General features: G+C 47.6%; 9 protein-coding genes and 1 long non-coding RNA gene across 16 annotated transcripts in view; 5 read left to right on the top strand and 5 right to left on the bottom strand.

Annotated features, from left to right (window-relative positions):
* The window catches only part of LOC134038497 (uncharacterized), a 12632-nt gene extending 4162 nt beyond the window's left edge, over positions 1 to 8470 (bottom strand). Inside the window, exon 1 of the long non-coding RNA XR_009932659.1 lies at positions 8419 to 8470. This is a non-coding gene — a long non-coding RNA (uncharacterized LOC134038497). The remainder of the gene's footprint in view (positions 1 to 8418) is intronic.
* nefma (neurofilament medium chain a) lies at positions 2027 to 6698 on the top strand. The gene is made up of 3 exons (XM_062484244.1): positions 2027 to 3181; positions 4138 to 4262; positions 4439 to 6698. Exons 1-3 carry the CDS (start codon positions 2132 to 2134, stop codon positions 5802 to 5804), a joined length of 2541 nt encoding a protein of 846 aa, XP_062340228.1. The 5' UTR covers positions 2027 to 2131; the 3' UTR covers positions 5805 to 6698.
* Positions 8471 to 8984: 514 nt separating the features above from the next.
* nefla (neurofilament light chain a) lies at positions 8985 to 11735 on the bottom strand. The gene is made up of 4 exons (XM_062484460.1): positions 10568 to 11735; positions 10215 to 10339; positions 9656 to 10074; positions 8985 to 9533 (listed from the first exon to the last, which is right to left on the bottom strand). The coding sequence occupies exons 1-4, from the start codon at positions 11633 to 11635 to the stop codon at positions 9226 to 9228; spliced, it is 1920 nt and encodes a 639-aa protein (XP_062340444.1). The 5' UTR covers positions 11636 to 11735; the 3' UTR covers positions 8985 to 9225.
* Positions 11736 to 13885: 2150 nt separating this feature from the next.
* Positions 13886 to 16252, top strand: pgam2 (phosphoglycerate mutase 2 (muscle)). Its single transcript, XM_062484394.1, is given in 4 exon segments — positions 13886 to 14099; positions 14102 to 14404; positions 14688 to 14868; positions 15748 to 16252. Coding segments are annotated over 4 exon segments (789 nt in total). The 5' UTR covers positions 13886 to 13964; the 3' UTR covers positions 15918 to 16252.
* Positions 16253 to 19448: 3196 nt separating this feature from the next.
* LOC134039071 (T-box-containing protein TBX6L-like) lies at positions 19449 to 23273 on the top strand. Its single transcript, XM_062484820.1, has 8 exons — positions 19449 to 19570; positions 19752 to 19854; positions 20573 to 20737; positions 20922 to 21068; positions 21204 to 21280; positions 21387 to 21466; positions 21573 to 21780; positions 22218 to 23273. Exons 1-8 carry the CDS (start codon positions 19449 to 19451, stop codon positions 22666 to 22668), a joined length of 1353 nt encoding a protein of 450 aa, XP_062340804.1. The 3' UTR covers positions 22669 to 23273.
* Positions 23274 to 28217: 4944 nt separating this feature from the next.
* Positions 28218 to 35604, bottom strand: crkl (v-crk avian sarcoma virus CT10 oncogene homolog-like). 2 transcript variants are annotated; one of them, XM_062484042.1, is made up of 4 exons: positions 35451 to 35604; positions 33655 to 33937; positions 32910 to 33375; positions 28218 to 30514 (listed from the first exon to the last, which is right to left on the bottom strand). In XM_062484042.1, the coding sequence occupies exons 1-4, from the start codon at positions 35554 to 35556 to the stop codon at positions 30380 to 30382; spliced, it is 990 nt and encodes a 329-aa protein (XP_062340026.1). In that variant the 5' UTR covers positions 35557 to 35604; the 3' UTR covers positions 28218 to 30379. The 2 variants fall into 2 exon arrangements, with proteins under 2 accessions (XP_062340026.1, XP_062340027.1); XM_062484043.1 differs by lacking the exon at positions 35451 to 35604 and having other exon boundaries at positions 33655 to 35303.
* A 919-nt stretch (positions 35605 to 36523) lies between these two features.
* On the top strand, positions 36524 to 43994 carry med15 (mediator complex subunit 15). Of its 4 annotated transcripts, none has more exons than XM_062484314.1 (19): positions 36524 to 36684; positions 37256 to 37343; positions 37499 to 37550; positions 37657 to 37680; positions 37808 to 37972; positions 38244 to 38346; positions 38386 to 38563; positions 38659 to 39051; positions 39274 to 39396; positions 40523 to 40630; positions 41170 to 41288; positions 41418 to 41545; positions 41641 to 41775; positions 41890 to 41953; positions 42041 to 42107; positions 42291 to 42451; positions 42739 to 42905; positions 43300 to 43398; positions 43526 to 43994. In XM_062484314.1, the coding sequence occupies exons 1-19, from the start codon at positions 36617 to 36619 to the stop codon at positions 43660 to 43662; spliced, it is 2379 nt and encodes a 792-aa protein (XP_062340298.1). In that variant the 5' UTR covers positions 36524 to 36616; the 3' UTR covers positions 43663 to 43994. The 4 variants fall into 4 exon arrangements, with proteins under 4 accessions (XP_062340298.1, XP_062340299.1, XP_062340297.1 ...); XM_062484315.1 differs by having other exon boundaries at positions 38244 to 38563; positions 38659 to 38724; positions 38785 to 39051; XM_062484313.1 differs by having other exon boundaries at positions 38244 to 38563.
* A 56-nt stretch (positions 43995 to 44050) lies between these two features.
* si:ch211-222n4.2 (uncharacterized protein LOC101885505 homolog) lies at positions 44051 to 47280 on the bottom strand. 2 transcript variants are annotated; one of them, XM_062484047.1, is made up of 7 exons: positions 46504 to 47280; positions 45722 to 45769; positions 45290 to 45401; positions 44802 to 45000; positions 44579 to 44679; positions 44436 to 44489; positions 44051 to 44311 (listed from the first exon to the last, which is right to left on the bottom strand). In XM_062484047.1, the coding sequence occupies exons 1-7, from the start codon at positions 46781 to 46783 to the stop codon at positions 44176 to 44178; spliced, it is 930 nt and encodes a 309-aa protein (XP_062340031.1). In that variant the 5' UTR covers positions 46784 to 47280; the 3' UTR covers positions 44051 to 44175. The 2 variants fall into 2 exon arrangements, with proteins under 2 accessions (XP_062340031.1, XP_062340032.1); XM_062484048.1 differs by having other exon boundaries at positions 44802 to 44997.
* Positions 47281 to 47453: 173 nt separating this feature from the next.
* On the bottom strand, positions 47454 to 56637 carry smpd4 (sphingomyelin phosphodiesterase 4). 2 transcript variants are annotated; one of them, XM_062484045.1, is made up of 20 exons: positions 56478 to 56637; positions 55905 to 55956; positions 55727 to 55813; positions 55310 to 55446; positions 53392 to 53467; positions 53113 to 53221; positions 52955 to 53007; positions 52720 to 52871; positions 52497 to 52629; positions 52303 to 52374; positions 50930 to 51019; positions 50052 to 50200; positions 49832 to 49922; positions 49625 to 49722; positions 49293 to 49456; positions 48994 to 49199; positions 48655 to 48888; positions 48348 to 48479; positions 48119 to 48247; positions 47454 to 48012 (listed from the first exon to the last, which is right to left on the bottom strand). In XM_062484045.1, the coding sequence occupies exons 2-20, from the start codon at positions 55941 to 55943 to the stop codon at positions 47689 to 47691; spliced, it is 2475 nt and encodes an 824-aa protein (XP_062340029.1). In that variant the 5' UTR covers positions 55944 to 55956; positions 56478 to 56637; the 3' UTR covers positions 47454 to 47688. The 2 variants fall into 2 exon arrangements, with proteins under 2 accessions (XP_062340029.1, XP_062340030.1); XM_062484046.1 differs by lacking the exon at positions 50930 to 51019.
* Positions 56638 to 60542: 3905 nt separating this feature from the next.
* The window catches only part of LOC134039069 (KN motif and ankyrin repeat domain-containing protein 1-like), a 7213-nt gene continuing 728 nt past the window's right edge, over positions 60543 to 67027 (top strand). The window contains exons 1-8 of the mRNA XM_062484819.1: positions 60543 to 63136; positions 63293 to 63403; positions 63890 to 63998; positions 64350 to 64529; positions 64716 to 64803; positions 65636 to 65855; positions 66070 to 66212; positions 66396 to 66596. Coding sequence (XP_062340803.1) covers positions 60640 to 63136; positions 63293 to 63403; positions 63890 to 63998; positions 64350 to 64529; positions 64716 to 64803; positions 65636 to 65855; positions 66070 to 66212; positions 66396 to 66596 — 3549 coding nt within the window. The 5' untranslated portion in view covers positions 60543 to 60639. The remainder of the gene's footprint in view (positions 63137 to 63292; positions 63404 to 63889; positions 63999 to 64349; positions 64530 to 64715; positions 64804 to 65635; positions 65856 to 66069; positions 66213 to 66395; positions 66597 to 67027) is intronic.

Below are 67027 nucleotides of genomic sequence, written 5' to 3'. Positions count from 1 at the left end.
AGAGGAAAATGTCATCACATCACCCCATATTACCAGACAAAAGCACCTTGACGGCTGAGTGTCTGGCCAGTTGTACTTGTGCTTTGATATACATGTTCAAAAGGGTACGGCCACTACCATTTAGCTGGGGTTATCTCTTTAAACTGCATAGACTTTCACACACAGTCCTGTTGAGACTCGGAAACGACCTCTCTCTCTTTCTCTGTCCCACACATCTACGATCTAACATTAACCCTCTGATGACATAGGCTTGCTCACAGGTAACAATGAGTGAGACTGCAGAATACAGATCGGTGATTAACATTTAATATAATCTCTGAAAAGTTCACACTTGGTCCTCTAATGATTGTGCTGTAAAAAGGGGCTTTCAAAAGCAACTTGTGGAAAGGTTCAATAAAAAAATTCATTCGATTTACATTTTGCAGGCCAATTTATTTTGGCTGAAGCCTTTGCCAAATGCACACTAGTTTTTTGACACCCTGTAAGATTGGTCCAACTCTGAGGCAGCTATTCAGGGGTGTGGTAACTGCAGCTGCAGCAGCCAAAGGGTTTGAATGAACCTCCATGAACTCAAAGGAGAGTCCAGCTTAGAGGAGATCAATAAGACTGACAACACAAAGTAGCCAGTTTGACTGGAAGTCTACATGCAAGGATGAGACATCAAAGTTTCCATCTCACAGGCTCTTGAAAGCATACTATGCAATGCTCTGCCATTTGGAAACTTCATACAATTTGTTGTAAGGGATGTTGGGAACCAGCTTATTCCAAAAGGGGATGCACTCTTAAACACAACAGTAACACAGAAGCTTTTTTGAGACTGGGTGACAAATAAAAAATGCTTTGCCATATTGAAGGTCTTCCTAAATTCATAAGAGGTGGGCTACTGTATATATTTTATGTATACTGGAAAGTTGGAGTTCCCCCTATGTGTTTGTATAGAGAATCAAATTGTTTATTGAAGTATTTTCAAAAATGCAGTCACAGACATTAGACATCTCTCAAAGGAAACTCAATCATAAACCACTGAGACTATGTCAAGTGTTCTCAAAAACTACAGCCAGGTGAGCAGTCATCTGTGTACTATGAGAAATTTAAATATACACGCAGCGGTACTGTTAATATCAAAGCAGACATGATTTAAATACAAGGAAAAGGGAACTTAATTAACTCTGTTGGAAAAAGATGGTCACAGACTCGCATCACTTATGGTTGTATATAGCTATGAAGTTAGCCTGGTGGTAATTTCTTCGAACGGTTATTTTTGGTGTCAACTAGTAGTCTATAAGCCATTACTGAGCACTGACTTGCACGTCAATATTTGACTAATTAGGTATGGATACTTTACCTTGTTCTGGTTATATTGACTCAATAGCATAGGATGATGTTTGTCTCATTCTTTCCACTGATCTAAACAGTCGTGATCATTAGAAGTCCGTATGCGTTCATGTCTACTGTGGGCTACATAATTTATGAACTTTGTCCTGGCTCTGGAAAGCCGCTGTCCATGGTACTGAAACGGTCGCCTTGACAAATTCGAGCTAAAGTTTGCGTTTCTGTAAGGTTTGCAGACAAAAGGAAACCCATTCCATTACCACGTACTGTTAACAACAATTTAAAAAAATCAAAATTTCTTGACCTTTTTTATGTCTGTCAAGTGTTTGGGGATATTACAATATAAAGATATGTGCCATTGTATAAAGACCCCCCCCCCCCCCCCCCCCCATACCATAAACAAAGAGTCGGGACTATTATTCTACCATGTGGCTGCTAATCATGATATATACTTGGGACATCATACTGATGATTGGATTCTGGTTATTTTGGCGTTCAATTACTATTCCTCCACAAGATCACCCATACACCCACGTGGTGTTGTTGAATGGGACCTCCGACCACAGCGAGTCTGGCAGGATGAGACCCCGCCCTCCCCCCTCCCCCCCTCCGTTCGATCAATGGGCCAGTTAAAACAGCTCCTGCTTGCTTTGCTAGCGATACCGTCTCGCATATATAAAGGGCAGACTGTGGTTCTTCAGTCGCTGAGAGCCATACACCCTGCACACACACACACACTCGCCACAAGCCTCCACCTCACACACCCTCCATTCGCACACGCAACACCCTGTCAGGCCGGATGAGCTACCCGGTGGACACGATAGGGAGTCCCTTTAGAAGAGTTATGGATAGCAGGACCAGCTACGGCCGCTCCAGCGGCACCCCGTCTAGCGGCTTTCGTTCTCAGTCCTGGTCCCGGACCAGCCCTGGCTCTGCAATGACCACCTCCTACAAAAGGAGCGTCAACATGCCGGTAGCTAGAACCTACAGCTCCACAGTAATGAGCTCCGCCGACAGCGTTGATTATGGTCAATCCTCCCACCTGAACGGAGACTACAAGCGCTCCAACGAGAAAGAGCAGCTCCAGGGACTCAACGACCGTTTTGCCGGCTACATCGACAAGGTGCACTACCTGGAGCAGCAGAACCAGCAGATCGAGGCAGAGATCCAAGCACTGCGCCAGAAGCAGGTGTCGCAATCCCAGCTGGGCGACATCTATGACCAGGAGCTCCAAGAGCTACGCTCCGTGCTGGAGCAGATCCACAATGACAAGGCGCAAATCCAGCTCGACACGGACCACATCGAGGAGGACATCCAGCGACTGAGGGACCGCTTCGACGAGGAAGCGCGCATCCGGGAGGAGACGGAGGCCATCATTCGAGTCCTTAAAAAGGACATGAACGACTCCGAATTAATGAAGTCCGAGTTGGAGAAGAAAGTTCAGTCTCTACAGGACGAGATTGCCTTCATTCGTAACAACCACGAGGAAGAAGTCAGCGAGCTAATTGCAGAGGTGCAAGCGTCACAGGTGACCATGGATAGGAAAGACTTCCAGAAGACTGACATCACCGAAGCACTCCGGGAGATCCGTTCGCAGCTTGAGGGGCACTCTAACCAGAACCTGCAGCAGGTGGAAGATTGGTTCATGTGCCGCTACTCCAAGCTTACAGAAGCTGCAGAGCAAAATAAGGACGCGATTAAGTCCGCCCGTGACGAAATATCCGACTACCGTCGCCAGCTCCAGTCTAAGACCATCGAATTGGAGTCTGTCCGTGGTACTCGAGAGTCACTGGAGAGGCAGCTGAACGACATCGAGGACCGCCACAACAGCGACCTTTCAAGCCTTCAGGTATGAAAGCCTTATTTATTATTTAATTAAAATAATTTTCTTTCAAGTTTGCATCTAAATTCATGGAAAATAGTGAGTCATGTGTGTATTACATTTTTAAACATAGTTATGCAGTTTATGGTTCTGGAATCATAATAGTTATCGCATTTGCCAACTTTTATTTATCCCAGCTTTTGCAGCTTAATCTTCTTATATGGTTGTTACGCAGTAGTCTTGATTACATGCAGAAATACGCCACGGAACATTGTTCATGTATACTGTAAGCGATTTATAATGATACAGAAGTAAATTGATAGGCTACGTCAATAGCCAACTTGTTATATTTTTTTTACTAATACAATTGTGTCTAACAATGACATAAGGCATTCAGATCCCAGGCACTGGAAGCCATGCTCAACATCGTAAGATGATTTGGCAAAATCTGTACGCTACACTAGCGGTTAAGGGGTGACACAATGCTGCAGCCTTTTCTTTTTCCTTTTTTCTTTTTTATTGCGGTTGCGTCAGAGATGCAGGTCGATGCGTTCATTGGCTGTGTCCTCGTTTCACCTCACATATACAGTACCTCGAGGATAACTGTTGAGCAAGTGCAGGGACTACCCTAGAAACCACTGCATCATCCAAAATATACTGCGTCAGAATCAATCAATTCACAGAACACGAATTATGTAGCTATAAAGGGCTGAGAGGTTTATTTAGATTTTACAGATAAATCTTAAATAGGGTGGATTATTACTTACAGTTGACTTTGAAGTAACACATTCTTATGGGTCAAGAGCAATGGCAAACTTAACAGTATTTACATCTGGCTTTCGTCTGAAATGAGTTTGGACAGCAGCTGTGTGAAGGGGTGCAATTCGTCAATATTTCAAGGTGCTTTATACATCAGTAAGATGTCACCTTGGGGTATTTTTGTGCTAACCGTTCAGGTTGTGTCTCTCACTGTGTTCTCTCAGGAGACCATCCACCAACTGGACAATGAGCTCAAGGGCACTAAGTGGGAGATGGCGCGTCATCTGAGGGAGTATCAAGACCTTCTCAATGTCAAGATGGCCCTCGACATCGAGATCGCCGCATACAGGTATGACGACCCAGACTCCTCGTTGTGCTTCCAGAAGGAAAATGGGGAATCAGAAATGCATTTCACTGACATTTTATTTGAGATACATTTCGAGCAGTCTGTTTGTTTGTAGACCTTTAATTGTTGATTTGAAACGTTTTAAACTTATGAAGTGTCCTTTTCTACTCTCAATGCAGGAAACTCTTAGAGGGGGAGGAAACCCACTTTAGCACTTTCCCTTATCGCCAGGCCATGACTTCAAAGAAGTCCAAGTCTGAACCCTCCAAACTGAAGGTCCAGCACAAGTTTGTCGAAGAAATCATCGAGGAGACCAGGGTGGAGGATGACGACTCTGACATGGATGAGGCCCTGGCCGAGATCGCCCAGGAGCTGTCTGCCAAACTTGGAGATGGAAGGGATGACGAAGAGGACGCGGCAGAGGATGAGGCCGAAGAAGGAGGAGATGCTCCCGAAGGAGAAGAGGTCGAGGACGAAGTCGTGGCCTCCTCCGAGTCCAAACTCAGCGCCAGCGCGCCCGACGACAAAGAGGAGGACGAGGAGAAAGACGGCGCCGACGAAAAGGGAGAGGGCGGCGACGAGGGAGAGAAAAAGGAAGAGGGAGAAGGAGACGAGGAAGAGGACAAGGACGGGGACGAGGCCGACGAAGGCCAGGGAGAGGAAGGCGCCGCCGAGGAAGAGGGAGGCGTCGAGGAGACCGCTCTCAGCGCCAAAGCTCCAGAGTCGAAGGCTAGCCCCGAGAAGGAAAAGGCCAAAGAGGCCAGCGATGCAGGAGACGAAGAGGGACACAAGGAAGACGGAGGCGACGACGCGGGCAGCGACAAGGGAGCCAAAGACGGAGACGAGAAGGACGAGGGGAAGGAGGAGGCCGACAAAGACGAAGCGAAGGTAGAAAGCCAGAAAGAAGACAAGAAGGGACAGGAGGAGAAGGAGGACAAAGAGAAGGCGCCCGCAGCCAAGAAAGAGGAGCCCAAGGCCGAAGTGGCCAAATTGGAGCCCAAGAAGAAAGAGGAGGCCAAGTCGGACTCTCCCAAACCTGAATCCCCTAAGTCTGAGTCCCCCAAGTCGGACTCTCCCAAACCACAATCCCCTAAGTCTGAGTCCCCCAAGGCAAGCTCCCCCAAAGCCCAATCCCCAACAAAGAGCGAGACCCCCAAAGCGGACGCTTCGAAAGCGGAAGCCCCCAAAGAGGCCGAGGACGAGAAGAAGCCCGAGAAGAAAGACGCCGCCATGAACGGCGACGTGGACAAGAAGGAGGACAAGAAGGACGAGGCGAAGAAAGAGGCCGACGAAAAGGACGCCGTCACCAACGGGGTGGAGGAGGAGAGCCCCGCGAAGGACGACCCCAACCAGAAGGTGGTGATCACCAAGACCGTGGAGACCATCACCACCTCGGAAGACGGGGCCCAGCACGTCACCAAGTCCGTCACGGTCACGGAGACCGTGAAGGAGGCCGAGGAGATGATGCAGGAGAAACTCGTCACCTCCAAGAAGACGGAGAAGCAATCCACCCAGGTCACCAAGCTCGTGACCGAGACTGAGTGACCACGCCCCCGACCATCGAGCTCTCGAGGTGCGACGGCGAAGAGGAGAAATCAACCCACAGAACCAATAACATAACAAATAACTCATGCAGCTAGAGCAACGTAATAAAGATAAAAACCACTCGTGAACAAGCCTAGAGAGAAGCCATAGGAGGTGTCCAAGCTTAAAATTGCATGTCGAGTGAAAGCTTCAAGATGCTGCAGATGCAGAAAGGACAAAGGGAGGTCGCCGTTCTCTTTGAATTTGTTTCTTTCTGCAGTTCACCAGACGGTTTATGGGTGGGGGCATCTGCATGTTAACTCAAGGGAGGGAATGTGTGTGTGTGTGGGGGGGGGGATTAACATCCTCTCGTTTGTGTGGAAGGGGTCAAAGTGCGTACAGAGAATACATGTATACAGTAAGTCGGTTGTTTAGTGAGAGAAATGTTTGTTTAGTTAATTGTGTTTTTGAGTTCAAAAGCAGGGAAGCCAATGGAAGGGTCTCCTTCACTGACACTGATATGACGAAGCAGCCTTACTTGAAGTTTGAAGTCGCCAACTGAGCCAAAAAACAACAAGCAACTTATCTACAAATGTACAGTGAAAACCGAATGACAGCGTTGATGGTGCAATGCTCATACTCATACCTAAAGCAACTTAAGCATTAATAACCCGAAGAAACTCCTCGCCTTAAACATGCTTTTTATCAGTGTCTATTATGTTTACCTTAAGAGTGCAAATGAAAATAAACCTACTGTATCAAAGCGCACACATACAGTCGTGTATGCATAGGATGAACTTGAATTTAAATACCGAACATAAATGAGGTGCTACTGTTTGCGATCCCCATCTCTTTACTCATTATGAACAGTTTCCCAGCAGCATTTACTCAATAAATGTCATACAAAAATACCAACTTTGGTGTCTTGTTTTGAAATGTTCAGTAACTATCATGTCTTGTTTTCCATGGGATATTCCATAGACATCTTTTCACAATATGCACATACTTCTGGATAACATACTTTCTTGTACAGTATATTTAAAATTGAGCCATAACATACATAATCTACTATTTATATACAATGTGACATGCAAATCACTATGTAAAATTGAATAAAACCTCATTTTACACAAATTCAAAATATGTCACAGCATAAGAAGACTAATACATGAAAAGGAACAGAAGCATCAGTCAGGAATAGGCCAGTCAGTCAAACCACCGCAGTTTCACTAAAGCAACAGCTTTTCATCCATGAAAGTAGATTTAGTAAGATATCGTGTCGTTGTGTCCGATTAAACAACATGTCCTCCTTGACTGAGCTGATGCACTCCATGTTTGTACGCCACCTCCGCTGCTTGTCCTCGCTTGACCTTCCAGTCTTCTGTGGCTCTAGTGTGCTGGTCTGGCAACAATGTTACTGTCTGTCCAGATACAAAGTACACAATCCTACATACGAAGAAGGCAAGGTTGAACATTGTCTCAATTATGCAGGATGCATTTGATTTATCGTACGAATGGTTGCAGAAGATACAATCCCAGGCATTTACAAAACGAAGTAATTATGTAGGTATTAATTAGTGTTAATAGTACCTAGTGACTGACACGACAACCTTAGTCTGTTTTAGTCCTGAGTGCCGTGAACCCTGTGACTGCTGATCATGTCAGATCAGCTTTCACATCAGGTGCTGAATGCTGCAACTCCTCTGCCAGAAGTCATGAAATCTGCCATGTATCATGAAACAGTCTCAGATGCCACAAAACCCCCTCGACTGAGAGCAGACGCTATCTGTCTGGGGCTATGGATGCAGAGTGCGAATTATACAATGACAATCGGGGGGGTCAACTTCTTCTCCAGGGCATGTATCGACCCCCCTGACCTGTTGTTTTTACCTCTTTGGGGGGGGGGGGTCCAAGTCTTAATTAGGGGGTCAGACCCCCCCAAACTCCCTCGTAATTCGCACCCTGTATGGATGGTCAGAGAACCGTCTGAGGTTGCTTCGGTCTGTTTCTCACTGCCCCCGGGGAAATAAGCTGCATCGCTGCAGCTGGGTCTTAGGTTCCCTCAGAACAGGAAGCAGCAGGAATGCATCAGTGTGTCGTGATTATACCTTTGTGCTCGAAATTCTAATGTTTTGCACTACGGTGTCGTAGGACCTTTGGAAGTTCATTTCAGCACCATGGACAGCGCAGGACCTCAATTTCTATCCCTTTGTTCGCATGCATTATTTGTGTACACTTGCATTCCAGATAAACAAAAACAAATGGTAAATCAGATGGCAAGTTGCACTCCCTAAACTAGATGTTTTTCTCTTTGTAGCCTTCACAGTTAAGTGTATCACAAGGCCAGGTACTACACAGGCAATAAGTTGGTTCAGTTGGTCAATTTAGAATTATTTTGACATTTTGCTTCTATAACTTGTAAACTTTAATAACACGCACAAAATGATTACCAATAATATATATAAATTTAAATAGTTCGTTTTCATGAATTTATTTACATTTAGTCATTTAGCAGACGCTCTTATCCAGAGCGACTTACAGTAAGTACAGGGACATTCCCCCAAGGCAAGTAGGGTGAAGTGCCTTGCCCAAGGACACAATGTCAGTTGGCATGACCGGGAACCGAACTGGCGACCTTCAGATTACTAGCCCGACTCCCTCACCGCTCAGCCATCTGACTTCCACTTCAATTTATACAACCTTCCCCAAGTGAACAAATCCTTACATTGGCGTAAGTAAGCATCTTTCATCGCATTTTGTCAATGCAACCTAGCTGAATTATATTTTTGAAAATCGTATTCTTTCTTATAACTCATGGCTCATAGTAAGCAAAGCCACATAATTCTACAGACTGCTTTTCTTCTTGGAATAGCTAAACATGGATTCGTGATATATTTGGTCATTTTCATGTGGTAACTCGGCGAATATCTTGTTTTTTGACACGTCAAGTGTTTTTTAACAAAAATAATAATGTTTTGACAAAGCCTCTGTGGATTACCAACCAATTAGTTATTAATCATTAAAAAAATATATATATATAAAGTTCAGACTTCCTCGACTGTGTCAATATTGTGTTTCACCTAATATGCAAGTTGCATGTTAATCAGCAACATTCAGTTCAGGTTCAACAGACCTCCAGTTCAGTCATTTTAAAGTCCTCCACAGTGACACGTAAGAAAATGTATTACACAGTCATTTTGTTTTCAATAGTATTTATTTGAATGTCCAAAACCACGCTCACACAGTCTGCATTTCCTCACAAACATATCAGAAATTGTGCAACCAGGCTTTTATTAACTTCAGAAAGCAAGCAAGTAACTATGGTTCGATAGGACTTTATTGTACTTCTTGTGTTGAGCACCTTGATCGGAGAGCAATTGTGTTTCTACTGTTTGTTTGTCAAGCTGAGGTTTTAATTAGACTGTCTGCTGGCTCTTGTACACTACTTCTTAGCCTTGGCTTTCTCAGACTCATCTGCCTTCTTCTCCTCGGTAGGTTTTTCACCTTTGACCTCAGCTTGATCTGCCTTTCCCTCGTCTTTCTTGTCTTGTGCTTTGTCATCTGGTTTCTCTTCACTCTTTCCTCCGTCTTCCTCCTTGGCCTCGCCCTTGTCCTCCTCTCCCCCTTCTTGCTCTCCTGCCTCCTCGGCCTGTTTCTCGGACTCTCCTCCCTCATCCTTCTCTTCCTCCTTCTCCTCTTTCTCGCCATCCTCGGCGGCACCTTCTTCCTCGTCCTTGGCCTCGTCACCGCCTGCGTTGAAAGGAGACAGTCGTCATTCGGTCTTTTTTTTGGCACGATGCCACACACAATTATAACATTTCCTTTTATGGCATCATACAATCTAAACTCGTTTAGAAGACATGTCTGCCTACCTTCTTCTTCTCCCTCCTTTGTCACTTCGGCCTCCTCGCCGGCCTCCTTGTCATCCTTCTCTTCCTCGCCTCCTTCCTTCCCTTCCTCTTCATCCTCCCCCTCCTTCTCTCCTTCCTCCTCGTCGGCCTCCTCTGCCTTCTCCTCCTCTTCCCCCTTCTCTTCCTCCTCCTCTTCCTCCGGTGGGCCGGCCTCTTCCTTCTGGGCCAGGCTGGCGGAGATGATGTCCTCGGCGGTGGTGAAGGAGGAGCTGAGCAGGCGTGAGGTCATCAGATAGGAGATGCCAGAGCTGTAGTTTGAATGCATGGACATCATTGGGCGACCGAAAGAGGGCGGGGCCGACAGGCCGTGGGAGTACATGCTGGACACACCTCCGGCCCCTCCCACGTTGAAGCGAGACTCCTCCCCTTCCAGCAGCTTCCTGCGAAGGTGTGAGACCACAAACTTAGCTTGAAGCTACACGATTGAGAACCAAATCAATGTGTTTCAATAATGTGACTCGATGAGAAAACAAATGTTGGATCAAAAACATATGTGTTGCAGATGTGTTGGCCAGCCTACCTGTAGGCAGCTATCTCAATGTCCAGTGCCATCTTGACATTGAGCAAATCTTGGTATTCCTTCAGGTAACGAGCCATCTCCTGCTTGGTGCCTCCCAGCTCATTCTCCAGCTGCCCAATTGCATCCTAAATACAGAAGGTCAAAGGGCATCGGAGGACAATGATAAAACAAAACAATGATGTGCTAGCCATCAAATAGAAAACGTATGCATTTATATGTACTTGGAAGTCAGCACCCCTAAGATACTTAATAACTTAAAATTATAGCACTTAATATCCCTTTAAAGCCAAAATGTGTTTAACAGTCATATACCGCTGAACAGTAAAATGTAAACATGCAGTACCACCACTAACCTGCATGGCGCAGATCTCACCCCTCTGCTTGTCCTCCACCTCATTCAGTTGTTTCTCCAGGGACTCGTTGAGGCTTCTGCAAGCATCGATGTCCAGAAGACGGGCTTGGAGCTGGCGACGATACTCCCCGGCTTCATCCTTGGAGTTTCGGACCGCATCGCTGTGCTGGGCCACGCTTTCCGTCAGAGAGCCCACCTTCCCGCGGAACCAGTCCTCCGCCGATTGCATGTTCCTGGCTGCGAGCCTCTCGTATTGCGCCCGGATGTCCCTCAGAGCTCCCGATAGGTCAGGCGTGGTGGCCTCCGACTCCACCGCCACCTGGGCCCCGAGCTGAACCTGGGCCTGAAGTTCGGCCGCCTCCCCCTCGTGAAGCCTCTTCAGGAAGGCCATTTCATCCAGCAGGCTCTCCACCCTCTTCTCCTGCTCGGCCCTGGCCAGGGCGGCCTGGTCGGCCTCGCGGCGGGCCTCCATCAGCCTGCCTTCGGCCTCTTCGCGGCCCAGGATCTCCTCCTCGTAGCGGGCCTGCAGGGAGCAGAGGGTCTGCTCCAAACGCTCGCGCTGGCCCAGCGCCGCCTGCTGCTCGGCCCGCGCCTCGTCCACCGCCGCCCTCAGTGCCCGCGCCTCCTGCTCGTACAGCGCCCGCAGGCGGGACGGCTCGGCGTGCCTCTGCCGCAGCACCATCAGCTCGGCCTCCAGCGCCCGGTTCTGCTGCTCCAGGTCGCGCACACGCTCGATGAAGCCGGCGAAGCGGTCGTTCAGGCCCTGGAGCTGGGCCCTCTCCTGGGTGCGGACGGTGCGGAACTCGGAGCTCACCTGGTTGGCCTGGCTGAGCTCCCTCTCCACGGAGGAGTAGGCCTGGGAGGAGGAGGCGCCGGAGGAGGAGGAGTGAAGCATCCGGCCAGGGGAGGAGTACTGCAGCCGGGAGGTCATGGAGGAGAGGGGGGAGGCGTGGGAGGAGTGGACCGAGCGGGACCTCCCCCTGTTCACGGCCCCTCGGGGGGCTCCCTCCACGTACCAGCGGCGGTACGAGGAGGTGGAGTAGTAGGGGTCATAGGCGATGCTACTCATGGCTGTGCCGGGGGTCCTTTCCCTCTGTGCCTGACGGGGGTGTGCGAGGGGCTCAGGTGCAAGCCCAGACTGAAGTTTCTGCTGCAGTGGTACCAGCTTATATAGCAGGAGGGATCGGCTCTCTGACGCAGGCACCTTCCACCCCCCCCCCCCCCCCCCGAACTCTGTGGCTATGCGGGTTCGATAGGCTTACACTGCAACACGGCGAGGGAGGGAGGGCGAGGTAGACCAGTGGGAGTGAGAGAGAAAGAGAGAGAGAGAGAGAGAGAGAGAGAGAGAGAGAGAGAGAGAGAGAGAGAGAGAGAGAGAGAGAGAGAGAGAGAGAGAGAGAGAGAGAGAGAGAGAGAGAGAGAGAGAGAGACAGAGACAGAGACAGAGACAGAGAGAGAAAGTAGGGCGAGGGAAAGAGGTACAGCTATGGATGCAGATTTACAGAGGATATAGCTATATTGAACGACAGGAGTTTCAGTGAGGTGTGAAGCTCTTTGCCTTGTTTCTTCTTTCGGTCAACAAGAGCGACCTTGACTTATGATGAGGATGAGAGGCATTTTTCTTTTTGACTAATTTGCAACGAGTGGATCGGTTCATAACATACTGTAGCACAGACTCATTTAGTCCAAGCGTCTACAGTCGTCTTCTGAGTGGGGTGTCCTGGTTATGCTGTAACACTCACACGAACAGTTCTCTGTACAATGACACAGCACATCCCCTGCTGGCCATTAAGAAAACTGCATCTATGACCTTAAAAGCCCTGCAGTGATTTCAAACAAAAGCAGGTTAGGTTATAAGATTTGATGGGGCACTACATATTCACTTGCTAAGTATGGTAGCTACTGACAATTTTAATTAAAAGTATCAATAAAGGATACTGTGATATTTTCAGCAATATGTGGGACTGTACAATAGTCAGTTAATGCATCTATTTATTTATCTATTGTTTTTTATGCATTGCTTTATTCAAGATAGGTGGTTTGTGTGATTTAGACAGTTTCACCTTTTTCTAAAGGCTGCATATAATTTGTTAGTGCAGGTTTAGAGAGATGCTGGCGGATGTGTTTTTTTTTACATGTCACGTCAATTCCTGAACAAGGCATACAGTCCTCTCACCTTTCAGCCACAGCATGGGCGGAGAGGGAGGGGGTGGGAGGGAGGGGTGGGGGGTGGTGGGGGGGCAGGAGCTTGTCTTAGAGGAGGTGCTGAGTCACACCTACAGCTGTGTTCACTCAGCACCCCGCCCCCCCCCCCCCCCCCCACACACACACACACACACACACACACACCCCCGACACCCCTCTCTTTTCTGTCTCACACCCTCCCTTTCAACCACTTACAAATTCCGCCCCTCTGTATTCCCTCCCCGGCGCTTCTCTCCAGCTCAGCTCCTCTGCTGCAGCCTGGCCTCTCTCTCCCTCGGAGGGTTCTCTGTCTCTCTGCAGTGCAATAACCTGACCTCTTCCGAAGGGATTAGGCTTCTGTACGTGATTGCCTGCCTGGCTACCTGCCCAGATACCCATTCATATTGTATTTAGATATGTTGTATTACTTGTATTACCTCATTTGTCCATGAGGATCAAATTGTGATTGGCGTTTGAAGTTTGGGCTCGGATTTGGCTTTTTGAGTCCGATTTAGCGTCAGCAAATGCACCTGAACTGGTCTCCGATGTCGGAGGATTTATCTAGACAGCAGCAGGTATTTTCTGTGGTTATTGTAGAATGTTTTATTTGCCACACGCTGTACCAATGCTACACTGGCTAAAATGCCAATAGCAACAACATACTTTAGGGCAAATACTGTCTGAAGCACGTGCATGTGTTAAGGGGGGTGTTGAGGATATGTTGATAGAATGGTTTTGTTTTAGTTGTCATCCCTGAGTGGGTTGTACTAAATCAAATGTCATCCGTGTACAAGTAATGGATGAAGGTAAATAATGTAACTGTATTTCATGGTGAGGTTGACTTCCTCAGACACTCTCCAGTACAACAGCAGCCAACTCTGATCTTTACACTTTTATTCCACAGCTCTCAGTTTAAAAGTCATGTTGCTATTTTGGCCCAATCCCTGACCTCTGGCCTTCCTAGCTGGAACCCACCCCTCTGGTCCACAGGAGGTTCAAGCCTATTGGCTCACGCACAATGTCAGTCAGAAGGTGAAACCTCCTTATTGGTTGAGCACGGTGAAGGCCTGTCTGTTATGTGGGGGGGGCCACATTCCAGCATGCTATAAAAAGAGTGTGGCATGTCTGCTTGGGGTTCACTGTTGGTAGCAGAGCCTCGTGCGTTTGGATTATCGGTGATCTCTAAGCGTCGGGGGGGAAAAAAGCCTCCAAACATGACCGCCGCCCATAACATGACCGCCGCCCATCGCCTGGTGATCGTGCGCCATGGCGAGAGCGCCTGGAACCAGGAGAACCGCTTCTGCGGCTGGTTCGACGCCGACCTCAGCGAGAAGGGCGCGGAGGAGGCGCGGCGCGGCGCGGCGCCCAGGCCGTCAAGGACGCCGGCATGAAGTTCGACGTGTGCTACACGTCCGTCCTGAAGAGGGCCGTCAAGACCCTGTGGACCATCATGGAGGCCACGGACCAGATGTGGCTGCCCGTGCACCGCACGTGGCGGCTGAACGAGCGCCATTACGGCGGCCTGACGGGGCTGAACAAGGCGGAGACGGCGGAGAAGCACGGCGAGGAGCAGGTGAAGATCTGGCGGCGCTCCTTCGACACCCCGCCGCCCCCCATGGACAAGGACCACGCCTACCACAAGATCATCAGCGAGGTGAGGGGGGGAGGGGCTTCTGCGAGGGGGGCACGGGATCCATCACACATACATAAAGCAGTCTTCGCATGACTGTGTGGATGTGATTATATGTAATGATGTGTGGGTGCAACTTGAAGTCGAGAAAGACGGACGAAAATTTTATGATACAGTCAATTTGTCTTGAATCCGTACTGGATATGGATGACGCTTGACAACTCGATGCGTGAGATCGGTCAAACTGGTCAGAAACAGGCAGAGTTATGCCTACATGCCTTCTGTTTCCCCCCCGCCTTCTCACCAGTCGAGGCGCTACAAGAACCTGAAGGCAGGTGATCTGCCGACGTGCGAGAGCCTCAAGGACACCATCGCCCGCGCCCTGCCGTACTGGAACGACGTCATCGCGCCCGAGATCAAGGCCGGCAAGAACGTCATCATCGCCGCCCACGGCAACAGCCTCCGCGGCATCGTCAAGCATTTAGAAGGTGAATGTTTTGGGGGTTGTTTGTGGGGGTATAGAGTAGATTAAGAGAGCGGAAATAGAATAGGGGAGAATGTCATGGTTCAATTACCAGAGGGGCTGGGGGTCAGGGTTCATTTGGAAATGGCATAGCATGCAAGCAAAAGGTCAGAGGTCATGTCCCACGTATAAAACAGACTTTTAATAATCAGTCTACAGAACACTAATGCATTGAATGACATAAACGCAAATACATTTAAGTCACACACTCACATTCCCAGATTAGAGAGGGTCTATAAATAGCCCTGGCTCTAACACACAGACAGTGGTGAAGGCCATAGACTCGGGTCTCGTTACGGCCACGACCTTTCGGCACTAAAGGTTGTACATTCTCCAGAAGTGTCAGGGCGGGGATACGGGGCTGGTGCAGACAGGGTTGCAGGGACAAGTCAGGGCTGTCGAAGGCTGAGAGGAAGCCCATTTCAAGTGGCCCAAATGAAATAGAAGTGTGGATGTAACCCTTCAGAGGACTGCACGCTTGCCAATGGAATGGACATAAATTTATACATTACATTTAGCGGACGCTCTTATCCAGAGCGACTTACAATTAGTACAGGGACATTTCTAGGAGGCAAGTAGGGTGAAGTGCCTTGCCCAAGGACACAACATCATTGGGCACGGCTGGGAATCGAACTAGCATCCTTCTGATTAACAGCCCGATTCCCTAACCGCTCAGCCACCTGACTCGCCACACGCGATTACATTCACAAGCGTCCACCCAGTAACTGTTCACTCACTGGTTACGTCGGTGAGCTGTCTCAATGAGAGCAGCCGCATCGCCCTGCTACAGGGCTGAATTTAGATTTCTGTCTGACCTGTCCGTTCATCCGCCCTCTCCTCTCAGGCATGTCTGACGCGGCCATCATGGAGCTGAACCTGCCCACTGGCATCCCCATCGTGTACGAGCTGGACAAGGACCTGAAGCCCGTGGGCCCCATGCGGTTCCTGGGTGACGAGGAGACCGTGCGCAAGGCCATGGAGGCCGTGGCTGCCCAGGGCAAGGCCAAGAAGTAAGGCTGTACCCCCGGAAGGTTCCAAAACCCGAAGGTAGAAAGTGACTGTTCCCCTTGATCACCGACTACTGACATCCATCCCCTCACCCTGCCCTCACCCTGCTGTCCAGTCCTTCACTGGACCGGCGCACGCTTTGACAGAAGGCTCGGTGGACGACATTGGACACTCAGAAACGGGTCTGATTGTTGTTCCAGTCACCTCACGCAACCTACCCTGCCTCGTCCACACACACACACACGCGCGGCGAGAAGCACAGGGCCGCGGAGCATTGGCCGAGCCCTGCGTTGAGGGCACCCCCCACTCCGACACAACCAATAAAGTACCGTTTTTGTACAGCCTTGCGTCCGTGTCTCTTTCAGCACTTTTGGTGCCGATCATTTCTCCTTTCCTCCTTTTGCTCTATATGTCCCATCTGTCACCTCATCATCACCCTTGACCCTTCCCGGGGTTTTTTTTTTACCTGGCCTGCTCACCCTTCCGGCTGCTGCCCCTGCACGGCAAGGAGGTTGCGGTGTCATCTTACCCAGAGGACAGAGCTGTGGAGGGGGGAAGGAGGGGAGAGGGGGGAGAGAAAGGTCAGTGGGTTCTGTTTGGCAGGGCTCCCGGGGAGCGCGAGGCGCTCATCTCTCCCTCTCTCTCCATCCTTCTCCGTCCCTCTCACAGGCGGGGCGTATCGACACCGTGCCGGGGTTGGCACGGTGCCATGGGACAGGGCTCAGACGGACGAAAGGACAAGTGCAAGGCAAGGCAAGGCGTGTGTGTGTGTGTGTGTGTGTGTGTGTGTGTGTGTGTGGCATGCTTAGAAGCAAGGGGAGATCCATGGTTGAGAGTCTCATAATTTGGTTAACAGCAGCACTCTTTAAGCAAAAGGCCATCGCTTTTATTGTTGGTAAAATAAGAAGGTAAGACCCCCATCTGACCACTGAACGTGAACACACACACAGACTCACAGCGGCCTACGTGGGTCTAGAGTTGTAGTTTTAGGTTTAGTTTGGTGAAACAAAGCGATGTGTTTGGCATAATCTACTTTTGATGATTCATTATAAGTCTTAACAACTACGACATCTACAGTCAATGAGGTTCATTGTCTGAAATCAAATTCAAATGGTAAGAGCATTCTCTAGTGGTGAAGGTAGACATAACCACACAATGTCAATAGTGCCTGTTGGAGGGGCAGTCAAGACAAAGGCAACTTACCACGGTTTCCAATCCATTATAAATGTGTTTCTCCTCATCGATCACATTATGTTTTACAAACATATCCTTTCAGTTGCCAATGTTAAATCTGAACCTTCTCCAAAATATATAAATTGTTTGTACTTTTCACCCTGTATGCTGTTTTACATGAGGCAGTTCAGCATGTTCTTTCCAACTGAACAGTTCTCATCGTAGCCATGGCTACTGCTTATTCTAATTAGCAAGTTTATGTGTCTAGAAGGAGCCCCATGTTGTTGCACACCGTGTGAAACACACGGTCACACACTGCACATCAAAAGTCAGCGGAGAGTTGTAGGTTGCCATGCAACCAGAACCCACAAGAGAGGTCTTCCTCTAGATTTTTCGACTGCACAAGGAAATTAGCTACTGATATCTGGTTCATATCAACAGGGTGACAAAAAATCACATTCACATTTGTTTTGCAATATAAAAGTTGCAGAGAATTAAACTGTAGCTACACCATATCATTTATCAGTGAGATGTTATTTTCTAACTGACAGACAGTTATTTTCCCATCACAAAATTGAAGAAATATGAGCTGGTCTTTAGAGTAACATTGGTTGCAATGACCTCACCTCACAGCACCCAAGTACATTCCTGCTTCTAGGTTGAGGTTGAAATAGGTAGTTAGGTGGGGTTTTGACATGTTAGTCCTTGCAGCGAAGTCCGGAGAAAGAATTCCAAGTAACCCCTGTTTAACAAGTGCGGGTTGACTCAACAGGAACACACCCAAACTTTCACTTTACACACAAAGTGAGTCGTACATTTTTGGCAAATTGTATGTCTTTGTGAGATTCTATTTAGCATGGAGTGTATTCTGTTCCTACAGAAACAACAGCCAATAACCAAAGACATCAGATTCTACAATAGCCTGCCTTTCTATTGTCTTTTTGAGAAAGTTTTGTATACAATGGGAACAAAGAACACCTTGACACTGCTGCCAACAGTTTTGTATTCATTTCCACAGTCCATGAAGACACATAGTCTGGAAAGCATATGAAAAGTACAACTGGTAAAGTTCAAAGAGCAGACGCAACCCCAGCGTGGTTTACAGACAGGTTTGTCTGACAGGGCCTGACATCAGAGAGGATGTGATGGGCTTGTCTGAACGTCTCTCCATCTCTGCTCCATGGCTGCTTAGCATGCGAATGGCCCCTCTACCCAGGAAGGGGTGACCCCGGTTCAGATCAGGGATCAGAACCGCCCGCAGGGGACAAGTCCCAGATCACAGCCCTGGAAACGTCCTCCCAAGTCCAGCCCTCCCCTCAGTCCATCCAGGCTGCTAAGTACCCCGGTCCCCACCACGAGAGCCCTCTCCTCCCAGGGTACTCAGGCCTGCAGGGGGCAACAGCCTCATAGGATTAACCACAACTGCCTCCCATTGTCAAGGCTAGACCCGACTCCACCCACCCCAACCCCCCACCCAATACACAAACAGGCACCAGGAAAGGACCAGAGGATGCCTCCAGGCCTGGCCGCACTTCACCTTGGAAGGTTGGTTGGTGGAGCGTTGTCATTTTAGTCAAATATCTGTACTGTTGTAAGAAGTGTGTCTGATAGGCTTGTGTTGGAGTGTAACTTTGACATCTTAGCAGTAAAACACTCTCAGAACTTGTTGGTTTGCAAGCATGTTGCAAGCTCGTCTGCAGTCATTCAGGAGAACAAAAGGACACTTTCCACAGTGTGCCACAACAACAACCCCCCCCTCCAACCCCCATGGCCCAAATCTTCAAAGGGTTAGACACCAGACTCATGGGCCCCCCATGCTGTCCTATCCTGGCCACACAAAGTTCTACCCCCCAAATACCCTTCCCTTTTTTGGGATGACCAATCAAATTCAGGTCTCAGCCTCTATGACCCCTCAAACGTTTATAGGGAATAAATATCAGGCCCTGAAATACCTTCAGTATACCTTCAGAATTTCAGCATCCATGAACGACAATCAGCCACTCAACAGGACACACTGACTATTTTCAAGTCAGTTTGACTCAAGCCCTGGACTTGTAAGCATCAGAAATCAGCTTTGTATCCACAGCCACCTCTTTTGAATCAGTTGTGTGTGGTGGCCCCTCAACAGACACAGGCGAGGAATGCAGCATATTACTGGTAAGCTTGATTCAGGTTCAGAAATGGACAGCAGCTCTGTTACTGTGTGTCTGGCTTGTTAAACGTTGCTAAACTAAATGAAGGATGAAGTCTGTCCTTGCTTGTTTACTGTGTGCAAATGGTTATTGGTCCACGTTTTCTATCTTTTTATTAAGTTATTTCTTTGTATTTCTCTCTCTCTACTCAGATTTAAGGCTCAGCTACAACATGACCCAAGCTGGTCCTGACGGCTACCAGCCAGGCAACATCAGGATGAACCTGGAGAACTCTGACCTCTGGAAGTCCTTCCACGATGTGGGAACTGAGATGATCATTACCAAACATGGCCGGTAAGATCCAAAAATCATAATCACTCAGCAGAATAGATACACTGCTTTTTGTCATAAACATAAGCATAAAAGCTTCATAACCTCAAACACACTATAGTTAGCTGATGTCATATGCTATATGTTAGCTTTGTATTCCTATGACCAGAACTTTATTGTGGTGTGTGTGTGTGTGTTCCATCAGGAGGATGTTTCCCCACTGCAACATCAGTCTGTCTGGACTACAACCCAATGTGAAATACGTCATCATGGTAGAGATGATCCTGGCTGACAACTTCAGATACAAGGTTGGCACAACACACCCTTCTTCAGCACCTACTGTAATGCTACACAGCCGTTGAACCACAAGTTACTTTGCTAAAGGACATGGTTTGGATAAGTCCAATTGCAAAAATGTACCATAATGGTTAGATTTGAATATGGAAGGCTTTGGCAAAAAAGTCGTCTGCACCTAGCTTTCAGACATTGCTCCACCTACCATTATCAAAGGCCACTGCATATCAAAGGCCATTATTACTTCCTGTTTTTCTACACACGGCTGGAGGCCCAATCAATTATCATCCCTCCTCCACCTCCCCCCACACCAATCGAAGTGAATGGGGAGCAATCGACCCTCCATCTATAAACACATTGGCCCTCCTCTCAGCCAATTGCTGCAGTATTGGGCCATTTGCCCTTCAGTCATTAGCAGGAGGGAGAAAGGAAATAGAGGGGTGTAAACTATGTTTTTACTGACTTACTCTCTACATTGTACTCTTTGTTCACTGACAGCATGTCATACATTTCAATTTGATTTCAAATTTGTTTCAAATTAACATGTCAAATTCGATAAAAAAATTGTCTTATCACCAATGTGCTTGTTTGTGGGAACTACGATTGGAGTGTATCAAGGCCAACCAGTCCAGTGTCATGCTGCTCCATAACTCCCACACCTTGGATAAAAGTGTCTACGACATGAATGCATTCTAAGTAACTCTCCTCCCTCCGCTTGCCGTCTCTCCGTAGTGGAACAGGGAGCAGTGGGAGGTGGGCTGCAAGGCGGAGCCCCTGCCCCCTTGCAGGACATACGTGCACCCCGACTCTCCCGCCCTGGGAAGCCACTGGATGAAGCAGTCCGTCTCCTTCCTTAAGCTCAAACTCACAAACCACACCCTGGACCAACACGGCCATGTAAGCGAGCGCGAGGTGGAGCTTTGCGCAACACGCCGTGGAGAAACGTGACCGCTGTGGCGACCCATGCAGAGTTTGTGGGGGGACCCAGTGGCCTCTCCGTTTCATACGTGTTGAGAGTAGACGTCTCTCATTGCTTCTCTCGGGTTGAGTGAACCCATTCTGTGATCTTTACATCCCTCAGATCATCCTGCACTCCATGCATCGCTACTACCCGAGGTTTCACGTCATCCAACCAGACAGCCCTTACACGGTGCGCTGGGGAAACTTCCAGACCTTCTCTTTCCCAGAGACGACCTTCACTGCAGTCACAACCTACCAGAACCTGAAGGTCAGTTGATTCACCTGATTCATCTGGCCAATCCCAAAAAGACAGTATTTTTTATAATGTTACACTGTAGACAGGCCTACAACCTCATTTGTTGCTTGCCTGTATCTTTAACCCCTACTGCTTCTCTGTGCCCAGATCACTAAACTGAAGATTGACCACAACCCCTTTGCTAAAGGCTTCAGAGAGGATGGCACCAATATGCGGAGCAAGAGGTAAGCACCAACCTTTTTAACCGTCTAATCTACTATGTGAATATGAGTGGGATGAGCTTGGAGACCGGGGGAATCAACAAATCCATGTTTTACACGTCTGCCGTAGGTGTCGAACAACCAAGAGCCCCAAGAAAGACAAAAAGAGAGCCAAATATGACAGCGAGGTCGAATACAAAAGCCCCCCAGGTACCTATACCACTCAACTGCATGATATGTCAAGTAAACATAAAATGTCAAGATATTCCATGTCAACACACTCTATCAAGTTCATGTATGACCACTTCTTTTCTAGGCCTCCAGAGGGCAGTGTCTGACTGTGAGCAAGCGGAGGGCAAGTTGACCCTGGGAGCTGAAGAAGATGGGTCTTCCAAAGGCCACGGCTCTGCTTGGTTTATGCCTCATTCTCAGAGTCTTCACGCCGAACCTTTGGATGTTCATGGACTGGACCACAGCGCAGAAGAGCAGATGGTTCCTTCCTCTATGTCCTACCAGCCTTACAGGTGCGCCCTCACATACACACCCTCACACACACACAATGATGAGGTTGAACGCACATGAATATGAGCGTGTGCTGTTGCGCGAGGGGTACACTCGCAAGTGGAGCACATCACTCGTAGACATGCAAACGGTTAACACGTGTCTCACCCTCTCACACAGGTTTGTAGTTGTACACTGAAACGGGTGTTCTCTTATCTCACTGACACCTCAACTTCTGTTTTTGAGGAGGAAGTGCAACATATACCCTTACCCTACAGTCTCGTTCACAAAGGTTCAAGAAATACATAGCCTCTCTATCATCCACACAGGAAGGTGCAAACCGTGTAAAACAGGAAGGCTTGATGCAAATCCTGTCATGCAATCATGACTTAAACGTTCACATTGGCTCCTGATGGAACACAGTAATAACTCTCTCTCTCTATATGTCCTTTCTTCACAGGTCTGTGGACTATCGACTTCCTTCTCCCTCTTCTTCTGTGGCGGAGGACTGCAAAGGATGTCAGAGCTACGAGTGCCATGCCCCCGATGTAGCCACCGTTCCCAGGGATGACACCACCCGACCGGTGTCAATCAGGGAGCACCGCCCCCCGACCCAGGCCACGCCCAGCCACGATTACAGGGTCAGCCCCGAGTACAGGGTCAGCCCCAGTGTGGACGTGCCTGGACCATCCAAACCCAGCCCTGGCCTCCTAGGATACCCCCACTATGGACACTACCTGACTGACCAAACTATGGCTGGACAGGGACACGGTGCCCAGTACCGTAGGCCCTCCCTGCCCCACCATCACCCACTCAACCCAGCAGAGCACGCCGGCCACCAACACGGCTATCACCATGGCAACTCGGCAGAGTGGAGCCAGTACTCTCTCTTCTCCTACGCCTGTTGGTAATCCCCGCCTCTTGGATCGTGACAATGCTATTCTGATTACAGGCAGCAGCCACCGCTGTCTTGCTGAACACGAAGGCCCGTTCCTTTAGGGTACAGTTCGCAGGGTTCTCTCATGTGGGGACACATGGACACGTAGGCCAGGAGTGGACCATGTCCCGTATGCATGTGCTGTTCCCAGGCTAGCTATGCCCGGAGCCATTTTTGTTGCTAATAGAACAACAGGCATCCACAGCAGGTCACATATAGAGCAGGATTATACCCTGGCTGTGACCCACACTGAGAACAGTGCGCATGTGAACTGTTGTTTGGAGGTGTCAGTGCTTGTGTTGGTGGAAGCTTGTGGTTGGTCACGCGTGAAAACGGGAGGAAATTTAAGATATTGTTTCGCTATGCTGGTCCAATGAAATAATGGCCGCATGCAGATGCCTTTTGAAAATGGATTTGATCCCTTTCTCTTTCGTCAGCAGACACCGTGAAAACTACAAAATAATAAAATACCAAACCAAACCTCTGCATCCAGGTAGCTTTTTGACCCATGTTACAATGCCATGATTGTGTGACTCCCTTACACTCTAAATTTAAATAATACTTTTCATGAATTCAAATCAGATCAAATCAAATTTATTTGTATAGCCCTTTTTACACGCAAGCATGTCACAGAGGGCTTCACACATGCCCATAGAACTGCCCCTCAACCAACCTAAACCCTCAAGGAAGACAAGGAAAAACTCCCAAAAAACTCTCAACAGGAGAAAAAAATGGAAGAAACCTTGGGAGGAGCAATTCAGAGAGGGATCCCCTCCTCCAGAGACGGTTGGTGAGAGAGAGGAGCAGAACACAGGCTAAACATAGTCATACAGTGTCGATGGGTTTTTAAAACACCAAAATCCATTGTTCAACTTTATAGATGTAGGACAGGACCGGGAGACTCGCGACCAGGTCCAGCGTTGGCTGACGGACGACCAGGCAGGTGCTGACAACTCAAACCCCCCACACCACAAGGGATGTGTGTGGGGGGGACACAGAGAGAGGAGAGCAGGGATTAGAGAATGCCAGGAGCAGCTAACAGTTACAGTCATAATAGAATGAGATCCCCACCGGTCAAGTGTGGACTGGTGCAGCAATTTAACAGAGCAAAAAAGGGGAATTTGATGCAACCCCACACACCAAGACAGCGACAGCCCCCCTCATTTGGAACATGAAATCTGTTCCAGGGGAAGAGAACTCTAAAATAAGTTATACTTATAGAATAAGGATGGAAACAACCCGTCCCCCGTTGCCTCCAACTAGTAACATACTTACCTTTAACAGTCGTAGAATTGACTAAACAATAACGTTTTTAACCTAATTTTAAATGTCGAAACAGTATCAGACTCCTTAATTGAGACGGTTAATTTGTTCCAGAGAAGAGGTGCTCTATATGAGAACGCCCTACCTCCAGCTGTTTTTTTCTTAATTTTGGGAACCACCAGATAGCCGGCATCTTGAGATCTAAGTGTCCTTGCGGGGCAATAGGGTGCAAGGAGACTGGAGAGGTACAGTGGTGCCAATCCATGCAGAGATTTGTAGGTTAGTAGTAGAACTTTGAAGTCAGGTCTGGCTTGGATAGGGAGCCAGTGTAGAGAGACAAGAGTAGATGTTATGTGATCAAACTTTCTTGTTCTGGTCAATAGTCTAGCAGCAGCATTTTGCACCCTCTGTAAATTTTTTAGGTGGGTAATTGGGAGGCCAGAGAACAACACATTGCAATAGTCCAATCGGGACGTAACAAATGCATGTATTAGTTTTTCGGCATCATCCTTTGAGAGAAATTTTCGTATTTTGGCAATATTACGTAGATGGAAAAATGCAGTTCTGGTAATTTGCTTAATATGGTACTCAAACGAAAGGTCTGGGTCCATGGTGACTCCTAAATTTTTTACTAGCTGGCTTTGAGAGACTTTGACGCCGTCTAGGTCTAAGGTCAGATTGGAAAAATTATTTCTATATTTTTTAGGACCGAAAATTTGAACCTCGGTTTTATCCGAATTTAGAAGAAGGAAATTTGCAGTCATCCAAGCTCTCAACCTAGAAACACATTTTTCCATAGCATGTGGAAATTCTCCAGACTTTATAGACATATATAGCTGAGTATCATCTGCATAACAGTGAAAATTTACCCCAGAGCTTCTAATTATGTTTCCTAAGGGCAGCATATAGAGAGAAAATAACAGAGGGCCTAGAACTGAACCCTGTGGTACTCCGTATTTTACAGTGGAGCTCCTGGATGAGCAGCCATCATAGTGGACATATTGTGATCTATCAGATAGATACGATCTAAACCACTGAAGTGACGTACCAGAAATCCCAACATAGTTCTCCATACGTTCCAAGAGAATCTCATGATCCACCGTGTCAAAAGCTGCACTTAGGTCTAGAAGAACCAGGACAGAGATAGAACCCGCGTCAGAGGCTAACAGTAGATCATTGACTACCTTGGCTAATGCAGTTTCAGTGCTGTGGTGGAGACGAAATCCAGACTGGAGAGGTTCATAAAGCTGATTTGAGGAGAGGTGCTCAGTGAGCTGTTGTGCCACAGCCTTCTCTAAAATTTTGGAAAGAAATGGCAAATTTGAAATTGGCCTGTAGTTGCTAAGACAACCTGGATCCAGGTTTGTTTTTTTAAGAAGGGGCTTAATAATAGCTTGTTTGAAATCGTTGGTGACTTGGCCAATTACAATAGATTCATTAATAATACTAAGCATGGGTGGTCCAATAATAGGGAGAAGTTCCCTACAGAGTTTAGCAGGGAGGGGATCGAGAAGGCAGCTAGTGGGTATTGCATTACAATTTTAACCAGACATATTTTAAAGTGGTATATTTGAGAACATAAATAAATAATCTTTAATGTTATCCTGTTAACATCTTATTTCTTGCCATTTTTAATTGTTTTAAATTTAGCTGTGTGATCTCAAATAACAAAGAAACACGATAGAAACATATTTTAACATCACAAATGGCTTGGTTTACCACTCAGCTCCCGAGAGGCTGTGTTATGCTCAGTTGTTTAAATATTTCAGCAGTCTTGCATGATGGCCAGTCTAACGTGCAACCAGCGAGACACTGGCAGCACAGTGAAGAGAGAGGAAAACAGAATGACAGTGACATAAGGACAGAGAAGAGGGGACAGATCTCAGTGCACACGCATCACACACATCCAAAGACAGATCAGAATGCACACAGAAACACGGAAGGTTCTACATAGTTGGTTAAAGATAGTGATGATAGGCCTGGCCTGGTTTTTCCAGGCAGAAGGCAGGAACGTATGTGCTGTAAATGTTTAATACGGTGTGGGTTTGTGTGTTGTGGAGGGGGGTGCAAACAGTGTGCCTGAGAGAAACTGCAACTGGGCCACGAGGCCCATGGGAGCACACTATCAGGGTAGGGTCAGCTGGACCAATCAAGGAACCAACCATGTCAACTCAACTACAACATTATGTTTTGATACTACTAGGATCACAGTTGTACTGAAAATAAAAATGCAAAAAAAGAAGCCAAACTCAACATGCCGTAAGTTTTTTTTATTTTTATTTTTATTACCGAGAGTAGGACCATGACACAAACGACAGATACAAACATCTGAAACATTGAATCACACTGACGGAACGTATTCCCCTTGCATTGAGTAGCTAGGTCACACAATTTAGGAGTTCCGCAGAGCCGAATTCGTTTTGCATAAACGAATAATGAGGCGGAGAGGGAGTCGGCTTTCACAGCCGACCTCAACATCACTATGGGCTCCACTCGCGAACATGGCAGCCGCCGACACAGTTAGCTTGGGGCTAGGTTGGTAATGGACTGGAGAGAGGCCTGCATCGACTCCAGTGCTTACACAGCCTGAGGAGGGGTCAAAGCCTGCCTGATTCATCACAGACAGTCCCACGGCACACACTTCTATCACAGCCTAAATGAATACATCGACTGGCTTAATGACACCGATTTAAACTGGAGCAGAGCCACTATGCTCACGGATGGAGAACAGCATTCTGCACAATGTGTCAAAATCCCGGAGTATGGAAATACCTCTGCATGTCAACTGCAGTCTGAGTTGCTCTGGCATCGCCAGGGCAAATTCATAAAACATGAGCATGGAGATTTGTCTGGTATAGGGACCAGGTACCAAAATGAACCTGTACAAGTTAACCCTCGTGCTGCCTTCGGGTCACATGACCCAAAGGTTCATAACGAACCATCGTTGTGTTTACCCAATTTTACCCAATACAAAAACAAATTAAAATAATTTTCTTTTAACCTTTGCAATGTGGGGGGTCTGAGACAGCCTAGCTGTTAAAAGAAAATGCTTCACTTTGTCTTTGTATACGGTAAATTTGTCGCAATACGACGGTGGGTCACAATGACTGATGGGTCAGAATGACCCGAAGATAACACAAGGGTTAAGATAAAAAGTTACTGTGGGATGTACCAAACCATCAGGTTCTGTGTATTATTATGTCATTATGAAAAACATTGAATGGCACTTTCTACAAATAACCTAAAAATAGGTACTTTTCATCTAAAGCTTTGTGTATATGCAGATGTTTGCGTAGAACAGCATCTTCAGAGCCATAAACTGTTGGGGCCCAGAGAAGGAATTTAACATATTTATATACCCACCAAAGCTGTTACACCTGTTGGTTACCCAGGACCAGTCGCAATACAACTCAAATGCACTTGTTCATTTGCATCATCTCTCTATCGCACTGGTCTCCAGCCAGCCAAATGTCTTTATGTAGGCATAAGGTAGTATAGTATCGCACAACCTGGCTATACATGTGCTTTAATTTTTCTTGCAGGCTATTCGCAGCTGCCTAAGACATGGATTCAATAAACCCATTGCACCTCATTTGAGGCATATATGTTGGGCTATATTTAGGCAAGACAAATTGTATGCGCACTCAACAAAGACACTGATTCTAATGTGGGTAATGTTTCCATACTAACAGGTCAGGAAAGAAAATGCAACATTTTCTCACCAACCATCTCTTCTTCTTGTTGCAGACACAACAGCGTTATTTGATTTTTTTTTTGGGGGTGGGTTTGGGAAAGGAACTTACCCTGGGACAATAGATGCACTCAAAGTACACTAATAAATGGGTCTATTGTGTACATCCTGATTATAGGGACAAACGTCTCAGACACAGGGGCCCAAAAAAAACTAAAATAGTTATTTCATGTGATGAAGCAAACTTATCTGCAACCTTGCCCCTGATAAGTGTGTTTCTCTCTAGGTCAGATAAGTGCCAGTTCTCTTTTCTTAGCACTTCATTAACATTCATTAATTGCTTCCTTTCTCCTGGGCACCGTCACAATCAAAACTGGAGCCGTGAGAAATTAAACAGAGACAGTACTGTCCTCTGCTCCAGATACACAGTCCCACGGCAAAAAACACCCTCATGCCCCCCCCCCCCCCCCCCCACCACCACCGTCACATCTGTGCTATTTACAAGTATTTGGCGCTCTCTCTCCCTCTCTCTCCCCCTCTCTCTCTCTCAAAAAACAGGCCAGAGCAACTTAAAGAAGTAGACGTAAATTTTATTTCCTTGTTCTGTACATAAAGGGTCATACCAGCACGGGTGTTAACCATGGGACATATTAACACATGTAAATGGTATAATAATAAAAATAAAAGGCACAATTTTTCCATTTTGAATCAAGACGACGTGGAGGCTTTCTAAAACATGAGGGGGGGAAAGCACAGTAATACTGTTAATGTCTTTACCAAAACAAATAGGAAGCGTGTTGAGAAACCTCAATACTTATATTTAAAACAGAAATCAAAACTGATGTATTGCTTAATCGGTGGGATGAGAATGAAGGTTAAACCAAAGTACTAATTAAATTCAAACAAATAGGAAGCGTGTTGAGAAACCTCAATACTTATATTTAAAACAGAAATCAAAACTGATGTATTGCTTAATCGGTGGGATGAGAATGAAGGTTAAACCAAAGTACAAATTAAATGGATTGATGGCGTAAAACGAGAAGTCAAATTTATTTTTATTAAGAAAATGAAAAGGACACAAAGCAGCATTCGAACTGGAAGTATAACCTCCAGCACAAGACCACATGCACAGAGGCCACCAGCAGGTATTTTTCCCTTTTTAAAAAGTCACCTTCGGTCAAAGTATTTATAATGTTTTTTTTTCCTCATTTTATTACATTTTTTTATACTAACAACAAACATTAAATGCTCATTTCAACAGCTGGCAAGAAAAGAAAAACTGATTACAGTTGGGGGGGGGGGGGGACACGACTGAAAGTTGTACAATGGTTTTCACTGTGAAAAGCTAGTGGGAGAAGAATGGAGGGGACAGATCAGTGGGGAGTGAGACCGTAGTGAGGGCATCGGGTGGGGGGGTTCTCCTGTGAAACATCTCGTCCACACGCTGCAGCTCCGAGGCCTGGTATCCCAACCTGGAGGCATACCAAAAGGCGAGCGCGTTCGAGTCCTGAGATGAACCCTGGGGCAGAGGGGGTAGGGGACGGCAGGAATGCGAACCGGATACAAGGAAAAGAGGGATCAGTGGGAGGTTTGCTTGTGTGACAGCGTTGCGTTTCCTTGCGAGAAAGGCGGGGCGCAAAGTGACTGGCTAGGACTGCCCTCCTCCCCTGACAGATGGGCACAGGAGGTGCCATCTCATAGAAAAGCCCTATCCTGCTATTCAGAAGAAGCCCTCAAAGAAACAACATTGGCCACAGTCTGATCAGTCGGCCACGTGTTTTTAAAGGGACGAAAACCTCGGTCAGCGCTCCTTAATTTATGGCACAAATTAATAAAAAAAAAAAACAAGACGAGATGAAATTACATATGGCCATTTCACATGATGTCCCGGGGATAACATAAATAAAAGTGGACTGTCGACTGGAGCTCTGTCGCTCAGGCTAGAGGGCTCTCCACGGCGGCGTGGGTTCTCAAGAGTCCTGTCCCATGATCCTTTGCCTGATTCTCCTGTCCCAGTCCGTTTGTCTGTCAACACTCTGATCCTGCACGCACGCAAACACGCATCCACGCATCAATCATCCTTAAAAGAACTACGGGTCAAACTGTGTGTGTGTGGCCCAAAGTTAAGGTACAACAGTGAATGACTGGTGTAACAACGGGTGACTGGGCTGGCTATACCCTTGGCAAAAGCCCTCCATGTCACAACCACCCTGCTCAGTTTGAACTGATACTACCACGATATCCCTCTTCATAGTAGCGTCGTCCTCGCGTTTCCGCATCGCAAAAAATGCAAACAAGCCCTCGGAATCCCTAAGTATAGTAAATGTAACAAAAGGTCCAACAAACAAAAAAAAAACGACACAAAAATAACACAACCAGGTGAAGTGGTATGGTAGTTACCCGGCAAACATACACCTCGCTCTGGCGATGGCCAACGATATTGAAATAAAGAGGCCAAGACACGGGCATCCTGAAACCAGGAGCCACAGGAACAGAGTGGGGGTTAGCTCGCCGAGTCTACAGCTGTAAACAGTCAGAAAGCCGCACACAAATGGTTGTCGTGACAATACAGCAAAGCGCTAGGGCGCAGCCTCAAAGCAGGCAAGCGCGGATCCGTGGGGGGTGGGGATGGGTAACAGCCAGCAAGGGTTCGGAGGAAGGAAGGTCGCGTTCGGGGAGGGAGGTCTGGTTGGGGGGAGGGGAGAGGGGGTGCAGGCGGGGGGGTCCCAGGTCATTCGCTCTCGTCAGGGTTCTGGGGGTCCATTATTTTGACGTGGGTGAAGGGGAAGAGGCCCCTCCGGCCGTTCACCTCGCCCTCCCACTGCCCGCTGATGTTCATCCTTGTCACCTTGACGATGTCACCGACCTGGGGGGGGGGGGGGAGAAAAGAGACAGGAAGTCAGACCACTTATCTGTATATCCTGGTACGAAGCGCACAGCACGTTGAAGGGTTGCAGACCGGGGGGCGGCACGGGACTGTACTGGCTCGTCTGGCTGGACGGTTTTCGGTACGAACGCGTATTCCCACGGTTGGGAGCAGAGGAGGAGACGAGGAGCCGAGCACTTCACTGATGCTTTCTGACCCAGTGCTTGGCCTCAATCTGTGTGGACCACATGCTCTTGGGGATTAAAAGTGAACGATTGGCATTGTTAAGGAGATGATGAAAACCTCCATGTGGAAGATGGCCCCAGTTCTTGCAGAGACAGATGACGGTCAGATTAGATTTCAAGGACATTTCAAAATCGGCTATGTAGAATAAGGCAGCATTTTCGTATCTGTAATCATCTATGACCACGTCCCTTATTCAGTCGCAATCATCCTGGTTTTTCCCTATGTAGAGAAGCCCTCGACGCGTCATATACTTCTGACTAATTGTTAAGAGAACGATGGCATAGATAGGTGGAAGACCAACAACTTTAATTCCATGACGTCAACTAATAGAATCCCAACTTTCGACAGATACAAAATCAAAAAATCTTGTTCTGTAACAATATTATATTATTGACACATGGAAAGAAGTTCATACACTACTTTATATTCACTGAAACAAAATGGTCTCTTCATCTCAAACACAAAGGGTTCAAAGCAGGGGCAAATCCTTTGTCTAATGTAGCACCAGCTATCCTAGAATAGCAGTAACAGATGTATAATAATCATATGCAAAACATGTCTGCGACTCTACAAGCCTTGGGTGGAGGCAACCTTTGGCAAACAAACTACAGCCACGTTTGGCCTTATAAAGCGGACGAACGCCATCGCGCAAAGTGGCGAAAGGGTCCATTTTAGCCACATTTCGCCTCGACGCTGAGTCATGTCTGAGGAGCGCGGGCAGAAACGGCTCGATATGAAGGTGCAAAGATGAGGGGGTGCCCAATGCCTGTTTTCCCACCCAGACCCACTGTGCTCTGCGACCCCCGCAGCAGCAGCATGACGAGAAAACGAGAGGACTGAGGCTTTCTGCCCCCAGACTGTATGACTAACACTGGCATGGTTGTGATGCAGATACAACTGGCCCGAGGTTTCTCTCTGGGTTCACGCACCAGGTTATGGTAGACCCGTTCCATCTTTCTGTTATCAGGGTTTTTCAAACATTTCAAACAGGAAACATTAAACGGATGTTTCTAGCCGAGCAACTAACTCAGGGGCCCATAACAACATAATAAACAGTCTGTATGAAACATCCTACGAGAGAATGACTCGGGGGGAGGTGACTGAATACCTACATGACAGAAGGCAGACACATTCGGAGACGAGCGTTCACAGACGCTTTCGTGACTGGATTGAGAAACCCGAGAGGAGAGCTGGCATCCGATTCTTTCGAGCTCTTTGAACTCTGCAGTCGTTTTCACGGAAGCCCTTAACCCAAGGCATTCTGGGCAGGCGCCTTTTGACTTTGACGGAGGAGAGAAACACTTTGTGAAGAAGGATGGGTATCAGAGGATGTCACCCCGCCATCAACCCTTGGCATAGGCTACGCGAACAAACTGATCAGTCAAGCGCCGCACATCCTTTCTGATGACTTGGTCATCTTCCAACCTCTCCAGCTCTGTCTCATCAAAGCAGAGAAGGCTTGAAAAGCTTCCACTAAAAGATGACTAAACAGATAAACCATGTGAGAGAAGGGAAGAGCTCGGCTATGTTTTTGACAGCAAATGACATGCCACCTGGCCACATGCACTCTCACCCCCTCCCGCACACACGCGCACACACACACACAGGATTTCCCGACGCTTCAGAGGCAATCTCTGGAATGAGGTTAACAAATGGCATGGGATGCTAGATGAGATGAGAGAGCAGTCCCAAGCTCGGACTGGCCTCCTCTTGATTACTCAGCATTTCTAAGCCACAAAAAAAGAAAAAAAGAAAAGCTGACTGCTTCTCACTTCCTCTCGAGGAAATCAACATTTGATGGATGGATGGATTCTATAGCAGTGGCCAGGGGAGCTGAGGGGAGACCAGGGATGAGAGGGGGCCACGAAGGATGAGAGGAAGTCAGGTGAGTGAGTGAGTGAGTGGGGGAAGCAGGCGTGAGCCCATCTTTACACAACTCGCATCCACAAGAACCCCTCATGCCTTCCACACAAGGGACCCAGCGGACGTTTTCCGAGAGCGCACCAAAGCAACGGTCGTAAACATTTAACAAGCAGCCGAACAGCCTACTCGACGGGAGCCTGAAGAGGCCAATAGGGAGCATTTGTCCTCTCCTTCGTGCGGCCATAAAAGGGAGAAGGGTTAAAAGTAAGGTCCTTCCATACTATACCTCGAGAGCCAGCGCTGTCTTGTCATAGGCACAGGGCACCCGCTTCTGGATGGCCTTGGCCATGACCGGCCCGTTCTGCATGGAGGGCAGGGGGGTGATGACGGCCCCGGGGGTGCCGGGGGGCAGGGGCGAGGGCGTCTGGGGCTGGGCGTAGGCGTGGGCCGGCTCGGGGATGCCGTAGCTGTTGGAGTTGCGCGAGCCGTGGGGCGGCTGGCCCGGGTGGGGGGAAGGCCGCACCAGCTTCTCCACGTAGGGCACGGGGATCATGCCCACGCGGCCCTCCTTGCTCTTGGCGCTCCACCACTGCTCCTCCGGCTTGTCCAGGATGATGAGGATCTCGCCCTTCTTGAAGGGCAGGTCTTCGGCGTCGCTGCCGGTGAAATCGTACAGAGTCCGCACGTACTCCTGGTTCTCATCCGGACCACCCGTCTGATTGGGGCCGGGGCCGATGGCTGTGCTTGGGTACCTGAGCAACAAGGTAGATAGACTTATTACAAACAGGATACCTTTCATAAGAGGTAATATACCAAATAAAGAACAATTTGGATTATAAAACCCTAAGCAACAACTAAAAAATGTATGAAAATACAGCATTTAGCGCCAACATTGCATTGTCATAATTGTCCTCGTTAACATAACAGAGCCACACCCACTTGTTAAAAGTATACTACCACGCCAAAGTGCCTTCAGGCAGAAATGTTTGACCCATTCAGATTTGTGTTCAACAACGCTGACAGCTTCTTACCTGGGGGCAGGTTCTATGAGTGTAGTCGTATCCAGGTAGTGGATTTTGTAGAACTCCAAAAGAGCGTGTAGGTGCTCAAATTCTTGGTCTCCTATCTTGAACCTCTTGCTTGGCAAAGAGTTGATGATATAGTGGGACACTTTGGAATTTTCAGATACTGACAGCACGTAGTCGCCAGGACAAGTCGAGGAATCTCGAACCAAAAACATGCCATGCCTCTGTCCTTGTAGTCTATTCTGTGCTTCCTGACGCGACACAGGTCCAAAATACCAACTGGACCGGTCTGATGAATCGAACCGCGCAGATGACATATTTGATCACAAATAAATTAACAATACAAAAAAAAAACTATATTATTTCCCAGCTAAATTAAATTAAACAAAAGCTTCAGTTAATGAAGTTCCTAGTTTATCAGAGTACACAGTAGTGCATTAGCAGTTCTGTTTTGAAGATCCAAGGACAGTGACGCCTTAGGGCTCTATAATTTGTCACCCCAAGGCTGCAGGCTTTACCTAGCTACATCCAATATAATCTTAATCTGACGTTTCAAAAACAGGCTGGGACTAGTTGAAGACAACTTTGAAGCATAATGTGATTCTTGAGTCCACTCAATGAGAAATTTCTAAATGGGCTGTCAGAAACTACGAAAAGTTACACACATCTAACAATAGAAGGTAGACAATGACTAGAAACAATTATCAATATAGGTTCCCCTTTTCGTTCCTTCTTCCGAAAAGAACCGTGAAGCTATCACTTGGAACAAACAATATATCTCCAGTCACTGTCAATTCTGAGAACGGAAAACGTCGCCTCACTGTTTGATCAAACGAATCTCCATGTCGGTACAATGTTGCAAATAGCAGTCAGCTAAAGCCCAATATGTCACTTTGTACCTTCCGGATCGCAAAGTAAGGCACGAGTGGAAAACATTTAATTTTAAAATCCTTTCCTTGACTCCAGGCAGACTTTTGAGGCAGTAACAAAAATGGCGGACTGCAACACGTCTTCAGACAAAATGAAATGAAAAAAACAACCTGCCTCCCATGCGTTCTTTCAGTCATAAAACGTATTTCTTCTTGAAACGTATCTCTATCGGCGCCAATATAAGAAAAGTTGACTATATCTAAAACTATTATTTCCCTTGTTCATGGTCGGGGACCCCTGCTATAGCCCGATGGAGTCCGAGTCCGACACCGAAAAATGGCGTCCAGAGGGCGGGTCTGCGCGCTCCCAGTCTATTTGCACGTCATTGAAGCCTCTAGCGATTCTTGCTCAAACACCCCGCCTAGGTTTCGCGGTGCGTGTGACAGCAGTGTCAGCGAGTGATAAAATCATAAAGGCAGAAGAGCAGGCCTACAGGCTAATTGTTTTACTATAAGTAACACGTATTATAGTAGACTAGTTATTGCCTAATAATAACTCCGGGTCAAATTCATGTAGTCAACAGTTATAAGAATCCAAAGCAACAAAATGTAAAACTAGAAAAGGGCCTAATCCTGGATGATGATCGTCATGCACAGATGGAAATATGTGTAGCCTACTGGTAGCCATTAGTCGGTTGGTGCACGTGTCTTCACCATCTACACCTTTTTTCAAATTCATGTTCATGCTCATTATCCCTCCATTTAAACTTCTCTATCTGCCATCGAACTGTGACACATCAAATGGGCCTTCTAAACCCCAGCTCAGTGTAACACCCGGGGCATGAAAAGGGACAGGCCACATTTGAATGCAAGGGATACGGCCATGGAAGTAACAGAATAGAATGAGAGGTGGTATGGTGCAAAAAGAATGACCGTTTCTTGAACCCTTCCATGGGTTGGTGGGATATAAACGACCATAGAATAACATATTTATGTGTTCCTTGCTTTCTTTTGTAATTAACAAATCTTCTGTGTCCATTCATCGTCAGGCTTGCAGCTGTCACTAAGATGGTCTCATCACTGCAACACAGCCTGCATGTTAATATGCGCACCCACTGATTTTAATGGCTATACGTCTGCCAATTCCCACGTTTCCGCAAAGGCTCACTGATGCAACAAATTTGATGGAAATAATCAGAATTTCTTTTTCTTAAGAGAATGTGGATAATGTGCTGCCTAATAAAAAATAAGGCTAGAGTAGGCGGGTGCTACTGCACTTCACAAAAGCAAGATAAAATGACCTAGCCTATTTCTCCAAAGTCGTTCTGGGCCCTGGGCTTCTCATTTCAAGTTGTTTAAAAACTAAATTGTATATTTCAGACTGATCTATTATAGTGGGGATGGTGGAAATACAGTGGATCAGAGAATTAACCAAATTATATCTGACTTCCGTTAGTCTGCACACAAATCCAACACCCTCTGGTGGTTAATAAAATGATTATTTTCTTTCATTTCAATTGTAAATTCGGAAGTCTAGTATTCTGTTGCACGAGCGTAACTTTGAAACCGCAAATGTTACACACAGCCTATGCGTTATATAGGGCCTACTAGTCTAAAACTTTGTAATTGTTCTGTAATAAAATGGCACGGGTCCAATTAAAGTAAAGAAAGATGTTGCAAGATAACCTTGATTCACGTTTCTTTCTGTAGGCTAAATGAAAAACGTGATCTAACTGAACCAATCTCCACTGTAGCTTAATGCTTTTTTCTCCATCGATCAGGTCACAGGTGGGGCGTTATAGGCCTACGTTGAAACTAGTTGTTTACATGTATATGTTTTAAGTGACAGCAGAAGATTCTCAATGTGGAGGGCTGAAATTAACGAATTAACATATTTTAGCTGATGGTCACAAAACTGTTAAAACGCTAATCTCAGTGACTGTACATCAAGTTAATAATGTCACTATGAATATACTTTTATTTTGAAAATCCGAAAACCAATATTGGCGCTGGCTTCACGGTACCAGTGAAGCTAGCTAGTAAGCAATGTCGTAGTAACACTTGGATAGCATACCGCTAGCATAGCGATCGATGCTGCAATGGATGTCCCAGGACCAGATAGTGACTGGAGAAGCCCTGCTTTCCGACAGAAAGTTGTGGCACAAATGTAAGAACACATTGCAATTAGCAAAATGTTAGCTACATTATTATAACTGTTAAAATGACTAACTAGCTAGCTTTTCATTCCAACTTTCTTAGTGGCTTGCTAGCGAGCGAGCTAGCTTGAAAGGGCTATCTAGTGTTAGCCTATCAAGCTAATATTGTAGTCGACCAGCTGGTTATGTACTTCACCTAGCCTTTTGAAATGCTAGCTTTAGAATCTAGCATGTCAGCGGTGCATGTCTCAGGCCGCTAGGCTAGTTGTAAGCAACACAACTTGTGTTTAAGTACCGCAGATATCTAGATACATTTTTTAGTTTATTAAATGAGGTTAATTAATGGTATAGCTATGAGTTTATAGGTTTGCTAGCTATCTAGTACTACAAGGGGGTAAAACGGTAGCCAACGAGTTAGCAAACGTTGCGATGAGTCATTTTCTGGATTCGTGTAGCTCTATGGTTTTGGGAGTGTATATATATATATATAAAAAAAGTGACGGATAACGTTAGCAATGGTTATTCTATGCAATACGGTAACGTTCACAATAAGACCCACTTATAAAACACCTCTTTCTTCAGCGATGAGGCAATGAGAAAGGCTGGAACTGCGCACACAAAGTCCAGCAATGAGATGGAGAACCATGTTTACCTAAAAGCCAAATCGAGAGTAAGTTAAAAAGCTTATAGTAATGATTTATTATGGTGTTGTGTAGTCATTATCTAAAAATAGATTAACAAGGTATCATCATATATCAACACGATATCACAACAGCATAGCCACATAACTGCTCAGTGGCACTATTAATTTCATATCCCTGACAGGAAGAATATTTGTCTCTGGTGGCAAGGCTGATCATACACTTCAGAGACATACGTAAGTATTAGCGTTTCCATATGCATTCATTTGATTTATTTATGTCTCTTGACAGCTGCTGAATAGCTTTTATAGTTTATTTCAAATGAATCTGCTTTTCTTACAGATAAAAAGGCACAGGGAGGTCCAGGTGAGTTGATGCACACTGCACATACCATTTTCAGTACATGCCCTCTAATGTTGAGTGTTTGAATACCTAATGATGAATGGTTTCAGCATGTATTTTTTAGCTATGTTTGTTATGTACTTTTTGCTAGATCCAATGAATGCCCTGACTAACCTGACTGGGCTCGGAGGGGGTCCAGCTGGCATTGGCATGGGACCTCGCCCGACTGGGGTGCCCATGAGTGGCATGGGGGCCATGGGGCAGATGCAGATGGGGCAGCATGCCATGGCAGGAGTGGCTGTCAACCCTCAAGCCAGTGAGTGTCTCTCCTTGAAGTGAACGTTTCCCCAGATTTCTCAAGTTTCCCTCTCTTTCTTTCTTCTTCCAGTTTTCAAATCAATACATGTTTGATACTTGGCACTTAAGGCAAGGGCCACTTAATTTTTGATTGAAACGGCCTTTCAGCCTATTCATTGTTGGACACCATTCAAATGCACAGTGCCGGCTGTGCCTTCCTCTTCCAGCGTTTCCAATATTCTCAGCTGGATTGAGGTGTTCCTCTGATGTCCTCCCTTGCCCTGTTGTAGGAGGCCCAGGGCAGATACAGCAGATGCAGCAGATGGCCCAACAGCAGGCCCAACAGCAACAACAGTCCATCCAGTTCCAGCAGTTCCAGGCACAGCAACAACAGTCGGCCATGCAGCAGCAGCAGCAGCAGCAACAGAATAGCATGCAGCAACAGCAGCAGTCGGCCATGCAGCAGCAGACCATCCAACAGCAGTTCCAGGTGCAGCAGCAGCAGCAACTGAAGCTTCAGCAGTTACAGCAGCAGCAGCAACAACATCATCAGAACCAGCAACTCCAGAACCAGCAGCAGCAGGCTCAGAACCAGCAACAACAGAACCAGGTATGGGGATGGGTAGACCACCGTAGTTTTAAGGCTTGAAAGCATGCGTCACGGTTCTGCACTACTGACGCGCCAAACCCCTCTTCCCTCTTCAGATGCACCCAGCAAGGATGCAGCAACAACAGCAGATAGCTCAGCTCCAACAACTCCAACAGCAGCATGCCCAGGCTCAAGCCCAGGCCCAAGCCCAGGCCCAAGCGCAGGCTCAAGCACAAGCCCAGGCCCAAGCCCAGGCCCAAGCGCAGGCCCAAGCGCAGGCCCAAGCCCATTCCATCCAGCAAATGGTCCAACAGCAGCAGCAGCAGCAGCAGGTTCAGGCCCAGTCCCAGCCTCAAGCGGGCCAGATGCCCCCCCACGCCCAGCAGCAGCAGCAGCAGGGCATGGTGCCCCAGTCCCTGGCTGGCCAGCTGCCCCCCGCCCAGCATGTCCCCATCGGCACCTTGCAGCAGCAGCAGCAGCAGCAGCAGCTCAAGATCCAAGCTTTGCAGGTAAAGCAGAGGGGGAGCTGTGAGGAACCCTAACACCGTAACACGCTGTCACAGGCAAACTCTTCTGGAGGTTTGAATCAGACACAACCCTCGATTACGGCAGTCGGCTTCAGTCTTTCTTTTATTTTTTTACACACCCCTCTGCTTGCTTGCTTCCCTTCCTGCCTTTGTGCTGTGTGTGTGTGTGTGTGTCTATGTCTACGTGTGTGTGTGTGTGGCCAGGTTAGAGCAGCATTGCAGCAGCAGCAGCAGGCACAACAGGCTCAGCAGGCAGCACAGGCCCAGCAGGCAGCACAGCAGGCAGCCGCCCAGGCCCAGCTAGCTGCAGCAGCAGCACCCGGCCAGGTAAGAGGTGGGGTGTGTGGGGTGGGGGGGAAGGGGGTGCATGCATTCACTCTAGGCTGGACTAGTCGCAGTCCAGCCTAGAGTGAATGCATGCTTTCAGACCTCTTGGGAGCACGCTCTATGAAATACGTGTGCTCAAAGGGTCAGATCAGATGTGTTACTACTGTATTATGGTTATGAAGACCTAGTGTGTATAGTCATTAGCATTGGATCATGCCAGGTTGTCGGTAACAGGGTGTGTGTTGCCTTGGTATTCCCTAACGTTTGGTGCAGACTTGCTTTTTCAGCACTTTTGCTTATTACCCCAACCAGAAGTGAGGTATACCCTGGCCTGGGTTTGAGTGTATCCTCTTCAAAACCCCCTTACCTCTGTGTTAAACTAGAAATCCCTCAGTCCGCTCCCCACACCCCTTTTTACCTCACCTCCAGTTAGAACACCCCCCCCCCCCCAAACCCAGCAGGAAAAATCACTTTTTCCTCTCCCCAATGGTACCTCTTAAAGAGGGCAGACCCATGTCCCATTCCCCCTCCATGGATGCATGACCACGCATTAAATGTTGCAACTGCATGCCGGCTTCGCCCTTTAATGCACAACACAGACGGCATCTCGCTCCACTCAACTGCATCTTCCAGTGCTATCGTCAGAAGGAAATGACATCTGGATCGTTGGGGGACTGCCCCAGCTGTCTCGCCAATTACCCAGCGCAATTGCAATTTGACTGAAAACGTAAAGGTTAAATTCAAACAGCCCCCCCCCCCATGTGCTCTTCATGCTTTTATTTTGAAAACCGTGGCAGTGGCAGGCCTCAGAATCATTGTCATGGCAACCATTTTTCTTTCTGTCCTCACGACCCCCAGAGTGCGACATGTTTGGCGACGCTGCTTGCTCCCCCCCCCCCCCTCTCTCTCTCACTCTGGGAGAGAGGACTGTAACCACGTGGCTCAAGCGTTATTTGTGCGTGAATATAAACCAATAGAACAGGCATGCCCTCGCGAGCCTGTGTGCAGGGTGTGTCCGAGCGCCTGTGCCGTGTGTGGGCATGTGCTTCATCTCCGCTGACGCGCTGCCTTTTCTTGTTTTTCGCCTGTGACATGTCTGTTGTCCCCCTCTCCTCCTCCTCCAAAGATGATGACGCGCCCTGGGATGCAAATTCCACCTCGGTTGCCCCGCGCGGCCCCGATCCCCGCCATACCCCCCAACTCTGCTGCCATGGGAGGACAGCAAATGCCACAGGTATTTACACCAGGGTAGAGTCACTCGTCTGCCGACCCCCACCCCCAACCCGACCTCAGTCCTCTCCCCCCCCCCCCATTGGCTGCCTGCCTGTGGTGCCCATGACGTCCCCCATGGCCTCCCCCATGGCCACCCCTCCCCGTGCACCCTTGCTTTTCCCCTTTCTACCCACCCAAACTCCACTTTCTCTATGCTGTAGATGATGGCAAGGTTTTTTTTTTTCCATCCTGCAAATGGTCTTAATGGATTGAGAGAGCCTCATTGTACCTACGCTTATTTGTATAGAAATGTTTTTTTTTTTAGGAAGCTGGCCTACTAAGTCCTGAATGGTAAGTATCTATAAGTCAATCTCTTTTTTTCCTCACTAGGTACTCATCTGGTTAGCGTGAAGTTATGTCATGTTTAAAAAAATATAAATAACATTGTCTTCAGGTTGCCATGTGACCCTGCTCCTAGCAAATGGAAGACCTGGACCCACCTGTGGGATCTCCTGTGTGTGTCCTAATTCTATTCTATTTATCTCCGCCCCGCTTTCACAGGTTCCGCCCCACCAAATGATGTCATCGCCCTCCCCAGTGCAGGTGCAGACACCTCAGTCGATGCCCCCCCCTCCCCAGCCCTCACCCCAGCCCCCGACCTCCCAGCCCAACTCAGTCAGGTAAGCCCCACCAGTTCTCACAAAAATCACCCTGCGATTTCCCCTGCGAATGAACCACGACCTCCCGCGGCGCGCGACCTCGGACCGTGGGCACTCGACCCCCAACCCCTTTGTGTTCCATCATTGCAGTTCTGGCCCCGCCCCCTCGCCGGGGGGCTTCCAACCCAGCCCCTCCCCCCAGCCCTCTCAGAGCCCAGCCACGGCACGCACCCCCCAGAACTATGGGGTTCCCTCCCCTGGACCCCTCAACACCCCAGGTACCAAGCCCAGCACTCCTAACCGATCGACATGGACCTGGTTACTAATGACCCGTTGAACTAATGGTGGTTTGCTGCTGTTCCCTGGTGCTAAGGCAACCCCGGCTCGGTGATGAGCCCTGCGGGGGCCACGTCCCTCGAGGACCAGCAGTACATGGAGAAGCTCAAACAGCTCTCCAAGTACATCGAGCCCTTACGCAGGATGATCAACAAGATCGACAAGAATGAAGGTATTTTGTTGGCCGTTGCACCTCGGGACAGATTCGGTCTGCCGTCTGTTATCGTGTCGTCGTCACGTATCTCTCCCCCCCCCCCCCCCCCCCCCCCCCCATGTGACCCCGCAGACAGGAAGAAGGACCTGAGTAAGATGAAGAGTCTTCTGAACATCCTGACGGACCCCAACACGAGGTAGAGCGTCCATGTTGGTCACGCGCTCGTCTTTTGGGGAGTCGTGCCCACGTCTGGACGGTACTCATGTTTCTGTTCCCTCACTAGGTGTCCTCTGAAGACTTTACAGAAGTGCGAGATAGCCCTGGAGAAACTGAAAAACGACATGGCTGTGGTAGGCATGCCCTCACGCTTTTTGGGGACATTTGGGAAAAGTCCGTTTAGTCGTTGACCTCTCACCTCGCAAGGGGTGTGAATACATGATCTACTCCACCGAAGGAATCAAAGTAAAGTATTACGGAAAGTGATGAAATGGTGTGTGTCCCGTCCTCCGTCCCCCCCCCCCCCCCACCCGTAGCCCACACCACCCCCTCCGCCTGTGCCCTGCACCAAGCAACAGTACCTGTGCCAGCCCCTGCTGGATGCCGTCATGGCTAACATCCGCTCGCCTGTCTTCAACCATTCCCTGTACCGCACCTTCGCCCCCGCCATGACTGCCATCCACGGACCGCCCATTACGTAAGCGCTGCCAGAACATTCCCCCCTTGCAAACACACTGCACGCTTGACTTGTTTCCTAGGTATGGAAATAGAAAACACATGACGAACAATATACCGTCGTTAATGTCTAATAGATGCACACGGCATATGTGAGACCGTGTAAAAGCCCCCCCCCCCCTGTGAAGACTTCCTGGCTACGATGGAATAATGTGTACACAGTACCGTTCTAAATATGACTGCACAAAACTACAGCCCCCAGTCACAATGTGCTTCCGATCCTCATCTGTACCCGCTTCCTGTCCACAGCGGGCCTATTATCGCGGCCCGGAAGAGGAAACACGAAGAGGACGACCGCCAGACCATCCCCAACATCCTGCAAGGGGAAGTGGCTCGCCTCAACTCCAAGTTCCTCGTCAGCCTCGACCCCTCGTTCTGCAGCAACAACGGCACCGTGCACCTCATCTGCAAACTAGGTGAGCCCACGGCTGAGCGGTTAGGGAATCGGGCTATTAATCAGAAGGTTCCCGGTTCGATTCCCGGCCGTTAAAAATGATGGTGTCCTTGGGCAAGGCGCTACTTGCCTCGGGGGGGGGGGGGGGGGGGGGAATGTCCCTGTACTTACTGTAAGTCGCCCTGGATAAGAGCGTCTGCTAAATGACGAAATGTAATGTCAATGTAAGACACAGCAGAGGAAAAGCTTGTTCCGATCGTAGAGCTCCGTGATGCAAAGATGCAGCCTTGTTTCAGACTCCGAGCTACTTTAAACAGTTGACCTTTTCTTATAAACCCAGTTGAGATCCCTGTGTCAGCAAACAGCCTCCAGACGCACGAGTCCCACCACTGACTGGTTGTGCTCTCCCTGTGTAGACGACAAGAACCTGCCCAGTGTGCCTCCCCTCCAGCTCAGCATCCCGGCAGACTACCCCGACCAGAGTCCTCAGTGGGCCGATGACGGACAGCAGTACGGTAAGTCCCTGGCACTCCCCGAACCCCCTCGTAAACATGGTTTCTTGTCCCTTTTAAAACGACCCAAACTTTAAAAAGACCCGAGCCGCGTGCTAGGTTGATTCATTTCTCGTGTGGGGCTTTCCAGGGGCAAACTCTTTCCTTCAGAACGTCCACAAGTACATGACGTCCAAGTTGCTGCAGCTTCCGGACAAGCACTCTGTGACGGCGCTGCTGAATACCTGGGCACAGAGCGTGAGACAGGCCTGTCTGTCTGCGGCTTAGAGGCTCAACACATACCCCCCCCCAGACTTTTTTCTTGATGCCCTACCTTTACTGAACTGAACTGTATAAACTGGACATAGGAGTGGAATTTGTCTGCACTCCAGGAGCATTGGACCTTCTCTACCACAAGAGGGCGCTGTTGCAACATGAACTGATACGGATACTGAATTCGGTGTTCATGAATGGGATAAACTGTTTGGATTTGGGAGGAAAGGAAAATGTGTAACGCATAACTCAACACTTTTGCTGTGTAAAGCTTTGAAGTGTTTGTGTGTATATATATATAATCTTAAAGGAATTTGTCTTTTGTTATGAATAAATAATTTTCTGTTTACCTGTCCCTTTATGAAATCGTGACGGTAAAAATGGCATTTCTATGAATTTGTGATGTGGGTACACAGAAATACTTTATTGTCACGGTGTGGTAGCTCACATCTAGCTGGTTGTGGTTTTAAATGGCTGTGAAAGAGTTATCTTGGGCAATGGTTCTTCAGTCCTGCAGTGCGTTCCTTTTTAGTGCAGTGTGTTCCTCAAGCGGCTTCTTTGGACAGCCTGAGTCCTCTTCTGCCTCTCAGCGACGCTGGAGTTCAGGCTTTGTTTGAGGGCTGGAAGGATCACTCTCTCTGCCACCCCGACCTCGGAACTAGACCTTCAAAGGGAAATCAAGAACAACCGCTTAAAAAAAAAAAAAAAAAATACACAAAACAAACAAAAAAAACTGGTGATTTCTGTTCATGGAAGTGAGAGATAGCAAGTAGCAGGATTTCACCTACGTTTTCTTGGGCTGTGGTTGACGTGCTAGCTTGGGAAACTTCTCTGTTTCAGCTCTTAATAGGAGACAAAACATGACATCCAAATAAATGTCTAAATCACTCCCATCAGTTGTGTCTGAAGGCAGAGATTGTGCTGTTCATACCTTGTGCCATCAGCGAGGTAGGACTTGGTCAGTATGTAGTTCTCAGGAGTGATTTTCTTGTTGAATACGATGTCTCTGAGAACAGCCTTCACGCGTATGATCTAGAAGGCAAAACCACGCCGTCGCTGGACCGATGTATAACATATCCGCCCACGGAAACGGCTCGGAAAAAATAGCCGCTCCGCACAGTCTGTGCATGCACGTGTCGGCGTAGTGTACCTACCTCCTGAGACTGCACACTGTTGGCATTGTACAGCTGACGTATGATGATCTCGCACTCCTGCAGGGTGGGGGCACGGGGGGGGTGTGCGGGGCTGCTGTGGATGCGGAGGGGCTGCAGGGAAGTGATGAGGCCCCCCCTTAACTCCGGCTTGTATTCCTGTCTGGGGGGTCCTTGGGTCTCACCGCAATCGCCAAGGCTGCTTCCAGGGGGGCAGGAAAGACAACATGCTTTCTATACTAACTGTAAGGGTCCTAACTAGAATTCCCAGCTAAATCTGGAGAGACTGTTCATTTAGGAAACTCCCTGAGAATCCCCTTGTTAACCAAAAAGAGAATCAGAGTTGTAACTAATCGATGGTAAATATGTAAGGTCCATTCTATATCCGTCGACTGAATTTGGACATAATGACATTGCTACTAGAGGTTTAATGAGGCAGAATACTGATAGGCATCAGTCGTGGGTGTCTCTCTGCAAGGGGCGGAGGGTACCTGAGACATGGGTCCTGTGAGGGCCGTGTGTCTTGAAGAGCCTGCTCCTGGTAGAACCCTTTATAGGCCTCACTGCCCTTTGTTGGTGGCCTTGTGGCCCGACGACTGGTTCCTATGGATAACACTGTATGATGTGTGTGTGTGTGTGGATAAATCTACTTTCATCGCTTATCTACTTACTCTTATAGCAAACTGGTCTGTGTTGAAAGAAAGGCATAATACAATGTTGTTTAGTTTGACTGACTACAATATGTCAGTCAGGCCCAAGAGGAAATCTGATTAACTTGATTTTAGATCAGACAAATTAAACTAAACAAATTGCAAATATTACATCAGCAAATCCCATGTAGACATAAGTGTCCTAACCATGCTGTAACTAAAGCCCAAATTGTAGAAAGAGAAAAAGACACGAAAAACACGTAGAAAGCCTACCTTTTCGGCACGACTTTGGCGTCTCCATGATCATCTTATACTGCAAATCTGTAAAGAAGCGTAAGTAACGTCATGTCCAAGCCAACACATTTCACGCAACACATCTCAGGTGTCCTCTGGTAATCTCTTCGAGAGTCTCGACACGGGGATGCCTCACTGCTCTCACTGAGTGAAGATAGACAAGCAGGTTCTCTTTATCTGGATTGAAAAATCTCTTGGCTGGTGGTTGAATACTGAGGTGACATGGAGAAGCTTGTTGTCTGTCCTGTAAAGTGATACAGCACCCCCTTACCCCCAACAGTGAAACAGTCACCATCCATTCATTTTCCTCATTCAATAACCCAGTGTTGCCATGCAACCACTATATAGAGTATCACTTCAGTCAGCATTGTCTCATCCTCAGATAGATTGTATGAAAAATGTTTTTTAAAAATAGACATTTATGTGAACTACAACTACAGATTCCATTTGAATCCGTATTTCAACCATTTATGGCCCCCACCCTATCTTGCTATGGACTCACTGCAGCAGGAGTTGCCTGATTTTTTATGCAACTGGCCCCAGATCAGTGATGTATCAACGATCGTTGCATCACAACACAGGAACAAGTTATAAAAAATAAAAGATAATGGGATTCAATCATGTAAATCAAAATATGCAAAGTTAAAGAACAACATAACTTTTTAATTTGTAATGAATAATTAACTTTTTTGCTACCAAGCTGTTATGAAATTCGGGAATACATTTCTAGCAGTTGTTCCTCAGATCCAGCTTGACCCCACCTTTATTTTCCCGTCTCAGGTCGTCTATTTCTCCATGGAGCTTCTGAAGCGTGTCCTTGTGTTGCAGCTGCAGGAACTGAATATTTCTCTGGAGCGACAATACGCGGGTATCCATGTCGCTGTGAGTTGTAACCTCTACCCCTCGGTCCGATGAGGGTGGGTCGATCAGCGAGTGCAAATGTTTGACCGGTGAAGGTCGGGGAACGAAAGACTTGTCAAGGCATCCTACTCGGGTCCAGTGAGGCAAATTTCGTAAAGGTGGAAGACTGTTGCTTGACATTGCTACTAGTGTTATCGTTAGAACTGGACTAGAGAATCAAGGAAATTTTAACATCGACTTGGAACTGGCTACAGTAGCCTAACTGCTAGCCAATAAAGTTAGTTAGTCTAGTTAGAGCTACTGCGCGCAACTCTGAACAGACATCTCACCACTCAGTTTCGCTTGGTTCACCTCCGAATCCACAGTAATGATTAAAAAAATATATCTAAACTAGTTTTAAGTAGGTAATTTAGCTGTCTGATATGACACTGACAGCAATAGTTGGTTAGCTATGTTGTTGGCTAAATGGACATGCGCAAAACACATAGCTACAACGTTGCCAAGGCAACATGTTTTCGCACACGACTGCATTTTAAAGTTCAATACAGTAATCAGGCAATTTTAAATCATAATCCCTCTGCTCATGACACCACAATCCCTTTCGTAAACCATGGATCACTGTATTTTACAGTATATTCCCCTATCCTGAAACACAACGGCGTTGATCGAACCGCTGGCTTCAGTGCAGTGGATGCCGAAATCGTTTCTCCTGAGTGCTGCTTTATCTCATACAGTACTAGAACAACACATACATCGTCATAAAGTGTCCCGACAGTAATAGCACTAGGCAGTTAATTTACTTGGTTTCAATGTGGGATTAACAAAATGCGACACATGTTGGACTAGGAAATTACAACGGTTCATTTGATATTTTATTAAGGATTTTGCAATCCTTCGGTAAAATGGAAACAAGTGAAGAAATCACTTCAACGGCCTAAAAATGCTTTTTTTTTACATCCGAAAGTCAATTCAATAATAGTATTTACAAGGATAAAATTGCAAAAATATTTCGCAAAAACACCCTGCAAAGCACAGAGGCAACAAAAAAAAAAGTACAAGCTGCCAGTTCAGTGAGTGACCTGCTACTAGTGGGATTTCAGTTTATCTCCCAAGAGGGTCAGGAGAACTCCATAGAGAACCCCCCCAGTGAGGATGAGCAAGGTGCAGGACAGGGGTCCAACAGAGAGAAGCGCCCCCATCACGTACAGCAGCACTAGCAGCAGCAGGGTCCTGTAGCTGGCTAGCGTGCGGATGCTTAGCCGCGGCTGGGGGTTCCTCTCCAATGTCCGCCGTGTCACCGGGCTTTTCCTCCTACCGCTTGCTCCGGCGACAGGGCCGGCCAGGTAGTGGCGTCCTAGCCGACCCAGGAAGTCCGGGCGTGAGCAGAGAGCTTCCATGCGATTCCCAAACTAGAGAGATCAAATGAAGCTCGGATCACATACTGGGCCTAACTGGTCGCCATCGGTGTCAGATTGTAATGTGTATTTCTGTCCTTTCTCCAACCACATGACTTACCCTGTCATTCACCAGTGAGGAGATCCTGAAGAGCAACCGCACCAGCACAGCGTTCTCGTAGCTTCTGATAGGCTGGAGCTCTGGGTCTCCCTGGTACTCGATCTCAAATCTACGCAGTCCATTGATGATCTGCACCAAAGAAAATAATTTAATAACGATCCATTTCCAACAACCGTGAGCTTGAGGCAAGGAGCATATCATGGAGACATGAATGCATCGTCGTTTTGACCTGCATGCGGCCCAGGTCTGTGAGGATGAGTCCATTCTCTCCCTGGATGCAGTCTGGCAGTTGTCTGGAGTTTATGTCGTCCTGCCCTGATCCAAGGTTAGCCATTAGCTGAGACAGCTGTCCAGGGTTTAACTAGATCATGGGGTACAGCAAAACAGACATTTGAATGTTGTGTCCCTTCTGGAACTGGTATGTGACAACAGCTGCAGTCTCAATCACAACAAAACAGCATTAGACCAGAGATCTAACCGAGCCCACTACTTGGATCAAGATGGTATTCACACAAATTCACGGAGAGCAAACCGACCCTGAAGATCTGACAGAGGTTCTCCAGCGCTCTGTCCAAGAACTCGTGAGTCTTCTTGAAACACTCGCCAGTCTCGTCCCCCCCCTCTGAACCCGAGAAGGTGTTGTTGAGGTCGGAGGAGCCCATCCCAAACCACGACATGAACGAGTTGTTGGACGCCACCTCGGCAGAGTGATCAGATATCCGCTTGGCGGTCTGCCTCGCCTGGGCGATGATCTGGATCAGCTTCAGAACCTACACCAAGATGAAGGCAGATTATTATTTAAAAAAAATGTTTCAAGGAACAAAACTGGTGACCACCACTTTGATCAGAATGGATCAAACTCCAAACCCACTCACAGCTCCCCTAAGCTCAGTGCCAAACATCTGTTTGTACTGGCAGTCCTGGCCCTCCAGGCCGTACACGTGGCTCTTCACCCGGAACACAGCGTCCGTCCCCGCGGGCTGCCGAGCGGACAGGAAGCTGCCGCCGTGGCCTGGCGTGAGGAAGACCCGATGCTGCCGATGGTGGAGGACGTGCTCGGGCTCCAGGAACAACTGCTCTCCTGGAAAGACGATTCAAGGGGGAGGGAGGGAATCAAAAAGGGTTTTCGTTTTCAAATGTATTTTATCGGCCCATGTTTGTGGCGGGTCCTGACCTTTCTGGATCATCTCTGCTAGGTTTGGCTGTGCAAACACTTTGGCCACCCTGAAGACCATCAGAGCATTTTTCACGTTGACCAAGTCTGTGCGGATGACTCTGTTGAGGAAGCCCTGAAAGAGCTTTGTGTACATGAGTAGGTTCTCTTGCACAAACGAGGCCCTGGGAGAGAGCGAGACATGAAATGATTAAGCTGTGGAAAGTAAACGGAGCGATAAATGACATTTCATAACTTGTATGCATTTTTCCCCAAAAAATATTAAGTTGTTTGAAAAACACAATAACGGTTTTTCCAACACCGTTTGCCTCTCACATATTCTGACAACTAACCATTTGTCAGGAACGCTTCTGTTTTGGTCAGTCAGAGGATTGGTTTTCTCTCCTGTATACCTCCACGGTTGGATGTAGCTAAGCCACGTCTCCAACACCTACGACCAAGTACAGAGGTTTGAGGCACGCTCTACATCCGGGTAGCATCCGGTTACGTTTCACGGGAAACGGACCAACGAAGGTTGACGTCAAACCCATCAAACTCACCGCTCTAAAGGAGGCGTCCAGAGGCCAGTGGCCGAAGCAGTGTTGCAGAAACACGTAGAGCTTCTGCTGGACGAAACGTTGAACCACCACCCTGCCGGGAGAAACGCAAGCCAAAGCCATGGTGAAGACACCCAAAACAACAAGGCTCGGATCTCCCCCCTTTTTTTCCCCTCAGAAACTTGAGAACCGAATGGGTCCGGCCAGGGCGGGGGCGTCTGACCTCTTGAACTCCTCCAGGGGACTGGCGTGAGAGTGGGCCGAGGGGGAGGAGGAGACCTGCTCGGGCTTCAGGCTGCTGGAGAAGGCGTGCAGGTGCTTGACCAGGAGACGCACCACCAGCACGTGCTCCTCTGTGGGACTGAAGGGCTCCTGAAAGAGCGGGCGGTTACACAGGGTTCCCCACGACCGCACGCAGCCAACCGACACACGGCGTTTCCCCCAGCTGACCCCCCCGCCCCGCTTCAAGCCACAGCTGTTAATATCGCGGCATCTCCTAATGCTGCATGGAATAGCATTCAACCCATCTCGCTACTGCCGCCATACAAATTATCTCTATGAACACATCGCAAAAAAACAAAAAACAAACCCAAACTGAAATGCAACAAAAGATATATATATATATATTAAAAGGGCGGATAAGTAACATGTTCTGTAAAGCGTAGTAGTGTTTGCTCTTCATAGAGAAATGTGAGATGAGACAGACGAAAAACACAAACTCAACCACACTGCGCAACGACGCCGTCAGACATTAAAAAGCATGCGTTAAAAAGGAAAAGACGCACACAGATGAATCAACTCAACACTTCAAAATACACAAACTGCACTCGAGGGTTAACGTCCCATTCAATGATACTTCTCTACAGGCTGAAGCCTAAACCGGAATACCCTATGCCAACTTCAGGTTGTATGGAAACTTCGTCGGTTTAGGCCCAGGACGAAATCCAAGTTTATTTCTCTATGCGTCGCTAATTGAGATCACGTTTCAGAGAAGTACCGTTGACCTTTCTGCCATTCCAATGCAGCCTTAACCCATGACTCTGGGTGGCCTAGTTTTACCTCCAGCAGGCCCCTGGGGGCTGAACGTAAAGGTAAATGTACTTGGTAGGTGTGGAGGGTCCCAGAGCCTGGAGGGGCGAGGGGTTGGCACGGCATGCTGGACATACTGAGGCGATACTGGAGCAGCGCCAGCTGTACGACCCGTCACACCCGGGGGAGGACGAGGAGGGAGGGGGAGGGGGGTGGGGAGGGGACAACAACACAGTAGGAACAGGAGGGAAAGGGAGGAAAGAGAAGGACAGCAGGAAGGAGATGAACATGACAATAAAGGAGGGGGGAAGGATAGAGTGCATTCACAAAAAGGAGAATTTTGTATAAAACAAAAAGAATATGGAAGAACACAGAAAGGGGGGGGGGGGGGGAAAAATCGAGAAGATATTGACCATGGGTACACTACGCCATGATAGCTGAGGGCGATGCAGTAGCCCTTTCCACACCCAAGACAGGAGGGATTACGAGGTTAATATCCTCTAACTGACACGATACACATGGGTTACACGTGACATGAGTTAATGGGGTTGTTAAGGCTTAGGTGGGGGAAAAGTCCACGTGTTGGGACTTTTGGAGGGTTGTTTTGGGGGGAATTTCTTTGGGTCGAGAAAGGAGATACTGCATCTCATAATCTGCTTTAATCACAACACAAATGAGTAGGTCATATTTACTAGCCAGTGTTCTATAAATAAATAAAAATATGGGATGCAAAAGGTTTTTGCTATAGATTGAGCCTATGATATTTAAAAGCTTTCCCTTAGGATTTAGGCTTCTTGGAAGCCAAGCAGCCCAACACATCAAACAGCCAAACAGACAGAGAACATACCAGAATAATGGATGGAGCCACAAAAAGATAGCATGCTCAAGTCATGAGAAGAAGCAAATGCACTACTACCAGAAATACATGCCAAATCATCAATGCAGTCTTTACACTGACGCAATTATTATGCAAAAGTAAATATTGTCAAAAGATAAAAATAATCTTGATTACATTATATTTTATGCCTTAAGACTATTCTGTAGACTATTCTGTGTTAGTAGTCCTTTATTCAGGACTGCTAACATCCAGTACTACCAAAGCAACTCATGCCCAGTGCAAAGTTGATACAAAAAAGATGGAATCTCCTTAGAAGCAGCATAATGCCATTTATACCCTCTCCCACCTTGCTTGTGTAAAGGTGTTGCTTAACTTGATGCAGGAGTGCAGCCTATAGCTTGTGTCTAACATTCTCTGCAGGGATGTGAATGGAGGTAGGCACATTTAACTTGAGAGCCTGCAAGGGCCCTAGTGCAGACACGGGAGAGGGAAGGGACTGGTGGAGGGCATGGTGGGCTTGTGGTCAACAATCAGCCGTGTGCAGCGCAGGGAAGGTGTGTGAGGAGGGAGAGGGGGTGAATGACAGGCCCACATGTCAGGCTCTTACCTTCACCTGGGGGGACTGGAGCTTCTGATACATCTCCAGGGAGTAATGATGCAGCCAGATCTCTACAAACACCTAGGATCACAATCAATATATACTTCCATACGGTTCACTGCAGACCTTCCAAACATTAGATCTTAGAACTTTCCCTTCCCCCACCCCCCATTCAGTGCTGACTTAGTTTGAAGGTGCCTCACCTGTAATAGAGTCTCTGACCTCCAGATCTCCTGGGCAGCGGGGTCAGCGTTGACGGAGGGTTGATGGGATATATGGCGTTTTAGGAGGCTGGTGCTGTGGATGCCGTACCCCGCAAAAGGCACAGAGGGAGACCTTGGAAGAATACAAAAACAAGCAGGACAGTGAGATGTAGGACGGGGGATTCCTTTTTGATCCCGTTTATAAATCATTGCGATTTTTTACCTGGGTGCAGGTGCAGAAACAGAGCCCCTGGAGTCAGAGAAAGGAGAGGGCGGCACGTTGCCCTCAGTGGGAAGGAAGTATTTGAGGTAAGAGTCCACCAGCACGAAGTAGGCATTGTCTGAAGCGCTCACAAGTTGGCCTGGAGGGTAGTTCTAAGAGAAAAACATTACTTACATTACTGTGAAATCATTTGACAATATACGGTATCGTTCCTCTGTTGAAAGTGTACGTTTACCTTTGGTGTTATAAGACTTGAGGCCAAGTTGAACATGTAAAATTCAAAAGGATCTGCACAAGGTTAAGGAACACTACTTTCAGTCGTTAAAATACCCAGTTGATTCATCTGCTTTATAAGGTGATTATCTAATTTGTGAGTGAAAGCACAAAGGATACTGAGAGCCAGGCTGAGAGACAGCAGACCAGACAGAGGGAACTGCAGCTTGTTGTGAAAAAGCGGGCAATCCGGGAGGACACCTTCATGTATAGATGCCCTTACAGGACCCTACAACCGAATCAAAAGAGATTCTAGAGTTGATCAATTGTCTGCAGTTTCTGTAATGAAGTACTGCAGTCACCATAGAACAGGCCTTAACATTTTGAACAGTCCAACCAGTTTAAACGTATAACAAATAGAAAAATGATATGACAAAATTCAAAAGAGAGGGTACCAACCGGTAGATAGCTGACAGGTATTTCATACTTGTAATCTTCTGCTTGGAGTTTGTATACTAGTTTCATCATTGGCCCACTGAAAGTGATAAGAGAAATAAAGTAAAGAGTTCAATGTCTTAGCCTTACAGATGGTTTCAATATGGAGTGGTGCACTCCACAATATACACATTTATGTATATTTGACCAGATATACAGTTAGGTCCATAAATATTTGGACATTGACACAATTTATCATTTTGGCTCTGTATACCCCCACAATGGATTTGAAATGAAACAATCAAGATGTGCTTTAAGTGCAGACTTTCAGCTTTAATTTCAGGGTATTTACATCCAAATCAGGTGAACGGTGTAGGAATTACAACACATTTTATATGTGGCCCCCCCCTTTTTAAGGGACCAAAAATAATTGGACAAACTAACATAATCATAAATCTAATTGTCACTTAATACTTGGTTGCAAATCCTTTGCAGTCAATGACAGCCTGAAGTCTGGAACCCATAGACATCACCAGACGCTGGGTTTCGTCCCTGGTGATGCTCTGCCAGGCCTCTACTGCAACTGTCTTCAGTTCCTGCTTGTTCTTGGGGAATTTTCCCTTCAGTTTTGTCTTTAGCAAGTGAAATGCATGATCAATTGGATTTAGGTCAGGTGATTGACTTGGCCATTGCAGAACATTCCACTTCTTTGCCTTAAAAAACTCTTTGGTTGCTTTCGCAGTATGCTTCGGGTCATTGTCCATCTGCACTGTGAAGCGCCGTCCTATGAGTTCTGAAGCATTTGGCTGAATCTGAACAGATAATATTGCCAGAAACACTTCAGAATTCATCCTACTGCTTTTGTCAGCAGTCACATCATCGATAAATACAAGGGAACCAGTTCCATTGGCAGCCATACATGCCCACGCCATAACACTACCTCCACCATGCTTCACTGATGAGGTGGTATGCTTTGGATCATGAGCAGTTCCTTCCCTTCTCCATACTCTTCTCTTCCCATCATTCTGGTACAAGTTGATCTTGGTCTCATCTGTCCATAGGATGTTGTTCCAGAACTGTACAGGGTCTTTTAGATGTTTTTTGGCAAACTCTAATCTTGTCTTCCTGTTTTTGAGACTCACCAATGGTTTACATCTTGTGGTGAACCCTCTGTATTTACTCTGGTGAAGTCTTCTCTTAATTTTTGACTTTGACACAGATACGCCTACCTCCTGGAGAGTGTTCTTGATCTGGCCAACTGTTGTGAAGGGGTTTTTCTTCACCAGGGAAAGAATTGTTCTGTCGTCCACCACAGTTGTTTTCAGTGGTCTTCCGGGTCTTTTGGTGTTGCTAAGCTCACCAGTGCGTTCTTTCTTTTTAAGAATGTACCAAACAGTTGATTTGGCCACACCTAATGTTTTTGCTATCTCTCTGATAGGTTTGTTTTGATTTTTCAGCCTAACGATAGCTTGCTTCACTGATGGTGACAGCTCTTTGGACTTCATATTGAGAGTTGACAGCAACAGATTCCAAACACAAATACCATACTTGAAATGAACTCTAGACCTTTTATCTGCTCCTTGTCAATGAAATAACGAACTCCCATGAGGGAATAACATACACCTGGCCATGGAACAGCTGAGCAGCCAATTGTCCAATTACTTTTGGTCCCTTAAAAAGGGGGGGGCCACATATCAAATGTGTTGTAATTCCTACACCGTTCACCTGATTTGGATGTAAATACCCTGAAATTAAAGCTGAAAGTCTGCACTTAAAGCACATCTTGATTGTTTCATTTCAAATCCATTGTGGTGGTATACAGAGCCAAAATGATGAAAATTGTGTCAATGTCCAAATATTTATGGACCTAACTGTAACTATAACAATCAGCTAAATACGCGACTCCAACATTAAGAGACCAATCATAACAGTATAATTCTACCTGGGATCCAGGAAGTCCATTGCAATGTTGTATTCATTGCTGCGTGCTTGCAGGAATCGCAGGTTCCAGCCCACGATCACGCCGTCTAGACTGCCAAACACGGTCTCCACCAGCCATGGGAATATCAGGTGCAATTCCTATAGAGCCGTATCACAACAGTTTGTCCTCAGCATCATGTAAACCGTTTTTAGAATATAAAACCCTTAAGGTGGGTAAAACAGACACGCTCAATTTGGTTCAAACAGTGAGCTGATGACATGCTGAGTGACAAAAAATTGTCTGAGTGAGCTTTGTGTTGAAACTACAAATGTTACATTTCTGACACCTCCACCAATCACAATAGGCAGCTGTTTTGACACATTTCCAAAAGGTGCGCACACACACACTTTTCACACTGAAAAATGGTGGAGAGGTTACCTTTGCAGGGTACTCATCAATCACTTTCACCAATTCTTGGCAACGCTGAAGGAGAGGCTTGGTTGTTGAGTCAACTTTCAGGTTTGCCTGAAAAGAGTTTAAATATAATATACTTCTTAACTTTATTTTGTCAACAGAAAGAGCTGATATTTTACCAATAACAGCTAGCATTACTTACCAGTAAAAAACTGGGTTGTTGCAAGACTGGCGCAGCCATAGCAGCCTCTAGTCTGTAAAGGCGGGTTACATGTCATTTACATTTACTTGGCACTTAACTAACCACCAAAACAAACAAAACAAAACTTAAAGCTAAGCTACTTTAACCTTAACCTTAACAATGTCAACGTGTAGCTACATTAAAATAGGTAATTACATTGACGTTATCTAGCAAGATAGCTTGGCTTAGCTAGCCTAATTCAAAAAGTTGAATTGGTGTCAAGTACAGTGTTAGGGCTCTAGGGCGGCCTCGTCAGGTAGTTAGTTAACTAACTTTGAATATTAATCTGGTCACGCTGTATGAGCAGGTTGAAGACTATCACGATGGTGTTTATAGATAAATACCATGCTACTGTAGCTAAACTAGGTTGTGTTAACTGTGTCTGTGACAGCTAGGATAGCTAGAGAGCTACGTTAGCTAGCTAGCAAGCTTGCTAGAGAGTCTACAGACAGGGCGCCGAAGCGTGCTTGCTTGCTACGATATAGTTGATCTTATTACAATGCAATATTGGAAAGACGAAAACATGCATATTACCTATAACTTATATGCTTTAAGTTCCCTAAATTGTCCGAATTTCCACGTCAGGTACCGATGTGCCTCGTTTCTGTTAGGCATCAGAGCGACACCATAGCTAAACTGATGTCATTTCCGATAAAGCATGAGACCGCTGTGTTCTTGAACGGTCCAGTAGCCTACCCGTGTGTTTATTGGCGCCAGTAAATAACAGAAAAACTCACATTTTTCTGTAGATGGCAGTGGTACACACACTAGTTTTACTTTTATGAGCACTAACCATTCTGTTTGTGCTGGGTAAAAGTTACAGTTTATAGTATATATTTTCTTCTCTGAGATAATAATTTAATTCTGTGTAAAGTAATTTTGTTCAGACAAAATTGCATTATGAAAAAACATATTTGGTAGGCTACTTGAAGGTGGTTGGAAGTGAGAACGTCATAAATATTTTAACGAGTCCCAGGCCACCTGAGTACAGAGCGTCACTAGAAGTTGTCAATTAGCATCTATTTTGCTTAAGCGTGTGCTGCTATGTTGACAATGTCATGCGCATGGGCAATAAGGGGCCTTTACTGCAGGTGTGGAAAACTTTTTGTGTTGAAGGCAAGGCCACCATGAGCCATAAGAGCGACTGATCGTTGATGGAAACGATGCAGGTATTTAATTAATGTACGTTTAAACGGAACATGCAAAGTTGCAAGTTTTATGGTGCCAAATTTGTTGTCGACTATTTGGGAATGTAACACACTGTTAAGGTGAGTGTCAGCACTCGATAAAAAACCGACCACTTAAATGTATTTTCAGACTGTTTAACTGTTTATCATGGTTGATGTTTTATACATCCTCCAACAGATAGTTAGTAGGCCTATATCGATCTGTGCCGCAAACCTCTAACTTTCCCACGCTCCGCCGAGATTTGAGTATAAAACAATGAGTGGCTCAGCAAGATTATATTGTTGTTTTGCAGTAGGCTATAATGCTGTACCAGTCAGCTCCATTCCATTAGTGAAATGTAATCCACATATTTGCCGGTATTATTGTGGAGATAATCTAAGGCTTGTTAAACTATGTTTGCAAGTTTTAAATTGGTGAAATGTAGGCCTACCAACGGCGTGTTTTCTGATTATGTCATTTGGTCTGGGATTATTTCTGTTGTTTTCCAAGACTTTCTAGGCAGAAAGTCCTATAATATGTGCCCAGAAATAATAGAAGAGTTTCCTCGATGCAGCCGACAGTAATTGTTATGAGCTACCTATTTATCTACTGAAGTAATGAAGAGAGCTTGATACATTAAAACCAATTGGATGGACAGTCACAAAGTATATTTTAGTGTTCAGGGTGAACCGCTTGAAGGGCTCTATGTCTCAGAATGGCCCTCTCAGGTTTCTGACCTCAGTCAGCAGCAACAGGGGAGGGCTCACCTTAGCAACAAGGTTTCCGTGTAGCCCAGTGTGCTGAATAGGAACCGCAGAGAAAGAGACACACCGAGAGAGGACAAAAAAAGTGGATGGAGAAGGTGAGGCTGGATTTTGTTTTTCCGGAAGATAACTACGTGGCTTCCTTTTGTGATGTCACCGCTGTCTTTTTCCTTTTCTGACTTTGCCAATCCCCCGTTCCTTGTTGTCTTAGTCCATTTACTCACTGTCCTGCACTCTCCCTTTTGACTTTTCTCCTCCTCCCCGTCACGTGTCTGTGTCTTCTTTAACATTCAGGGCTAGTTAGTGTGCACTATGCAGTCAGGGAATTTGTGTCCCATTGGATGACTAGAGGGCCTTCACCAGAAGTCAGTTCAGCCCCTATTTTCGGTAAAGTTAGTGTCGTTTTGTTGACTTTTAACAGAGAATTAAAGTCGACATTGGTAGATATGTGTTGCTTATGATGTACTTGATTTACTGTCGCTCTGAGAACATTGTCTCGCACTGTCATAGAGGAAACCCACAAGGATGTATTTTCCAGATATTTCATCGTGTTCTAGTCTAACTGGGTTTCGAAACTCTTCTTTCTCTGTAGTTTAGATTTAGAATGCATACCAGGGGCAAAGCAAGTCTTACCACCAACGTGCCTCGACAGTAACTCTTAACAGCACTAGTAATGGTGTTACTCATTGCTTCATTGCAGGAGCACTCTTTTGAAGCACGTAGGGTTTGAAAATGCTCTGGGTCAGCACGGACAGGCTATAACAACTACTGTAGCCTTTGATGTTCTGATCTAAGCCCCACTTCCTGCAGCATCTTTGACTGATTTACATCCCAAGTCTGTGTAATAGTCTTATCCCCACAAAAGAATTGCATCCTTTGAAGCAGAATGAGATTCATGGGTAAGGTTATACTGCCAGCTCTTTTTCTGAGGCTTTTCCTAAATGTGTTCCCCTACAGATGGCAGTGCTAGACTTTGTTGAGGCCAATCTAGGGCCTGTGGCTCCATCGGCTTGGCTCTGACTTAAGCCTAACAGTGGCTTCTGAATCGGCCCTCAAACAGAGGGTGATTTTGAGGTTGTCGAACATTGTAATTCAAACCTACCCTTCCTGGTGGATTCACTCATGAAAATAAGGCTGTACAGTTATTTAGTCATATAAATTGGTTAGGATTCTGTGAAACCATTTTTTGGTGTGTCACAGTATTAATCTATAGTATCCTCTCCGCGATATATGCTTGCCTTTGAAACGGTCCCAAGGCACTACAGAGTGGTGTCAGTTTATCTGCAGTCAGATGTTTGTCAGGGCTTTGCGGTGTGAATAACCGAGATAAGAAAGGTGTCAGCAGAATAGGGTCTGTAGTTGGAAGAGGGTGGAACTGTTGTGTGTGTGTGTGTGTGTGTGTGTGTGTGTGTGTGGTGCGTTTGTGAATATTAGGGAAAATCATTGTACAATGGGTTCCTTCTTTCAGATTGCATGACTGATTTGGAAAATAACGTCTTTACCTTAGGAAACAAAAGTTTCAAATCTGCTTCCATATCGATACATTGAGAAGATGTCATGTGATATCATATCTAAACTGTGATAAAAGCTTCTTCATTGTTTGATTTGAGGGCTTACTCCCTGCCAATATCTCAACAGAATAATCTCTTCTGTCCTCCTTGGTATTGTATTACCTCTTCCTAAGCACTGTGTAAGGCTATCTGTTATTGACCTATCTAGCTGGCCAGAAGTATGTGTGCACGTACGTTCCTGTGTGGGTGTGCATATCTTCACAGAAAGAGAAAGGATATAAATCTTTCAGTAAATAAATATGAGTTCTATGTTTTTTTTTTTTTTTTATGTTTCAAGGTTACAAAGCCTCGAACTGAACCAATGTGGATGGATTTCTCTCTTGTGCCAAAAGGAATTAATGCAGCAGTCATGGCTCAAGACACGCACATATATGGAAATGGATCAGGTACGGTGTGGATTGATATTTTCTAAAAATATGTAGAGACACATGCACTTGAAGGCATTTGTGGATGAAATACCAAGACAATGTTTGGTTATCCAAGACTCGCACAGTAATTATACACTTGGTTTGGTTTGAGTTTGGAGACATGGCGATTGGATGGCACTGTCAGCCAATGACATGTTAAACTATTTTCATAAGTCTACTCTATTGGTGAGTACTCAGTCTCATTTTTCTCCGTCTCCGGAGGGCTTAGAATGGAGAGAGTGGAAGACAAAAGTTAGATAAACACCAGTTCCACAACATATAAGGATTTAACATTTACTACCGGTAAGGAAAAGGTCTGCTTTGAAAGCTGTATTTTGGAAGCAGTTTGCAGGTAGCCAAATACCATGTTTTCCTTTTGTTGTGTGTGTGTGTGTATAATTTATTGTCTTTTGGAGTCTGCTTTTAAAGAAGAAGATGCCCAAAAAGAATGAATTCCGTTAACAGTTCATGCACATTTGACCTAAAGTGAAAATGTTTTAGAAAAAATATCTCTTTTATATTTTGTATGAAGATCATGAAATTGTTTTTCTTTTTGCCATCACTTTATATCGGTATAGCTTGGGAATTCATAATTTACATATGCCTTGTATCTTTTATTTCCTGATATGAATATTCAGTTCACAACCAACGACTTAAGTGCTTTTCTCCGTCTTACAAAGTTCACAGCGCTGGAGATACTGTTCCCTGTTGCTTGGAGACTTCCTATGGTTACCAATTGGACCTGGACTTCCTCAAGTACGTGGACGATATCCAAAAGTGCTCCACGATGAAGAGGCTAAGCTTCAGAAGGAGGCCCAGAGAGGCCAGTAGTGCGGGGGAACCACAGAGTGGCACCACACCCAACCAATGGACCTCCTCAGAGTCCTTGTCCTCGGCCAGTAGCGACGACACTAGGTTTTCCTCCATCAGCAGAGGGCGTCCCCCTCTTCCCCCTCCCCACGGAACGTCCTCCAACGCCACCACGCCCTCTAGCTCGGAGGGAGCCCCGGTGTCTCAGAAGCCTTCAGACGGGAAGCCCCCCACTGGGGCCCGATCTCTGGCCGTACCAAGATACAACCCCCTGGTAGAGAGAACTCTGATGGAGACCCGGAGACGTTTGGAGCAGGAAAAGAGCCCCCTGACTCAGCCAGAGCCTCATCCCCGCCGCAGGCTCGCCAGTTTCGGGGGAGTGGGTTCCAGCGGGTCCCTGTCGCCGTTTACCGGCTGGGGCGCCTATAACCAGGATACCAATGGGAACAAGCCAAGTGGTGCAGAGCTGTCCCTCCAGCCCAGCTCCTTGCTGGGCAGTGGCCCCAGCCCCCAGAGCTCTGGCAGGGCCACTCCAGTGACAGGCCTCAGCCCCCAGCACCTGCAGCACGTCAGGGATCAGATGGTGGTGGCCTTGCAGAGGCTGAAGGAGCTGGAGGATCAGGTGAAGACGATTCCCGTCCTGCAGGTCAAGATCTCCGTCTTGCAGCAGGAGAAGAGGCAGATGGTGTCTCTGATGAAGAACCCGAACAAGAACCAAGAGCTGAGCGACGTCTTCCGGAAAAGAGCCCACAGTGCGGGCAGCTCGGACCGCATGCAGAGGCCCCCCGGTGTCGGGAAGGTGTCGGAGCTCCGAGAGGATAAGACTGAAGAGGAGCTGGAAGCCAGGGAGCACAGTGCCACCTCAGGCCTGAGGGAGTTCAGGCAGCTGACTGCTGAGATGGAGGCACTGGAGAGAACCATCAAGGGAGGCCGTTTGCATGCTCGCCACGGACTGGACCAACCTGCGCTTTACAGGAGGCCTCACGTGGCTGCCACGGTCGGGATTGATGAAGAAAAGGACCAGGCGCCCGCTACATCTTCGAAGCAATACAAGAATGCGTCTGTGGAGACCAGACCGATCGAAACCAGGTGCGTGGCAACTGGCGTTTCTGAGGCCCAGCTCGGAATCGTCACAGACAGGGAGGCGGAGCTTGAAGCCCAACAGCAAATCATCGAAGCCCTGAAGGAGCGGATTGGCCAATTGGAGGCTGAGCTCAAGGATACCACCCTCCAGACAGAGATGGGGCGTCTGAGACTGGAGCTGCACGCCGCCGGTGCCCGGAACCGGTCCGATAAAGGCTCCACCGCCCGGCCGTCCACCTCCAGCACAGCCACCGAAACTCAGACCCAGACCAGGAGCGTGGCGGTGGGCAACCACACACACCTGAAGGATGCTTGCACCGGAGGAAGCTGGGAGGTGGCGGTGCGCTCTGTGGGGATGTTGTGTAGGCCACTGGTCAGGAGTGTAAGCTCTGGCCCGGAAGTGTTAATGAGCCAGTGGGAGGTCAGAGAGCACGTGGGGAGGAGAGATCAGTGTGTCGGTAGGCAGGTGTTGATGCACTCCAGGAGTGTGGGGGCAGAGATCAAGATGTGTGAATTGGGCATCAACACAGATGTGACCTTGGGGGATTTGGCTTCTGGTGATGGATGGGCAGTGGGCGAGACCGTAAAGGAGCTTGTTTCTCATGGCGTGGCCACGGAGCCAATCAGAGGCATTGACCTGGGGGTCATGGTCTCTCCTCAGACCGCCTCCCAACTCACCAACACGGCGCACAGCTCGGTGTCTCGCTTCACCAATACCAGCCGCTCGTTCAACACCAACTCCAGCACCAACACTGTCCTCAACACCCAAGAGAAGCACACCAACACCGCTCACGCTGTCACGCGGACGGTCGCCGTGGGCAACAGCAGCGTCCATGACCTCCAGGTGGTCGCCAAGACCCGCTCGGTTGCCGTCGGTTCCTCCTCCTGGGCAGGCGACGATCCGACCCGAACCACCGTCGCGCTTGCTAAGGCGACGCTCCGAGACATGGGCGTGGGAATGGCTAGCGTCAACGAGAACTTCCTGGTCGGGTTGAAAACGCGAAACATGGCGTGCGGGCCGTCCCTCCTGCCCGACCCCACCAAGACCAGGAGTGTTGGGGTGGGGGAGGGGAGGATACACGACTACTCCAGCCAATCACAACCTCCCCCGCAGTCCACACAGCTGTCTCCTCAGGGGAAGCCAGAGCCCGGCTTGGACCACTACATAGAGAAGATGCAGCATCTGTTGATGGAACAGCAGGGCCTGCTGACGGAGAGCTACAGCGAGCTGGGAGAGGTGTTCACCCCGCCTCACAGCAGCCTCAAGCCTGGCACCGTGTTCATCCAGCCTCACAGCAGCCGCCTTGGCCCCATCAGCAGCCAGCTGGCCAGCGCCGTGACCAGCATGGACGCTGCCATGAGACTGGGGCTCACTTCGCTTCCCTCCACAGGTACTGAAGGAGCCTCTTGGCAGGCGCTCGTTCAAACGTTTTTTACTGTTTAGATGGGATTCAGGCTTATTTTAGTTTTTTCCTCTCTCAAATTGTGGAGTCTCATGCTTTTCCTCTCGCGCTCTCTCTCGCTCTCTCTCGCTCTCCCTCTCTCAGATAACTCGGATAGCAGTCTTCAAAATAACACACCCCTGGATGACTTGCCCCTGGGGTTGGACGTCAGGAGACAGACCCCGACAGAATGCCAACTGTCCACAGATGTGCGAGGTAAACCAATTTGTGCGTTTGTGTCTGTATATCTCTTAGAGACAGACAGACGGAGAGAGAAACATTGCCGAGAATGGCAGAGCAAAAATGGGGAGTATTCTGTTTTCAGACTGCTCCCAAGGCCTTTTATAAACGAGCATAAACGGCAGTCAAAGAAATAGGGCTCTGGTTTGGCATTGGATCTCGAAGGCCCGCACTTAAAATATTTGGCGAGGTTGGGTTTTGGAGAGTACACATCTCATTGCATAGTGGTCTGTGGCTGGCAGGCTCTAAAATTACATGTCGATGTAGGAGAATGTTTGGGTGTGTGAGAAGGAATGCTAGCTAGAGAAGGAGTCACTTAAAATGATTTTCCTTTTCATTTCACTGAAAGTCTCTTAACACGTCAGATATTCTCTCATCCTCAAGTTTTAAAACATGCATACCTACCTATCTATGTTATAATATAATCTATATATATGCATAGTAAAGTTTGTTTTTCTACAGTCCAGCCAGCCAATGCCTTCAACTTAAGATCTATCATGAAGAAACAAGATGGCGACACAGGCTCTATTGCGACCAGGAAGAGCCTGAAATTCATGGGCGTAAGAACAGGGTGAGTTTCTGATGCTTCCAATCAGAAAATGTTCTATCTAGATCCCACCTGGTTATTTAGTGGAGATGACAACCCTTGCAGTATTAGGCTAGCACAGTGGTTCTCAACCCTGGTCCTCAGGTACCCCCTGTCCTGCATGTTTTAGATGTTTCCCTGCTCCAACACACCTGATTCAAATGAATGGTCGTTAACAGGCTTCTGCATAACTAGATAACGACCCGTTCATTTGAATCAGGTGTGTTGGAGCAGGGAAACATCTAAAACATGGAGGACAGGGGGTACCTGAGGACCAGGGTTGAGAACCACCAGGCTAGTTAGGTCTTCAGTCAAATGGTTGTGTGTTGACTCCAGGTGGGACCCCCGGTGCCAGCCCCCCAGCTCTGAAGACGCCAGCTCTGAGGACGAGGAAAGGAATGGGAAATGCAGGGCGAGCACTGGAATGTCAGATCGAGAAAGTGCAGAAGCGTGTACGAGCAAAGGCGCCGTCGGCGGAGGATGCCGAAGTCATTTAAGAGTTCAGCTACATGGGAGGTGAGTGCTTCCGTCTGTCAAGACCATGAGGATGGAGAATAATAGATTGAGTTCCTCGATATAAAAATGTATACCCTACCAAGTATGCAGAATCAAACTGTATTCCATAAAATCTGGTATTCTTATTAACTAGACCAGTCAAATATTTAACTTGGGAATATATGTCATCCGGGCCACCCCCTGCAGGTTTAAACTGAGTGAAAAGGTGATGTCTGCATGTCAGTCCCTGAGGATCCACCTAAGTGATGAGAAGTCCTTAACCAGCAGGGAGCAGGTGAGTGGCATACCCCCAAGCTTACTAGAATAGTTAGGAATATTTTTTTTTTATTACATTTTCTCTGAAATATGTAGACACGTCTAACTCTCCTTCTCCAGGGATTCATGGACATTAAAGGCAATTCTAAAGGGACGACCTTGTTCTGAGTTATTGTCAGTCAAGCTGTCAGTGACTCTCTTGGCTCCCGTCCTATCCCGCAGATAATCCGATGCTACAAAGGAGTTTTTTCAATTCTAGTCTTCTCATCGATGCATATAAAATCCGAATTACCGAAAAATGTGAAGAAGGAAAAAAAATATGTTGAAATAGTGAAGAATTTTGGATAAGGAAAAAACGGGTCTTAAATGTTCAAAGAGAATTTAGAGAGAAGTTAATATGGAACGACGGGGCTGAGAGAGCTGGGGATGAGGGCAATGTTAAGAGATCAGAATCATGTCACTGTGCAGCCAAACAAGCACCCTCAAGAGCCGTCTTAGGAAATGTGTTAGACAGACCATATAACCTGCTTCTTCGCCCATTTCGTGACTGGTTGTGTACTCTGAGTGCCCCAGAGAACCCCTTTTTAAAAAGCAGGATCTGTGCTTGTGGTGAGAGGCTGTGACTAAGCCTTGGCCTGGTCTTCACAGCCCTCTTGACAAGAGGGTTTTGTGGTGGGTTTGACAGAATGATTGTTTTTTGGTGTTCGCTGTTTATTTCTATTCTGTTTCATGCCCATAATTACTACATGGTCCACGTTGTTCAAATTGCTCTACTTACAGGAAATTGAGGAGGTTGGCTAAGATTCTGTTTTCTGCTTTCTGTCTGTGCGTATGCCTTCCCCTCCCTCCAGCGGTCTTGCCTGAACACACTCCAGCACGAGTGGTTCCGTGTGTCCAGTCAGAAGTGCGCCGTCCCCGCGGCGGTGACCGATTACCTGTCGGCCTTCAGGGCCGTCTCTCCTTCGGTGCTGAGACACGTGGCCAACATGGCCGACAGCAATGGAAACACGGCCCTTCACTACAGCGTGTCTCACTCCAACTTCCGCGTGGTCAAGACGCTGCTGGACGCGGGTACCTGCCCGGGGGGGGGGGGTCACCTGTCTGGTCTCCTCGGCCGTTTGGCAGGAACGACGCATCTTAGCAGTGTCGTGTTGTGGTCGTATCCGTGGAAACGAGGAGAAGGGGGGGGGGCTCCTGTTTTCACATTTGGGAACGCTGCATAAGTCCACCCGTTTGCCCTCTCGTTGCACACCAGTCACTCCCCTTCTCCCTCTCCTCCCCTCAGAGGTGTGTAACGTGAACCAGCAGAACAAGGCGGGCTACACGCCCATCATGCTGGCGGCGCTGGCGGCCGTGGAGGCGCCAGACGACATGAGGGTGGTGGAGGAGCTCTTCACCCAGGGAGACGTCAACGCCAGAGCCAGCCAGGTCAGTCCCAGCCTGGAGGGGGGGGGGGGGGGGGGGGGAGGGGGACTTCTCACTAGGGAGGCGGTGACATCTCCGACTCAGCCATGATCCTAATTGTTAGGGCTATTTTGGATCTCGCCAACATCTTGACGCCTCGATAACAGGCATGGCAGTTGTTAGTTCCCTCCCCTTTCTTATTTCCAGGCGGGCCAGACAGCCCTGATGCTGGCGGTGAGCCACGGTCGGATGGACATGGTGCGGGGCCTGCTGGCCCGGGGAGCCGAGGTCAACTTGCAGGACGACGAGGGCTCCACGGCGCTCATGTGCGCCAGCGAGCACGGCCACGCCGAGATGGTCCGCCTGTTGCTGGCCCAGACGGGCTGCGATGCCACCCTGAAAGACGGCGTGAGTCTCCACTGACGCGGGCCCTCTGGTCTCTGTGCGTGTGTGTGGGGGGGGGTGGGGGGGGGGGCTGTAGACTGTTTCTCTCACTCGCAGCAGGAGAGAAACGCAGGGGACTTGGGGGGGGGGGGTGACTTCTCACTAGGGAGGCGGTGGCATCTCCGACTCAGCCATGATCCTAATTGTTAGGGCTATTTTGGATCTCGCCAACATCTTGACGACTGTGTTAGCGCCTCGATAACAGGCATGGCAGCGGGTGCAGTGGTTAGTTTGAAGGCAGGCTTGAGTGTGTGCGTGTGTGTGTGGTGGGGGGGTGTAACTTGTGGCGTGCGCCTCCGCTGTGCATCTGCGGATGTAACCCCTGACCCCTCTAACTCCCCTTTCGTGGGGGGGGGGGGGGGGGCTGTCGCTGGCTGTCAACAGAGGGGTTTATC

This window comes from Osmerus eperlanus, chromosome 18, assembly GCF_963692335.1.
Source record: "Osmerus eperlanus chromosome 18, fOsmEpe2.1, whole genome shotgun sequence".
NCBI classification, from domain to species: Eukaryota; Metazoa; Chordata; class Actinopteri; order Osmeriformes; family Osmeridae; genus Osmerus; species Osmerus eperlanus.
The sequence above is the reverse complement of the archived record's forward strand: the minus strand, read 5'-3'. Positions and strand labels throughout refer to the sequence as shown.

Bases quoted from the DNA above. Each gene is read 5' to 3' on its own strand.
- crkl (XM_062484042.1), bottom strand. From the start codon at position 35,556: ATGGACACAGAAGATTTGTTAATTACAAAAGAAAGCAAGGAACACATA. The intron at 33,376-33,654 runs GTAAGAAGCTGT...CTTGTTGCTCAG, and splicing joins CTCATAGAACCTGCCCCCAG to GTACCCAAGCACAGCCATCG. The intron at 30,515-32,909 runs GTATAGTATGGA...CCCCCCCCCCAG, and splicing joins AGACAGCGCTGGCTCTCGAG to GTCGGTGACATCGTCAAGGT.
- si:ch211-222n4.2 (XM_062484047.1), bottom strand. From the start codon at position 46,783: ATGTCAAGCAACAGTCTTCCACCTTTACGAAATTTGCCTCACTGGACC. The intron at 45,770-46,503 runs GTGGGGTCAAGC...GCTTCTTTACAG, and splicing joins CCTGAGACGGGAAAATAAAG to ATTTGCAGTATAAGATGATC. The intron at 45,402-45,721 runs GTAGGCTTTCTA...TGTTATCCATAG, and splicing joins GCCAAAGTCGTGCCGAAAAG to GAACCAGTCGTCGGGCCACA.
- nefma (XM_062484244.1), top strand. From the start codon at position 2,132: ATGAGCTACCCGGTGGACACGATAGGGAGTCCCTTTAGAAGAGTTATG. The intron at 3,182-4,137 runs GTATGAAAGCCT...GTGTTCTCTCAG, and splicing joins GCGACCTTTCAAGCCTTCAG to GAGACCATCCACCAACTGGA. The intron at 4,263-4,438 runs GTATGACGACCC...CTCTCAATGCAG, and splicing joins ATCGAGATCGCCGCATACAG to GAAACTCTTAGAGGGGGAGG.
- nefla (XM_062484460.1), bottom strand. From the start codon at position 11,635: ATGAGTAGCATCGCCTATGACCCCTACTACTCCACCTCCTCGTACCGC. The intron at 10,340-10,567 runs GTTAGTGGTGGT...TTCTGTATTTAG, and splicing joins GTGAGATCTGCGCCATGCAG to GATGCAATTGGGCAGCTGGA. The intron at 10,075-10,214 runs GTAGGCTGGCCA...ACACCTTCGCAG, and splicing joins ATTGAGATAGCTGCCTACAG to GAAGCTGCTGGAAGGGGAGG.
- med15 (XM_062484313.1), top strand. From the start codon at position 36,617: ATGGATGTCCCAGGACCAGATAGTGACTGGAGAAGCCCTGCTTTCCGA. The intron at 37,551-37,656 runs GTAAGTATTAGC...CTTTTCTTACAG, and splicing joins CATACACTTCAGAGACATAC to ATAAAAAGGCACAGGGAGGT. The intron at 42,452-42,738 runs GTAAGCGCTGCC...TCCTGTCCACAG, and splicing joins ATCCACGGACCGCCCATTAC to CGGGCCTATTATCGCGGCCC.
- LOC134039071 (XM_062484820.1), top strand. From the start codon at position 19,449: ATGACCCAAGCTGGTCCTGACGGCTACCAGCCAGGCAACATCAGGATG. The intron at 21,281-21,386 runs GTAAGCACCAAC...CGTCTGCCGTAG, and splicing joins ACCAATATGCGGAGCAAGAG to GTGTCGAACAACCAAGAGCC. The intron at 21,467-21,572 runs GTACCTATACCA...CTTCTTTTCTAG, and splicing joins CGAATACAAAAGCCCCCCAG to GCCTCCAGAGGGCAGTGTCT.
- smpd4 (XM_062484045.1), bottom strand. From the start codon at position 55,943: ATGGCTGCGCCAGTCTTGCAACAACCCAGTTTTTTACTG. The intron at 53,468-55,309 runs GTAGAATTATAC...TATCACTTTCAG, and splicing joins ATGGACTTCCTGGATCCCAG to TGGGCCAATGATGAAACTAG. The intron at 49,457-49,624 runs GTTAGTTGTCAG...GCTCTCTCCCAG, and splicing joins AGAAGCGTTCCTGACAAATG to GGCCTCGTTTGTGCAAGAGA.